Genomic DNA, 72,089 nt, shown 5'->3' on the forward strand with positions numbered 1-72,089 from the left:
GAACCCTAGAGCACTATATAGAAGTCTATATTACGCAAGCACTGGACAAGGCAGCAAGCAGGTGCACAGAGCACTACATAGAAGTCTATATTACGCAAGCACTGGACAAGGCAGCAAGCAGGTGCACAGAGCACTACATAGAAGTCTATATTACGCAAGCACTGGACAAGGCAGCAAGCAGGTGCACAGAGCACTACATAGAAGTCTATATTACGCAAGCACTGGACAAGGCAGCGAGACAGGTGCACAGAGCACTACATAGAAGTCTATATTACGCAAGCACTGGACAAGGCAGCGAGACAGGTGCACAGAGCACTATATAGAAGTCTATATTACGCAAGCACTGGACAAGGCAGCAAGCAGGTGCACAGAGCACTACATAGAAGTCTATATTACGCAAGCACTGGACAAGGCAGCGAGACAGGTGCACAGAGCACTATATAGAAGTCTATATTACGCAAGCACTGGACAAGGCAGCAAGCAGGTGCACAGAGCACTACATAGAAGTCTATATTACGCAAGCACTGGACAAGGCAGCAAGCAGGTGCACAGAGCACTACATAGAAGTCTATATTACGCAAGCACTGGACAAGGCAGCAAGCAGGTGCACAGAGCACTACATAGAAGTCTATATTACGCAAGCACTGGACAAGGCAGCAAGCAGGTGCACAGAGCACTACATAGAAGTCTATATTACGCAAGCACTGGACAAGGCAGCAAGCAGGTGCACAGAGCACTACATAGAAGTCTATATTACGCAAGCACTGGACAAGGCAGCGAGACAGGTGCACAGAGCACTATATAGAAGTCTATATTACGCAAGCACTGGACAAGGCAGCGAGACAGGTGCACAGAGCACTATATAGAAGTCTATATTACGCAAGCACTGGACAAGGCAGCAAGCAGGTGCACAGAGCACTACATAGAAGTCTATATTACGCAAGCACTGGACAAGGCAGCGAGACAGGTGCACAGAGCACTATATAGAAGTCTATATTACGCAAGCACTGGACAAGGCAGCGAGACAGGTGCACAGAGCACTATATAGAAGTCTATATTACGCAAGCACTGGACAAGGCAGCAAGCAGGTGCACAGAGCACTACATAGAAGTCTATATTACGCAAGCACTGGACAAGGCAGCGAGACAGGTGCACAGAGCACTATATAGAAGTCTATATTACGCAAGCACTGGACAAGGCAGCAAGCAGGTGCACAGAGCACTACATAGAAGTCTATATTACGCAAGCACTGGACAAGGCAGCGAGACAGGTGCACAGAGCACTATATAGAAGTCTATATTACGCAAGCACTGGACAAGGCAGCGAGACAGGTGCACAGAGCACTATATAGAAGTCTATATTACGCAAGCACTGGACAAGGCAGCAAGCAGGTGCACAGAGCACTACATAGAAGTCTATATTACGCAAGCACTGGACAAGGCAGCGAGACAGGTGCACAGAGCACTATATAGAAGTCTATATTACGCAAGCACTGGACAAGGCAGCAAGCAGGTGCACAGAGCACTACATAGAAGTCTATATTACGCAAGCACTGGACAAGGCAGCGAGACAGGTGCACAGAGCACTATATAGAAGTCTATATTACGCAAGCACTGGACAAGGCAGCGAGACAGGTGCACAGAGCACTATATAGAAGTCTATATTACGCAAGCACTGGACAAGGCAGCGAGACAGGTGCACAGAGCACTATATAGAAGTCTATATTACGCAAGCACTGGACAAGGCAGCGAGACAGGTGCACAGAGCACTATATAGAAGTCTATATTACGCAAGCACTGGACAAGGCAGCAAGCAGGTGCACAGAGCCCTACATAGAAGTCTATATTACGCAAGCACTGGACAAGGCAGCGAGACAGGTGCACAGAGCACTATATAGAAGTCTATATTACGCAAGCACTGGACAAGGCAGCAAGCAGGTGCACAGAGCACTACATAGAAGTCTATATTACGCAAGCACTGGACAAGGCAGCGAGACAGGTGCACAGAGCACTATATAGAAGTCTATATTACGCAAGCACTGGACAAGGCAGCAAGCAGGTGCACAGAGCACTACATAGAAGTCTATATTACGCAAGCACTGGACAAGGCAGCGAGACAGGTGCACAGAGCACTATATAGAAGTCTATATTACGCAAGCACTGGACAAGGCAGCGAGACAGGTGCACAGAGCACTATATAGAAGTCTATATTACGCAAGCATTGGACAAGGCAGCAAGCAGGTGCACAGAGCACTACATAGAAGTCTATATTACGCAAGCACTGGACAAGGCAGCGAGACAGGTGCACAGAGCACTACATAGAAGTCTATATTACGCAAGCACTGGACAAGGCAGCGAGACAGGTGCACAGAGCACTATATAGAAGTCTATATTACGCAAGCACTGGACAAGGCAGCGAGACAGGTGCACAGAGCACTATATAGAAGTCTATATTACGCAAGCACTGGACAAGGCAGCGAGACAGGTGCACAGAGCACTATATAGAAGTCTATATTACGCAAGCACTGGACAAGGCAGCAAGCAGGTGCACAGAGCACTACATAGAAGTCTATATTACGCAAGCACTGGACAAGGCAGCGAGACAGGTGCACAGAGCACTATATAGAAGTCTATATTACGCAAGCACTGGACAAGGCAGCAAGCAGGTGCACAGAGCACTACATAGAAGTCTATATTACGCAAGCACTGGACAAGGCAGCGAGACAGGTGCACAGAGCACTATATAGAAGTCTATATTACGCAAGCACTGGACAAGGCAGCGAGACAGGTGCACAGAGCACTATATAGAAGTCTATATTACGCAAGCACTGGACAAGGCAGCGAGACAGGTGCACAGAGCACTATATAGAAGTCTATATTACGCAAGCACTGGACAAGGCAGCGAGACAGGTGCACAGAGCACTATATAGAAGTCTATATTACGCAAGCACTGGACAAGGCAGCAAGCAGGTGCACAGAGCACTACATAGAAGTCTATATTACGCAAGCACTGGACAAGGCAGCGAGACAGGTGCACAGAGCACTATATAGAAGTCTATATTACGCAAGCACTGGACAAGGCAGCAAGCAGGTGCACAGAGCACTACATAGAAGTCTATATTACGCAAGCACTGGACAAGGCAGCGAGACAGGTGCACAGAGCACTATATAGAAGTCTATATTACGCAAGCACTGGACAAGGCAGCAAGCAGGTGCACAGAGCACTACATAGAAGTCTATATTACGCAAGCACTGGACAAGGCAGCGAGACAGGTGCACAGAGCACTATATAGAAGTCTATATTACGCAAGCACTGGACAAGGCAGCGAGACAGGTGCACAGAGCACTATATAGAAGTCTATATTACGCAAGCATTGGACAAGGCAGCAAGCAGGTGCACAGAGCACTACATAGAAGTCTATATTACGCAAGCACTGGACAAGGCAGCGAGACAGGTGCACAGAGCACTACATAGAAGTCTATATTACGCAAGCACTGGACAAGGCAGCGAGACAGGTGCACAGAGCACTATATAGAAGTCTATATTACGCAAGCACTGGACAAGGCAGCGAGACAGGTGCACAGAGCACTATATAGAAGTCTATATTACGCAAGCACTGGACAAGGCAGCAAGCAGGTGCACAGAGCACTACATAGAAGTCTATATTACGCAAGCACTGGACAAGGCAGCGAGACAGGTGCACAGAGCACTATATAGAAGTCTATATTACGCAAGCACTGGACAAGGCAGCAAGCAGGTGCACAGAGCACTACATAGAAGTCTATATTACGCAAGCACTGGACAAGGCAGCGAGACAGGTGCACAGAGCACTATATAGAAGTCTATATTACGCAAGCACTGGACAAGGCAGCAAGCAGGTGCACAGAGCACTACATAGAAGTCTATATTACGCAAGCACTGGACAAGGCAGCGAGACAGGTGCACAGAGCACTATATAGAAGTCTATATTACGCAAGCACTGGACAAGGCAGCGAGACAGGTGCACAGAGCACTATATAGAAGTCTATATTACGCAAGCACTGGACAAGGCAGCAAGCAGGTGCACAGAGCACTACATAGAAGTCTATATTACGCAAGCACTGGACAAGGCAGCGAGACAGGTGCACAGAGCACTATATAGAAGTCTATATTACGCAAGCACTGGACAAGGCAGCGAGACAGGTGCACAGAGCACTATATAGAAGTCTATATTACGCAAGCACTGGACAAGGCAGCGAGACAGGTGCACAGAGCACTATATAGAAGTCTATATTACGCAAGCACTGGACAAGGCAGCGAGACAGGTGCACAGAGCACTATATAGAAGTCTATATTACGCAAGCACTGGACAAGGCAGCCAGACAGGTGCTAGAGCACTATATAGAAGTCTATATTACGCAAGCACTGGACAAGGCAGCGAGACAGGTGCACAGAGCACTATATAGAAGTCTATATTACGCAAGCACTGGACAAGGCAGCGAGACAGGTGCTAGAGCACTATATAGAAGTCTATATTACGCAAGCATTGGACAAGGCAGCGAGACAGGTGCACAGAGCACTACATAGAAGTAGATATTACGCAAGCATTGGACAAGGCAGCGAGACAGGTGCACAGAGCACTACATAGAAGTAGATATTACGCAAGCACTGGACAAGGCAGCCAGACAGGTGCTAGAGCACTACATAGAAGTAGATATTACGCAAGCACTGGACAAGGCAGCAAGACAGGTGCACAGAGCACTACATAGAAGTAGATATTACGCAAGCATTGGACAAGGCAGCGAGACAGGTGCTAGAGCACTATATAGAAGTCTATATTACGCAAGCATTGGACAAGGCAGCGAGACAGGTGCACAGAGCACTACATAGAAGTAGATATTACGCAAGCATTGGACAAGGCAGCGAGACAGGTGCACAGAGCACTACATAGAAGTAGATATTACGCAAGCACTGGACAAGGCAGCCAGACAGGTGCTAGAGCACTACATAGAAGTAGATATTACGCAAGCACTGGACAAGGCAGCAAGACAGGTGCACAGAGCACTACATAGAAGTAGATATTACGCAAGCATTGGACAAGGCAGCGAGACAGGTGCACAGAGCACTACATAGAAGTAGATATTACGCAAGCACTGGACAAGGCAGCCAGACAGGTGCTAGAGCACTACATAGAAGTAGATATTACGCAAGCACTGGACAAGGCAGCAAGACAGGTGCACAGAGCACTACATAGAAGTAGATATTACGCAAGCATTGGACAAGGCAGCGAGACAGGTGCACAGAGCACTACATAGAAGTAGATATTACGCAAGCACTGGACAAGGCAGCAAGACAGGTGCACAGAGCACTACATAGAAGTAGATATTACGCAAGCACTGGACAAGGCAGCCAGACAGGTGCTAGAGCACTACATAGAAGTAGATATTACGCAAGCATTGGACAAGGCAGCAAGACAGGTGCACAGAGCACTACATAGAAGTAGATATTACGCAAGCATTGGACAAGGCAGCGAGACAGGTGCACAGAGCACTACATAGAAGTAGATATTACGCAAGCACTGGACAAGGCAGCAAGACAGGTGCACAGAGCACTACATAGAAGTAGATATTACGCAAGCACTGGACAAGGCAGCCAGACAGGTGCTAGAGCACTACATAGAAGTAGATATTACGCAAGCACTGGACAAGGCAGCAAGACAGGTGCACAGAGCACTACATAGAACTCTATATTACGCAAGCATTGGACAAGGCAGCGAGACAGGTGCACAGAGCACTACATAGAAGTAGATATTACGCAAGCATTGGACAAGGCAGCGAGACAGGTGCACAGAGCACTACCTAGAAGTTTATATTACACAAGCCCTGGACAAGGCCGCGAGACAGGTGCATAGAGCACTATATAGAAGTCTATGTAATGCAAGCACTGGACAAGGCAGAGAGACAGGTGCGCAGAGCACTACATAGAAGTCTATAGGACCCAAGCATTGGACAAGGCAGAGAGACAGGTGCACAGAGCACTACATAGAAGTAGATATTACGCAAGCACTGGACAAGGCAGAGAGACAGGTGCACAGAGCACTACATAGAAGTAGATATTACGCAAGCATTGGACAAGGCAGCAAGCAGGTGCACAGAGCACTACATAGAAGTCTATATTACGCAAGCATTGGACAAGGCAGCGAGACAGGTGCACAGAGCACTACATAGAAGTAGATATTACGCAAGCATTGGACAAGGCAGCGAGACAGGTGCACAGAGCACTACATAGAAGTAGATATTACGCAAGCATTGGACAAGGCAGCAAGCAGGTGCACAGAGCACTACATAGAAGTCTATAGGACCCAAGCATTGGGCAAAGCCGCGAGACAGGTGCACAGAGCACTACATAGAAGTCTATAGGACCCAAGCATTGGGCAAAGCCGCGAGACAGGTGCACAGAGCACTACATAGAAGTCTATAGGACCCAAGCATTGGGCAAAGCCGCGAGATAGGTGCACAGAGCACTACATAGAAGTCTATAGGACCCAAGCATTGGACAAGGCAGCGAGACAGGTGCACGGAGCACTACATAGAAGTCTATAAGACCCAAGCATTGGACAAGGCAGTGAGATGGGTGCACAGAGCACTACATAGAAGTCTATAAGACCCAAGCATTGGACAAGGCAGTGAGATGGGTGCACAGAGCACTACATAGAAGTCTATAAGACCCAAGCATTGGACAAGGCAGTGAGATGGGTGCACAGAGCACTACACAGAAGTAGATATTACGCAAGCATTAGACAAGGCCACGAGACAGGTGTACAGAGTAGTACATAGAAGTAGATATTACGCAAGCACTGGACAAGGCCATGAGACAGGTACACAGAGTACTACACAAAAGTCTATATTACGCAAGCACTGGACAAGGCCACGAGACAGGTACACAGAGTAATACACAAAGTCTATATTACGCAAGCACTGTACAAGGCCACGAGACAGGTACACAGAGTACTACACAAAAGTCTATATTACGCAAGGACTGGACAAGGCCGCGAGACAGGTACACAGAGTACTACACAAAAGTCTATATTACGCAAGCACTGGACAAGGCCACGAGACAGATACACAGAGAACTACACAAAAGTCTATATTACGCAAGCACTGGACAAGGCCACGAGACAGGTACACAGAGTAATACACAAAGTCTATATTACGCAAGCACTGGACAAGGCCGCGAGACAGGTACACAGAGTACTACACAAAAGTCTATATTACGCAAGCACTGGACAAGGCCACGAGACAGGTGCACAGAGTACTACATAGAAGAAGATATTACGCAAGCATTGGACAAGGCAGCGAGATAGGTGCACAGAGCACTACATAGAAGAAGATATTACGCAAGCATTAGACAAGGCAGCAAGACAGGTGCACAGAGCACTACATAGAAGTAGATATTACGCAAGCATTGGACAAGGCTGCGAGACAGGTGCACAGAGCACTACATAGAAGTCTATATTACGCAAGCACTGGACAAGGCCACGAGACAAGTACACAGAGTACTACACAAAAGTCTATATTATGCAAGCACTGGACAAGGCCATGAGACAGGTGCACAGAGTACTACACAGAAGAAGATATTACGCAAGCATTAGACAAGGCAGCAAGACAGGTGCACAGAGCACTACATAGAAGTAGATATTACGCAAGCATTGGACAAGGCAGCAAGCAGGTGCACAGAGCACTACATAGAAGTCTATATTACGCAAGCATTGGACAAGGCAGCGAGACAGGTGCACAGAGCACTACATAGAAGTAGATATTACGCAAGCATTGGACAAGGCAGCGAGACAGGTGCACAGAGCACTACATAGAAGTAGATATTACGCAAGCATTGGACAAGGCAGCAAGCAGGTGCACAGAGCACTACATAGAACTCTATATTACGCAAGCATTGGACAAGGCAGCGAGACAGGTGCACAGAGCACTACATAGAAGTAGATATTACGCAAGCATTGGACAAGGCAGCGAGACAGGTGCACAGAGCACTACCTAGAAGTTTATATTACACAAGCCCTGGACAAGGCCGCGAGACAGGTGCATAGAGCACTATATAGAAGTCTATGTAATGCAAGCACTGGACAAGGCAGAGAGACAGGTGCGCAGAGCACTACATAGAAGTCTATAGGACCCAAGCATTGGACAAGGCAGAGAGACAGGTGCACAGAGCACTACATAGAAGTAGATATTACGCAAGCACTGGACAAGGCAGAGAGACAGGTGCACAGAGCACTACATAGAAGTAGATATTACGCAAGCATTGGACAAGGCAGCAAGCAGGTGCACAGAGCACTACATAGAAGTCTATATTACGCAAGCATTGGACAAGGCAGCGAGACAGGTGCACAGAGCACTACATAGAAGTAGATATTACGCAAGCATTGGACAAGGCAGCGAGACAGGTGCACAGAGCACTACATAGAAGTAGATATTACGCAAGCATTGGACAAGGCAGCAAGCAGGTGCACAGAGCACTACATAGAACTCTATATTACGCAAGCATTGGACAAGGCAGCGAGACAGGTGCACAGAGCACTACATAGAAGTAGATATTACGCAAGCATTGGACAAGGCAGCGAGACAGGTGCACAGAGCACTACCTATAAGTTTATATTACACAAGCCCTGGACAAGGCCGCGAGACAGGTGCATAGAGCACTATATAGAAGTCTATGTAATGCAAGCACTGGACAAGGCAGAGAGACAGGTGCGCAGAGCACTACATAGAAGTCTAAAGGGCCCAAGCATTGGACAAGGCAGAGAGACAGGTGCACAGAGCACTACATAGAAGTAGATATTACGCAAGCACTGGACAAGGCAGAGAGACAGGTGCACAGAGCACTACATAGAAGTAGATATTACGCAAGCATTGGACAAGGCAGCGAGACAGGTGCACAGAGCACTACATAGAAGTCTATATTACGCAAGTATTGGACAAGGCAGCGAGACAGGTGCACGGAGCACTACATAGAAGTCTATATTACGCAAGTATTGGACAAGGCAGCGAGACAGGTGCACGGAGCAGTACATAGAAGTCTGTTATAGGACCCAAGCGCACAGAGCACTACCAGGAAGTCTATATGACCCACGTGTTGGGCAAGGGCGCAAGAAAGGCACCCAGAGCACTACTGGGAAGTGTATGTGACCCAAGCATTGGGCAAGGCTACGAGACAGGCGCCCAGAGCACTAGTGGGAATTCTATATGACCCACGTGTTGTGCAAGGACGCAAAACAGGTGCACAGAGCACTACCCGGAGGTCTATATGACCCAAGCATTGGGCAAGGGCGAGAGGCAGGCGCACGGACCACTACTTCGAAGTCTATATGACCCAAGCATTGAGCAAGGCAGCAAGACAGGCGCCCAGAGCACTAACCGGAAGTCTATATGACCCACGTGTTGGGCAAGGACGTGAAACAGGTGCACAGAGCACTACCTGGAAGTCTATAAGACCCAAGCATTGGACAAGGCAGTGAGATGGGTGCACAGAGCACTACATAGAAGTAGATATTACGCAAGCATTAGACAAGGCCACAAGACAGGTGTACAGAGTAGTACATAGAAGTCAATATTACGCAAGCACTGGACAAGGCCACGAGACAGGTGTACAGAGTAGTACATAGAAGTCTATATTACGCAAGCATTGGGCAAGGCAGCAAGACAGGTGCACAGAGCACTACATAGAAGTAGATATTACGCAAGCATTGGACAAGGCAGCAAGACAGGTGCACAGAGCACTACATAGAAGTAGATATTACGCAAGCATTGGACAAGGCAGCGAGACAGGTGCACAGAGCACTACATAGAAGTCTATATTACGCAAGCATTGGACAAGGCAGCGAGACAGGTGCACAGAGCACTACATAGAAGTCTATATTACGCAAGCATTGGACAAGGCAGCGAGACAGGTGCACAGAGCACTACATAGAAGTCTATATTACGCAAGTATTGGACAAGGCAGCGAGACAGGTGCACGGAGCAGTACATAGAAGTCTATATTACGCAAGCATTGGACAAGGCAGCGAGACAGGTGCACGGAGCAGTACATAGAAGTCTGTTATAGGACCCAAGCGCACAGAGCACTACCAGGAAGTCTATATGACCCAAGCATTGGGCAAGGGCGCAAGAAAGGCACCCAGAGCACTACTGGGAGGTGTATGTGACCCAAGCATTGGGCAAGGCTACGAGACAGGTGCACAGAGCACTAACGGGAATTCTATATGACCCTAGCATTGAGCAAGGCAGCAAGACAGGCGCCCAGAGCACTAACCGGAAGTCTATATGACCCACGTGTTGGGCAAGGACGCGAAACAGGTGCACAGAGCACTACCACGAAGTCTATATGACCCAAGCATTTGGCAAGGACGCGAGACAGGTGCACAGAGCACTACCACGAAGTCTATATGACCCAAGCATTGGGCAAGGGCGTGGGACAGGCGCACGGACCACTGCCTGGAAGTCTATATGACCCAAGTATTGGGCAAGGGTGCTGAGAAATCTGTTTCGAGGACAAATAGTTTCCAATATGGACGTGCAATCCAGGAGAATGTACATATTTTAACCACCCGAACCTATTATTATTATTATTGTTATAAATAACTTTCTGTAGGTCTGTTATGTTATGGTAATAACAACTTATAGAGCGCACGGACACCCGTAAGCTTCATAGCACTAAGACTGAGGTAAGTTGACAAAGTACCTAAGCATAGGCTTGCTCAAACAGTCAAGTCTTCAGGGCCTTCCTGAAGATCATAAGATTATCGTAGCACCTGAGTGTCGAGGGAAGAGAGTTCCAGAACCTGGGGGCAAGGTACGAGAAGCTGCATCCTCCTTGCCGTTTCCGTTTGAATGAAGGAATTGTTACCAGCTGAAGTTGGGCTGAGCGTAAGTTGCGCGTGGGTTCGTATTTAGTGATCATGTTTTTGATGAATCTAGGGCCATTCCCGTGCAGCGCCTTGAAGGCTAGACATCCAGTCTTGAAGGCTGCTCGTTGGGCCATCGGTAACCAGTATAGTTTCTTCAGTCCAGGTCTGACTGACTGCCAACATAACATAACCTAACAACCTCTAGAAATACTCTGGGCGCAGGGCTCACAAGTGTCAAATGTAACTTTTTTCTTGTCTTTCAATAGAAGGAGATATAGTACATTTGGGAACCTTTGCAAGTTGAATATTTACTACTTATAAACAACAATACCGAATTTCCAAACCCTCATTCATATAGAGCAGGATGTACACATTAATAAAGCAGTCATAACCTTAATCTATTTAGGAAAACACAGGGGGCAAAAAAGTGAGGCAAACAAAGAAAAGCAAGAGCCGGTGCTGGAACCGGTATCATGAGGAGCCTGTGAATTCCAGGCTCAGCAACGATCCAGCTTTGGCAGCTTATCGAAGACTAGAAATAGGTTTACTGTGGCATGCATGTCTGGAAAAGGATTCTCTCACGTCTCATAATGGCCTTTCGCTCACCTGTGTTCATATAGAGGTCTTCTCTCTGCTCCGATTCTTGCAGGTCTCTGGAGTACGTCTCTTCCTCTTTTATGATAACGTGAATGTCTGCTATGTTGAGAAGGTAGATGTTTTTAGTTAGACAAACAGGACCATTTTTGAGAAGCAAAATAAGACATGTTCTTCTGCGCAATCATTTTAAAAGGTGCCATGAACCTGGTAAGTGAGCATGCAGACAGCATGCACAGTTGTTGGTTTATTAAGTACTTACAAAAAGTCACAAGTAGTATACCACAGACAAATGGACCCCAGGAGCAAGCTGTTAGTTGATGCTTAGCCCAGGTATTAATACCGCGACTGCTACCCTGAGAACCACGGAGGGCATCTAATTCAATGAACCTCACACGAAACCCAAGAGCACCACATTCCATGATTTCACAGGAATACCCAGAAAGTCTTGCATTGCATAACCCAAAAGGAACCCTCTGAGAGCATCAGAATCCATTACCGCACAAGGCACCTCGCCAGTGGCGTAACAAAATGGCCCCCCTCTGCAGAGTACAAGGAGGGACCCCCTCCAGACTCACCAAGGAGGTCTCGGACCAGGGTACCTGGAGCTTAGGCCCCCGCACTGCTGGGGCCTGTTACGCCACTGAACCCCGCAGAGTTGTGAATTGGCAGCGACCGGGGTTAGCATTTAGCTGAAGCCATCTTGTTTTCGGCAGCCATCTTATCTGCCATGTGCTCACCATGTGCTCTGTCCTTCCTTACTGTTGTTTGCTCTTGTATTCTGCCTGGGAACAAACCATATTTAGCTTCTTCTACTCTGCACATGCTCAGTTGAGCTTGCAGCTGTCCATGCAGCTGTCTTTAGTCTGTAACTGTCAGGATGTGTTTGCTAGAATTAGCAACTGTTAGCTCCTCCCTCTTGTTGACTGTAAATTTTCTGTATGACCTTATATGTACCTAAAACCTTCTTCTTGTACTTGTACCGCCTTCTTTCGAGCCCCTGTGTGGGTATAAAAGGACCATGCTCCTTCCGTTCAGTGTGCTACTTTATACACTACCGAAGGGTGTTGTGTGAATGTAGTTCCACCTCATGAGGTTTAGTAAACTCTTTATTTTATATTCCAGTTTCTGTGCCAACTTCTATTCTATTGGTCTGAGGACTTGTGCAGAGAAGGGCGAACCCCTAGCACTAGTAGGCCTTGCTGAGGCCAACCACGACAGCAGGGCATGATTTCACACGGAACCCCCCAGAGGGTTACATTCCACAACCTCTTATAGAACCACCAAAGGGCCACATTCCATGAAGTCACAGGGACCCAGAAAACATCACATACCAAGACATCACGGGGACCCAGAGAACAAAACATTACATGACGTCACAGGGACCCAGAGACCATCACATTATATGACATAACAGGAACCCAGAGAACATCACATTACATCATGGGGACACAGCACATTACATGAGGTCATGGTGACCTAGAGAACATCCCAATACATGACTTCACAAGGGACCCAGAGAACATCACATTACGTGAGTTCACGTGGGTCCCAGAGAACATCACATTACGTGAATTCACGTGGGACCCAGAGAACATCACATTACGTGACTTCACGTGGGACCCAGAGAACATCACATTACGTGACTTCATGTGGGACCCAGAGAACATCACATTACTTGAATTCACGTGGGACCCGGAGAACATCACATTACGTGACTTCACGTGGGACCCGGAGAACATCACATTACGTGAATTCACGTGGGACCCGGAGAACATCACATTACGTGACTTCACGTGGGACCCAGAGCACATCACAGTACACCAAGACCGTTTATATCCAGTGACTCTAATAGCACTTTTTGATTCAATACAGGTGGAGGTTTTCGTGTTTTATTGTACTGACCTAGAGAACATCCCAATACATGACTTCACAGGGGACCCTGAGAATATCACATTACGTGACTTCACGTGGGACCCAGAGAACATCACATTACGTGACTTCACGTGGGACCCAGAGCACATCACAGTACACCAAGACCGTTTGTATCAAGTGACTCTAATAGCTTACTTTGATAACTTTATTTCGGTCAAAGACCATAAAAGTGCAATAAAATATATACAAGCACAATAATAAAACATAAATACTTCAGAGTTAAAAAGTTATTAAACAATGGTTATCAAAGGAATATTAAGTATAAAAGCAGTAGTCCATTATTCCTTGTGGATAAATGCAGTTCTTCTCCGCCACATGCCGAATAGGAACCGGGAAACGGCAAAAACAATGAGAGGGGCAGTGTCGTAAGTTAGGACTCTACAAGCATCTTATACAAAAAGGCACCAAGGGTTGAGGTAAAACAGATTGCACCTGCTTTCACCTGTGGCTTATAATTCAAGTTGATGGTGCTTGTGATTCCAAGGAACACAACCCCATTTGTTCCGTCAAGGGCAAAACCCAAAATCGTAATGTACAATAAGAAAATAGCACCCATCCAGAAAATATTGTCTTTTTAGTTCTTGTGCCGAAACACTTTAATAAAGAACTTGAAAAAGAAAGTCTGCAAGAATTTGGATCCCTTTTTTACAAGACTGTGCATTTGTATATGTACTATGGACATTTGAGACTAAAAAGACAATATTTTCTGGATGGGTGCTGATTTCTTATTGTACATTACGCCTCTACAAGCATGTACACAGTGTCTAAAACCCAAGTTTTTGCATAAAGGGATGATCCAGCACTTCCGAATTTCACTGTATGCTGGGCAAAAAAAAGAGGATATGTATGATGTCTTCCCTGACGTGATTACAGGCTGGGCAGTTAGCCTTCGTCGTTTTTGCCCATGAGCCGTGCCTCATTTGGATATATAATTTTCTTGCCAGTGGGGGCTGCACCAGGTCCAAGAACGCCTCCGTCCTGTGTTCAACTTTTGTTAAAAGGAACTCAGTAGATAGTCTGCCCAGGGAGGTAAAACCGTGTAGCAGCTTAAGGTTATGCGATTTTACAGCTGCCACCAGTGCGGTCCTTTGCATCCTAATACAGCTATCCTCAGGTGTATCCCAAAGTTGGGGAAGACCAATTTGGTAGAGGAGAGTCTTGACATGTACCAACCAAGGTATATTCTTGGTCTTTAGCTGCCCCCAAATAGTATTAAATTCTACTCTAAACGGTTCAAGCTCCGGCACCGACCAGAGCCGTCTCCAATAGAGCAGCGGTCAAATTGCCACCAGATCAGTAATAGGTTCCAGACCCAGGTCCAAGCGTAGTATTAGCAGGGGCGTACTTTGTGGAAGACCAAACAGATGACTCATGAAAGAGTGCTCGACTTTCATTAGATTATTTGCGTTAGTGTGTCCCCAGAGTTCAGCAGCGTATAAGGCTGCAGACCTGACCTGTATTTTGTATATCTCTAGGGCAGGGGTAGCCGGTTTAAAAGTAGAAGCACTATGGAATCTTCCTACACCACCCATAATCTGTGCAAGTCTCAAGGAGGATTTAGAGACTTGTTGGTCCCATGTGAAGTGTTCAGTCAGAGTCACCCCCAAATATATAAAGGTCTTAACTCGCTCAAGTGGGGTTCCATTTAATGTGGGGTTTGGGCGGGTGTGCCTCGGGGGGTTGAAGATCATAAACTTAGTTTTCTCCTAGTTGATCTCCAAACCCCGCGAGGCACAGAAAGAGACAAACCCGTCCAAAACCCGCTGGATGCCCGATGATGTCCGCGACAACAACAAGGTGTCGTCCGCGAACATCAGAGCGGGCACCCTACCAGTAGCCAGGCGTGGAGCATCATTATCCCTGACACAATTGAGTCTATCTATCAGGCCATTAACATACAAACTAAAGAGAGTAGGGGCCAGTACGCAGCCCTGGCGTACTCCCCGAGTAACAGGGAAGCGATCGGATAATTCCCCGTTTTTCCCACACCTCACCTGGGCGTAATTCCCAGTGTGAAGCAGGGTTATGGCATCTAGTAAGTAAGGAGGGAGACCAAGTTCCTCCAACACCGTCCAGAGCCTCTCCCTAGGAACCAGATCGAATGCGGCCCGCAGGTCCACAAAAACAAGGTAGAGGCTGCCACTCTCTACTCTTGCAGTTTTCCAGTATAGGACCTGGAGGCGAAAGATCTGGTCCAGAGTCGAGACCCCTGATCTAAAACCGGCTTGGAGGGTGGTCAAAATTTTGTTTTCCTCCATCCAGCCCAATAATCTCTCCGACAGGATTCGGCCCATCAGTTTTTGAGTAGTGTCAAGAAGACTAATTGGTCTGTAATTTGATGGGACGAGCGGACAGCCCTTTTTAAAGATTGGAACAATCTCGGCTCCCAGCCAGGTCTCAGGTACTGGGGAGCCTTTTAAGACAGCATTCAAATCAAGTCAAGTCAAGATTTATATAGCGCGCTACATACCTATAGGGTCTCAAGGCACTTGAGGAGGGGGGAGGGGGGGGAGGGGGGTTTACTTGTCGAATATCCAAGTTTTAAGTTGTTTTCTGAATGCTATGTGGTTCTGAGTAAGGCGTAGGTGAGTGGGGAGAGAGTTCCAGGTTTTAGCTGCCAGGTAGGAGAAGGATCTACCTCCCATGGTGGCTTTGTTGATGCGAGGTACAGTGGCATGGGCTTGGTTGGAGGATCGTAGCTGACGGGAGGGGGTGTAGAAGGACAGTCGTGTGTTGAGGCATTCGGGTCCAAGTTCGTAAAGTGCTTTGTGTGCGTGGGTTAAGAGGCGGAAGGTAATCCTCTTATTTACGGGGAGCCAGTGGAGGTTTTTCAGGTGACCAGAGATGTGTTCTTTACGCGGGATGTCTAGAATGAGCCTGGCTGAAGCGTTCTGGATGCGTTGGAGTTTTTTCTGGAGTTTTGCGGAGGTACCGGCGTATAGGGTGTTTCCATAGTCCAGGCGGCTCGTGACCAGTGCGTGAGTAACCGTTTTTCTAGTTTCGGTGGGAATCCAGCGAAAAGTCTTTTTGAGCATGCGAAGAATGTTGAAGCAAGATGATGAGACGGCGTTGACTTGTCTGGTCATCGAGAGTGAGGAGTCCAGAATGACGCCCAGGTTTCGTGCGTGGTCTGTCGGGATGGGTGCTTTTCCAATGGCCTCTGGCCACCAAGAGTCATCCCAGGCGGAGGGGGAGGTGCCTAGGATGAGGACTTCTGTTTTGTCCGAGTTAAGTTTCAGACGGCTGTGCTTCATCCATTCGGCTACTTCTTTCATTCCTTCGTGTAAGTTGTTTTTGGCGGTGTTAGGGTCTTTGGTGAGTGAGAGGATCAGTTGAGTGTCATCAGCATAGGAGATGATGTTGAGGTTGTGTTGGCGTGCGATGGCTGCGAGGGGGCTCATGTATACGTTGAAGAGGGTGGGGCTGAGTGAGGATCCTTGTGGCACGCCGCAGATGACTTCAGAGGCCTCTGACTTGAAAGGAGGGAGCCGGACTCTCTGAGTTCTTCCGGTAAGGAATGAGGTGATCCATTCCAGTGCTTTTCCTTGGATTCCGATGTTTCTGAGGCGCTGTAAAAGGGTGCTATGACAGACTGTGTCGAAGGCTGCGGAGAGGTCGAGGAGGATGAGCGCGACTGTGTCTCCATTGTCCAATAGAGTTCAGATGTCGTCTGTTGCTGCGATGAGTGCGGTCTCAGTGCTGTGTTTGGCACGGAATCCGGACTGTGAGGGGTCGAGGGATTTGTTGCTTTCGAGGAAGGTGGCGAGCTGGTTGTTGACAGCTTTCTCGATGACTTTGGCCGGGAAAGGAAGAAGCGAGATGGGGCGGTAGTTTTTGAGTTCGGTGGGGTCAGCTGTGGGTTTTTTCAGAAGGGCGCTGAGTTCTGCGTGTTTCCAGCTTTCCGGGAAGGTGGCGGAGTTGAGGGAGCAGTTGATGACGTCTCGGATGTGTGGAGCTATGATGGAGTCTGCTTTGTTGAAGATGTGGTGAGGGCATGGGTCAGTTGGGGATCCTGAGTGGATGGAGTTCATCAGGCGGATGGTGTCCTCAGTTGAGATTGGGTTCCAGTCGTTAAGGATGTTCAAGGGGGGTGAAGGTTCTGCAGTAGGTTGAGTGGGTTGGTCTCCGGGTCGGTTGTCGAAGCTGTTGTGAATGTCTGCGATTTTGTTGTGGAAGAAGGAAGCTAGGGAGTCGCATAGGGCTTGGGAGGGGGTGATGTCGTTGGAGTTGGCTGATGGGTTGGTAAATTCTTTGAGGATGTTGAATAATTCCTTGCTGTTGTGGGCGTTGTTATCTAGTCGGTCTTTGAAAGCGGCTTTCTTGGCAGACCGGATTAGTTGGTGGTGTATGCGGGTGGCGTTTTTTGAAGGCGTCCTTGGTGCTGGTGTTTGGGTCTTTTTTCCAGGCCTTCTCGAGGGAGCGACAGAGTTTCTTGGATTTCTTAAGATCATCGTTGAACCAGGAGGCGTTTTTCCTGCCTAGCTTGGTTTGACGTTTTTTCAACGGTGCTAGGATGTCGGCGCTGTTGGATAGCCATTGGGTGAAGTTAGTGGCTGCTTGGTCGGGGTTTGAAGAGTGGACAGGAGGGTTTTGAAGGAGTGATGAGGAGATCTGGTCGACGGTGAGTTTGTTCCAGTTTCTACGCAGGGTGGGTTGAGGGTGGTTGTGGATTGTGGCCTTATTGTAGATAAAGTGAACGCAGCTGTGGTCCGTCCAATGAAGAGCTGTGGTGTGGCTGAAGGAGACATGTTTGCTGGAGGTGACGATAGGGTCGAGTGTATGACCTGCAATGTGGGTGGGGGAAGTGACAAGTTGATTGAGTCCGAGGTTGGCGAGGCTGTCCAGAAGGGTGGTGGCGCTGTTGTCATTGCTCTTCTCCAGGTGAAAATTGAGGTCTCCCAATAGGATGTAGTCCTCGGAGGGGAGGGCGTGTGGGGTGATGAAGTCAGCGATGTCGTCATAGAATTGTGCACGGGTCCCAGGGGCCAGTAGAGGAGGGTGCCTCTGAGAGTGGTCTTGGGGTCGGTGTGGATCTGGAAGTGAAGGTGCTCGGGGCTGGCAAGTTTGACGTCTGAACTGGTTGAGATGCGGATGGAATTCTTATGGACGATGGCGATGCCTCCTCCTGTGTGCTTGACGCGGTCTTTACGGATGATCTTGTATCCTTCCGGGATGGCAATGGTGATGTCTGGGGCTGAGGAGGCGTTCATCCATGTTTCTGTTAGGAAGGCGACGTCCGGTGAGATGGTGTCTAGTAGATTCCAGAGGTCGATGGCGTGTCTGTGGATCGAGCGGGTGTTGAGCAGGATGCATTTTAGGTGGTTGGTGTCAGGTCTCTGATTGGTGTTGGTGGATGAGGAGTTGGTTTTGGTGCCGTCGAACTTGCAGGAGTTGCAAGAGAAGGGACCATGGGTGTGTCCAGGAGCGGCTTGGACGCAGTTGGGGGAGCGGCCGGGATTAAGGGCTAGGAGGGTGGTGGCATCGTAAGTGATGCGAGTGGGCTGGGCGTTCCGGGAACCAGGGGGTCTGGCGCTGGGCGCGGTCCAGGCACGGACGGGCGTAGACGGGCTTACCTTTGGCGCACCTTCGGCGTGACTGGGGCGCGACCGCTGCGCGTGAACGCTGCGCGTAGAGACATCAGTCATATGTGGATAGTGGAGGGGGAGGGGCGAGGGAGGGTCAGCTGGGAGGCGGGAGCGGGGCGGAGCTACGGGCCGGGAGGCACCGTCACAAGATGGTGGCAAAAACAAACGAAAACACGGGGCGAATGCGTGTCAGCAAGCAGGCAGGGATCCACACAGCAACAGCAACCAAAGCGGAGCTCTAATTAAATTAAGATTAAAGCGCCTCTACAATAAGCCAGCACGAACACCCAACAGAGATTCGGCTCACACACAGATTGGAAGCGCGATCAGAGCATCAAGACCCAGGCACCACTTACAACGCGCTGCGAGTATGCAGTAAGCGCTACGCTTATTGGTAAGCACAAAAACAATTCCAATGTTATTAAGCAGCCCAGCGCTGCGATATCTCGGCAAAAGCGCTGCGTTTTGGAATGTGCAAGCAGAGTAATCTAGGTCCCAAAGCAGCCAAGCGCTACTATGATTATGTCAAAGCGCTACGTTTTCCAATGTCAGAGCAAAGCAAAGAACGTTACCAAGCAGCCCAGCGCTACGGTATTCGATGGCCAGGGAAGCGTGGGGGAGCGGCCGTTGCTGCCAGAGACAGGACGGTTGAACAGAACCATCAAATATGGGGCCCAGATCTTTGGCTGAGAGCGAAAGAGATCTCCAGGGAGCTTATCCAGACCCGGGGCCTTATTCGGGAGCAGTTTCTCAATTGCCAGTTCAACTTCCCTCAGTGTAATTTTGTCTAAACTGCAGGTGAGAGTCCTTGTAGGGGCATCCTTTCTCACTGTTGCGAGACAGGATCCAGGACCAGTGCCCAAGACCTCCGGCAGTCTAAACTCGTGCGGGGGGTCTGGGGCCATGAGAAGCTCGGGAACCTGTGTGTAGCTATAGTTTTGACAGGGAGAAATCCCAGCACCCGGGCCCCCTGCAGTCGATACTCGCGGGGGGGGGGGTCCCGGGCCGTGGCAGTGCAGGCAACCGAGATCCCGGAGCCCAAGGCCCCCGGCAGTCGACTCTCATGCAGGGGGTCTGGGGCAACCAGGATCTCCGAAGCCTGATTAAAGCTAAGATTTAGACAGGGAGAAAACCCAGTGCCGGGGCCCCCAGCAATCAACACTCATGCGGGAGGTCCCGGGCCGTACGGGCACGTGGAACCAAACTCCCGGACCCCGGGTCCCCCGGCAGTCGGCTCTCGTGCCAGGGGTCCCGTGGCGCACAGGCCCGAGGCTCCGAAACCAGTTCCAACAGCCCTTCCTGGGGCTGGCACCCATTTTCCTCCAACTCAGGGCTTGTGTAGAGTGACTTGAAGTGTGCCTCCCATGCTATAGGGGCAATATTCGAAACCCCGGTGTCTCTCTCACCTGTCACTGAAGAAGTAACAATTAACCAAAAGGTCTTAGAATCTTTTAGGAGTAATGCCTGTCTCAACTCTTCCCACTTAGATTCTTCCCACTCACTCTTTGCTCTAGTGAGCACCTTCTTGTACAGTAATCTAGTTGTTCTAATTTTAAGGATATCCTTAGATTTGATTGCCTTGAGTAGGTCTTTCTTTGAGTTTTTACATGCAAGGTTATGCCAGGGATGTGTTTTTTTCCGGCGCAATTTAGTCCCACTAAGCGGATAGAATACATCCCCTAGACTCTCAACTAACTTTCTATGAGTCCCTATAGTCTGCCCATGGGAGCTGGAGTTCCCCATATCACTTATCAATGGAACCGCTATCTGATAGATTTTTGCGAGACGAGTAGGAGAGTCTAGGCAAGAAGGCCATTTGACTCTTCTCCTGTTGTTAGATATAATATGTGCTGGGACTATCGGAGCGGGATTAATGTCAGGATTAGTTAGTCCAAATGCACCGGGTTTAAGCGTTAGGACCAACGCATTGTGGTCACTATCGTGCCTTACAACAACGCCGAAATCTTTGAACTTGCCCCAATGTTTGGCTTCCAGCATGAAATAGTTGATGGTGGAAGTTCTATTTGTCCTATTATATGTGGGCAGGCCGGAACTTTCGTTGTTGCCCCTTCCATTACATGCCCGCAGAGACATTGCAAGGGTCAAGGCCTTGATTTGTAATACTAATGGATTCCAGGCCTTAACCGGGCCGATTCTTGGGGCTGGAATTTGCCAGAGCAAATTAACCTCATCCTCCTCGCACAACTCGGATCCACCCAATGGTTCGAACTGACAGTTCAGATCGCCACCAAGAATGATCAGAGTTGCGGGATCAAGTGACTTGAGGAAATGGTCGAGTGCTTGAATAGTACTCGATTCTTTCCCGTTCACTGTAGGCCTAGAATAGATATTAATAATAGCCGATGTAGATCTACTAACAGATGTTAGCAAAACGCATTGGATATCTGGCGAGTTTGTGTCCACCTGTACAGCCTGCATGCCTAAGTGTAAGCCTACCCATATAGCTAGGCCACCCGAGGGGCGGCCTTTCCCACCTGAGACTGCAGGGATATCAAAGGTAGCAAAACCGGGACTGTCACTCGCCTCGAGGGACCAGGTTTCTTGCATCAAGCAAATGTCATAAGTGGTCATAAAGGAGGACCAGTCTGGTACGAGTAACTTGGACTTTAGGCCTGCGACATTCCACGAGAGAATTTTTATACTACCTTCCTTAGCCTTAACTTTATCCTTCTCCCCCCCTTGTTCTCTTGATAATATCTGGTCCAGGCTCTGTTCAACCCTTATATCCTCCCTCTTTGAAACATGAGGGCAGAGGATCTCAAAACTAGCAGAGGGTGGTAACTTTTCCTGTATTGTAACGCCTTCCTCTGGGTTACCCTCATTATGTTCTCGTGGGGGCGTACCTGGCTGTATGAGTCAGTCCACCTCCTCGAGGACGCTAAACCTGTTCCAGTGGGGTTGTATCGGGTAGAACGGGGTGTGTGGACGAAAACCCTCCCCAAATGGCTGCCAAAGATGAATCCCGTTCGGGTGGGAGAGAGGATTTCTGTTATACTGTGGTCTCCTATTGTGAGACGATTTGTGGATTGGGGTAGGGTAGAAGTAAGACAGGTGCAAAGGGAATATTTGCGACTCTCTGTGGGAAGGGGTTCTACAGATGTGATCGACAGCAGAGGAGTCCCTAAAATTAATTGTTATAACATCACCTGCCACTGTTTTAGGGCCCCTTCCAATCCAGTCTACTCTTCTCACTGCCAATATGTGACCTGAAATATTAGGAGGTAAGGGTCTATTTAGGCTCACCCACTGTATACACTTATTATGTAGGTCTACCTCCTGTTCTCTCTTCCCCTCACTGAGGGGTGGAACTCCCACTAGGGCCACTACGTATGGCTGCGCTTCTGGGGGCAGATTTATTGTCGGCAATTGTTTAAAGGTTGCCTTAGGTGGGGAAGGTCTTGGTAAAGGTACTACTTTTTTCGGTGCTATGTTTTTACACTCCTTGGAATGTTGAATAGATTTAACAGTTTAACCCACAACGGGAGATATGGTAAGACCTGGTGGTTTGGCTACAGGTATGGGAGGGGGTACGAGTTTTAAAGATTTAGCGGCAGTAGTTGCCGGTCCTGGTTTTCTACTTGGTACTGCTGGAGCAGTGGATTTAGCGAACTCAGGGCAGGGTACCTTTGTACATGAAGTCACAGGGACCCAGAAAACATCACATACCAAGACATCACGGGGACCCAGAGAACAAAACATTACATGACGTCACAGGGACCCAGAGACCATCACATTATATGACATAACAGGAACCCAGAGAACATCACATTACATCATGGGGACACAGCACATTACATGAGGTCATGGTGACCTAGAGAACATCCCAATACATGACTTCACAAGGGACCCAGAGAACATCACATTACGTGAGTTCACGTGGGACCCAGAGAACATCACATTACGTGAATTCACGTGGGACCCAGAGAACATCACATTACGTGACTTCACGTGGGACCCAGAGAACATCACATTACGTGACTTCACGTGGGACCCAGAGAACATCACATTACGTGAATTCACGTGGGACCCGGAGAACATCACATTACGTGACTTCATGTGGGACCCGGAGAACATCACATTACGTGACTTCACGTGGGACCCAGAGCACATCACAGTACACCAAGACCGTTTATATCAAGTGACTCTAATAGCACTTTTTGATTCAATACAGGTGGAGGTTTTCGTGTTTTATTGTACTGACCTAGAGAATATTCCAATACATGAATTTACAGGGGACCCAGAGAATATCACATTACGTGAATTCACCCTTCATGGGGGACCCAAAGAACATCACATTACATGACGTCACAAGGAATAACAGAAAGAATCACATCCTGTGACCTTACAAAGGACCCCAGTCAGCAAGCCCAGAAGAATACCACACTAATGTGTACAACTGGGTGTTTTGCATCAGAAACACGCAGGGTTCTTCCTCACTCTGCAATGAGAACAGACGCTCCAAAGGCATAAAAGAACCCTCTCCTTCAAAGGGAATTCCCCCTTGCTAAAAATAGGAAAGAAAGCACATACATTTTCAAGTGTTGCTGAAGCCACCGTTCAGTGTTGTTACCTTTAAGTAAGGCTGAGTGGTCGGCTTACTGTACTGCGTGACTCACAAATATGAAAATTGGGAACCTCCTCTCTGCAAGGAAGATGTATCTACAGGTCGGCAGAAGGAATATGCTTATGTGAGTCCCAGAATTCTGCAGATTGTCCCAAGGTTAAGCGGATAAAGCTGCAAAGGAGTCTGGCTGGGTAGTGTGTCTACACACCTTCTATTTTTCTGTCTAAACCTTATGTAGTGCACCACATATTTGAATTATTTAGATTTTACAAATCTTTTGTTCCTCTGTTGTTTGAACTGTTGCACTTATGGGCTTTACGAGTAATGTCCACTTTCTTTTCCCAACACAGAACACACGTATCAGGCTTTGTGTGCCTAAGAATAGTTAGGATATTAATGCACTTGTGAAGGAACAGTGGCATTTGAGCACCTGACCCCACAACACCAGACCGGCATACCTCAACAGACAACTCACCTTCTACATCCAAACCGACAACTCCGCTCCGCCGACCTCGCCCTTGCCACTGTCCCCCACATCTAAAGAGCAACCACCGGCAGCAGATCGTTCTCCCACCTCGCCGCCAAGACCTGGAACACCCTCCCCATCCTCCTACGGCAGACCTAGAACCTACTAACCTTCAGAAGGCTATTCGAGCAGTAGCAGCACCCCTCCCCCCCATGGATGAGAAGTGCGCTCTACAAATGCTCTGATTGATTGTGGTTTGCCGATTTAGACCGCCTGCGATGAGTGCATAGGCGTTCCACCATCTTATTTAGCAAGAATACTTTCCATTGTTCGTTTGTGTGATTTGTGAGTCTGCTACTGATGGTCATTTGCTTCAGGTGGGTGTACATCTTCATAAAGGGACCGAGCAACAGAGAATTCTAAATTAATCTTTGTTTACCCATTCGTATAGGAAATGTCAGGCATATAATCCCACACTTCTGATTAGGTAGTGCGGATTAGTATTCAGGGAGAAATAGTTCATGCTAGTTCCCAGGTCGAACAAAGAAGGCAATCATTAAAACATGCAGTATTACTTTATCTGGGATAAAATCTGGGGTATGTAGAGTTATCCCTTAATTTTTAAGTTTGACTTAAGCATCAATAACTTTCAACACGTTATACACTCATTGGCTAGGTGGTGTTGCAGAACATCTGGCTAACCGAAGTTACTGTATACTGCTTACTAGATTATATGATAATGTGCATATATTCCTTTTCTTTTCTATCATGTGTCCCATGCAGTGAATGTTGTGATGGTCCCTCGATGCACTCCAGCCCAAACAAGCGGAGTGTTTAACCTACCGCCAGCCTTTCTAATTCATTGTGATTGTTCTGGATCTCGCCACTTTCTTTATACTGTGGAATGTTTACATATACAAGTATTGTACAAGTTTTAAGGAAAAGGTATAAATATGAAATGTTTTTCATGGACATATTAACGTTGCACAATGTTTGATAATGTATTGATGGTTTTAATTCTCGACTAAGACATAATTTTTGATAAATGGATATAAAATGTAAAATTATTTTCTATATTAAAATACATAAGTGTCTTGTATTGCACATTGACCTGTATGATGTAATTGTTGTTTTGCCCGTATATATTTTCTATAGTGTACACTTGCCTAGATTACTTTCCCCTTTATTGTAGTCTTACTAAAGCACCAGTCCGTTTTGTGTTTCATAGGCGGGTAAGTCAATAAAGGCGTTTCCAGAATATGAATATTTGTATCCTTCTCATCTTAGCGCTGACGGCAATGCCCAATAGACTCAGTCCTTAAGCTTGGCCCACAACGCACTATACAGTAAAGGGCCTCGCTACCTTCAAAAAAACTTACTTGGTATGTTCCGAAAAGACCTTTGAGGTCTAGCGATAAGTTCCTGCTGACACAACCCCGTGTGCGTTCTTCCAGGTACGGCCAACGCTCGTTCTCCTACCTTGCCCCCACACTCTGGAACAAACTGCCTACTCACCTACTTTCCATCGTGAAGCACCAGAAATTTCGTAAAGCACTGAAAACCTGGCTTTTCCCAAGTAGGACCCCCTGTGCTGTCTAATCTCTTTTTTTTCTTCTGTCTGTCATCTTCTTTCCGGTTCCTTATGGTGCAAGCGCCTTGAGACCTCACAGTGATAAGCTGCGCTATATAAGAAACTCTGACATTTGACATTTGACATTTGACTTAAGGTAAGTTTCGGAGTTGACTCCAGGTGTCATAAATTGAACGTGGGTGATTTAGATATCTGGTCCGAGGAGACAGGTTGTTAACTAATTCTAACCAGATTTACATAAATAGGTTGGCATACTACTGTGCCATCGCGGGTCCCATTACTGCTCCCATTTCCCGCAGGAAGGCGTACTTTGAGCACAATAAGTGTTCGATGACTAACATGAGCTGGGTGAATTACTGTCTCTTTTGCTGCATCATGCTCTGCCAAGATATGCTTACAGGCTCCTACTCAGTGCTTACTGGGATGTTGATTAAATAATTATTGTTAAAAGTGTTTTTACTGGAAGGTTTACAGTTTGTTTAGCAATTCAGGGGCTCAAAGAATTCTGGAAACTGTCTGAAGGCCGATAGAGCGAATAAGTAACTAACAGTGGTAGAGCCATGAGTTCTTAACACAAATGGGGGCAGATGCAGATCATGAGAATTAAACCCCACTTGAAGTGTGACAGTGAGCCCTGTCTGCTAATGCACGTGAATTAGCTTAATAGGAAGTGCACAGATGCCTGATTGGGGCTCCCTGTTCATGGCCTTTGAGTTTCCTACAGGAATCTGGGTTACAATGGTCAAGGACTGACACCAGGGACATGGGAATTCGGAATTGATTTCAGGCCATTATACAGACCCTGATCAGTTGCGCTGGGATCATCCCTCAAATTGATAAATGTTTATAACTGGTCATAGTGTTAAAATGGGATGTGAATCGCCACAGACAAAAGTGATTTACAGCCAACATTTTGTACACTTGGGCTATTGACCACTTGTGTTTCTTTCAACTCTTGTAATATTGAGAGGAAATATCTCTACGCTCTGCTCCTCGCTCACTCCCCTCCTTGCCCAACACCAATTTCCTAGTCCCACTGCCTGCAATTTATCCCTGACTTTATGCTATTTTGACTACATGCAGCCACCATCGTCAAAAGGTGTAGGTTAATTTATTTATGAGCTTGAAATGAAAGACCAACCCTGAGTAAACACAGAACAACTTTTACTCTTACTTCCTACAGCCGTCCCGCTGCGGTAAGATAATCTAAGTTGAGCAGATGGTGGAATCGGCACCGTGCTCAGCAGTGATGGTTGATTACTTTGATACTACCTAATCAAGGATATTTTCAGGCTACATCGGCTCATCCACAGGACTGATGATTATGCAGGTAGCATTGGGCAGTCATAGCACTTTCTATTCACGATGAGACTAAGCAGCAGTGTTTGTGGCTCTCTTAGAGGACCTGTGCATGTTTATACTTTGACGGCATCGTTTTTACTTGACTGCAGCTGTTCTTCTCAATTGCTCACAAAACGTCTCCCTTCCAGCATTCTCTTCTGAAGCTGTTCTCCAAAAACTGAATCTGCCCTGTAGTTTTTTATAATGACTTTACAAATTTTCTTTTAGTGGACACATTGTATCTACAATACAATTGTATGTTCATCATGAGTTTACCCAGTCAAGGTGTCTGTAGAAGTCTTGCATGGTACGAACAGGAAATATTCGGTTCAGCAGCAGTATCTCTGAAAGGGAGCAGCCGCCAAGCCTTCCTGTTGTTGATACTATCTGATGCAACGATGTCCACTCTCATTGCTACCTTTATCTTTGCCAATCACAAATAGATGATCCTACACTTTAATGGAGACTGAGTGAAATTATCATCTACATTTAGGAGTGTCTCAGTGCTCTCGGTGATTGGATGCAGGCTAGTGACTTAAATTGATAGCTTGACGATAGTGATGGTCTCAAGTCCACCGGTTTCTGCTCACCGCATTGGGCAACTCTTTCACGCAATGAGCAATCCTAAGTCACCTGTCAGTTACCATGCATATAAAGAGGTGCAATTAGTCTTGAGCAACTAGTGTTGAGCAAAGCGGCCAGCAGGGCACGATCACATCTCAATGATTGACTCCTCCTCGTATTGGTCCTTTTCCAATATGACAAACATATCTATCTTTTATCACATGCTATGAAATCTTTGAACAGATGACTTTTTGATGCATGAGGCCTCAAGAGATGTAGGCAAATAGAACCAACAGCACCTCGCTTCTGAAGCAACTATATGCTCAACAGCTCAAAGAGGCCACTCGTGGTGAAATAACACTCTACAACAAGTCAACATAGAAATTATAGCTCCGGCTTGAGCACTAGTGTTTGTTTTAGCAACCATGTTGCTGCTGGATCGTGAGATCCTTTATTACAGCGCTACTGGATTTCTGTTCCCGCATGGGTACTACTTTCCTTGTGTTTTCTTAGTAGCTATGTTATGTCAGTTATTGTCGTTTCTTTGCTGGGTACATGGCGCTTCCCTAAACAACTGTGGTTCTTTACTCCAGCCATTCCCAGAGTCAGCTAAGCATTAAGTATTTATGTTCGATCCTAACTGCACTTGGGTTGTTTTTGTTGGTTTCTCAAACCCGGTGTGCACAGCTAGTGGTTTGTATGATCTGGGTACTGCCGGTTTCTAACGCTTACAATATCCTTCAGCTCCTTCTTCCAGCCGTTTGATTGTTGCGATTTTACAATAGCCTCGGGTTCTGGGATGAGAAGATTTCATTACAATGGACCTACTTTTGACATTTGCTCCCTATCAGCCTCCTTCTCCTAACATCCCGCCCCGTTAGACTCTTCTGTTTCAACCTGTCCCACTTCAGAAACAAACTCTTTATCTGTTTGTATAATTCATGCTCTGTGCATACTTTTTTGTTTGTATAATTTTCCTATACACCTTTCTAGCCCCTAGCATTTGAAATTATGAAGAACCCATGGCCCGCAGGGTATGGTCTTTGTACAAGAATAGCACCTTGTGTTGTTGTAGTATAAACTGTATAGAGGCCATCTGAGCAGTGTTTTGCTCTTGAACACACGGTGAAGTGCTTTCCACTTGAGTCTTTCTTTAATTCTCGTTCCCTGGATCCCTGGGCATTTCAGTTTAATGCTCTCTTCAACACAAATTTTGTTCTTCCGCTCATGGCCTGTTTTTACCAATAAACCAGTTGTGTTTGCCCTATTCTGCACAACCTGGTAGTTCTGAGGTGCATTGCCAGTTCCAGCTCGTGTATTTGTTAAGATAGAGGCACAAAAGAAGAAGAAAGGGAACCGGACGTTACAACTTGGAAAGCGACAGTGTTAATGACGAAGGCTTCTGCACTGAAACTGAGGTTTGCTGAAGACAGATTCATATTATATAAAGCTATAAACGTTTATGCGCAGAGTTGTGGGTCTACTCTACGACGTAACCAGCAAGCATCTTTGTTTCCAGTGTTACAGGACTTTGCATATTTGCCAATGGAATCCCGTGACATTCAAGGAGGGGAGAGTAGGATCTGCTACTAGTTGCGTCACTATATGGAGAAACAACACAGCAGAAGCAACTGTAAAGCTGGAAACCATTTGGGGTAAACGTGCATGAAGGAGTTTGAGAAATGTCAAGACTACATGACCGTGATGTCCTTTTTTGTGGCCATATTTAATGTAGCTACCTATGTGTTAGAGAAATTGGGAAACTATGGGTTTTCATCCGGCCAGTAAAAACTCTCATGCCAGTCTCAGAAGGCTGTTTTATCCCATATCAGAGAGTGAGCAGAGGAAAACATTCCTGTGAGAAATACATGCACCCCGCCCCCACCCTCACAGTCTATTACAATATCAGGTCTGTGATATGTTTTTAAAGACACTTCTATTTCTTTAACCACTACCAGGCTTGTTTATACACTTGCGTTTTTCAGGATAGATCCTGTCCGTGAACAGCAGACAGAAGTATGCAATTCTGGCCCAAGAACATATTTCATTAGCTCTTTGGAAGGTAAAATACCTTTCCGTTGAAGGCAGGTTCATTTAAGGGCCTGTACATTCTATTCTCATCAATCTCTTTTATCACTTCTGTTGCTTAAGGTCAGGTGTGCACTACCAATTGTCCTCTGTTCGCAGAACACAGAACCTTCCAGGTTTGACTGAAAAACCAAGCTTTCTTCCACATGGTAGCTAAAGTATTGAATAAGCAGTTGGGAGAAATGAGCAGTTAAGAGACACCTATGTTTTAGGAAACACCTAAAACATTTCAGTTTTCAAGAGAGTAAGGGCCAGATGTACGACCTGCAAAATAGGGCCTTGCAAATTGCGACTCGCAATTTGTCAGGCACTATTTGGCATGTACAACTGTGTGTTTAACACGGTTTGCGATTCCCAATGGGGTCGCAAATTGCGAGGCTCATGAATATTAATGAGCATCTCACAATTTGCGAGCCCATTGAGAATGACAGGCCCTGCCAGGGATGGTGGCCTGCTGGGCTCAGCAGACCACCATGTCTGGGACTGCTTTTAAATAAAGCATTTTTTTAATGCAGCCCATTTTCCTTAAAGGAAAACGGGATGCATTTTTAAAAAACGAAACGTTTTAGTTTCATTCTTTAAGGCAGGTAGTGGTCCCTGGGACCACTGCTTGCTCTTAAAAAATATTTTTAGAGACAGTCACAAAGTGTCAGGGGTCCCTTGGGGACCCCTTCCAAATTGCGACTGATTACCGTCCTCTTGAAGAGGATGGTAATTTGCAAGTGTTTTGCAACCGCAATTGAGGTCACAAAACATTCATACATTGCTTCGCGGACGCAATTAGGAAGGGAACGCCCCTTCCTAATAGCGACTCGCAATTCCCAAATAGCGAGTCGTAAATAAATTGCGACTCGCTATTTAGGAATTGTACATGGCCCTGGGTCATTTTGAATGCGCAAACAGGTTTTGGCCCCAAGACTCTTGTCCACCACTAAAAGGATTAATTTCCTCACAGCACCAAGAAGCCACCAGCTAGACAAAAACTATTAAATAATATAGCACATTAGCACTTCAGGGATAGCTCAGTGAGCTGAACACTTGCTGACAAACAAATGCAGTGTGCTGGAGTTCTTAAATTTGAAGCCTGTCAAGGAGACTTACACTTCAAGCCTATTGAGTTTGGTAAATTGAAAAACATAAATTGGGTAACAGCAACATCTGTTATTATTATTATAACGTAGCATAGCATATGCCTCCCAGTTGAACAGTCTATGGAACTTCTCCTCAAATGGAGATGCGAACCACTAGTAGGTGATAAACACAGGAATTAACTAGTAAGGGGATGTTCTATATGACCGGGTGAGATGGGCAACTGATGGCAGAGTATTGCAATATATCATTGATTTTTAGCCTTAGTGAAAGAAGCATGGCTTACTTCCTTTGTGACATGAGTCACACACACACTCCAGAGGCACAATTTTACCTGCACTCGAGCCAATGCTGCGTTGTCTTACTTCTGGGGCACGATTGTCTTTCAGATTGGACTCAAACGCTTGTTCCTCCCTCAAAGCAATGTCAGAATTTGGAAACGGAAATCCTGTGAAAGACCAATCAATGTTACCAGTTACACTTCATACATTATTGTTAGATGTAGAAGAGTGAAACATCAATAATTGGGTAAAGCAGATTGAACGACAGCGACTCTTTGATATCAGTAAGAACTGTATTCAGAACGGCAAACATTCCCCAGTGGTTCTGACCTTCGTTGGGGTAATATTGATTTCCCCACTGGTCCAAGTCCTCTGTTTCCTTCATTTCTAGCTTCCCCGATCTCTGATTCCTGAATGACACATCAGAATTGGTAATCGTATCACCTGGTAGAAAAAAAGAAAATAAACTTTAGACACTTACCACCGGACCACGGAAACAGTATCCAACCCATTATTCAAGATATGGAAATATGGAATGTCACAGGTATAGCAGATGGAAAATACTTTTAAAACCTCCTTCCGGAGACAGGGCATTGCCTCTGAAATTGGTTTTGTAACCACCCGATGAATTATTGTACAAGAATAGTTTCGGCTCGCGCTCCGTTGAGGTGCACCGGGGTCCCTACTATGGCCGAATGGAAATCAAGGATGGTTCTATATATGGCTGCTGAATGAGTCATGTACAAAAGCACGGATTGCCCCTGTAAATTCTTCAAGGTTTGGGGAGGGTGGCTCAAGCACTGTGTGCCCTATGGGCGACGCACACGCATCAGCACCATCTCTGTGATCCTGCTTCCTGGTGTAGACGGTGATTTCGTTCTCAGTGTATAGTGTGGCTTATTCATCCCGACACTTAGTCTGGTTGCCAGCTGCTTGCTTTATCTCGAAGATGCTAAATGTGAGCTGATTTCCTCTGTTTATTTTCATTTCCTTTGAGTGTGGACTTTCACCCTTTAATTGTTGTTTATTGCCATTTAAATCTAAAATAGATATTTTTTTAAAGAATAGTTCTGGCTCCCAAAAGACAGAGTATTTCTCCCCAACTTTAATAGATAGGATCCTACCGTGTTTTGGAAGAGTTTCCCATCCTCCACTCTCTAAACGAGATGCTGCACCTACAAGAAAAAAACACAAGGAAAGCTATGAAGCGCTTCGATTACAAACCTACCAGTGAGGACACATCAGGAAGAGCCTGTGCTTATAATACAGGCACAGAGGGCCAACCTTTAAGAACCTTGGTATACCACACAGGCAGTAAAGGCCAATCAGAAAAGGTCTGTGTTCAAAGCACGGATACAGGGGGCCATGCCAGGAAGAAGCTTCAGAACCCCTCCCTCGATACATCAGCAGTGTTAGCTCTGCTGCGATGCGACTGCTCCAGAGCATCAGGCCCGAGCTGCTGTTCAGCTAAGCAGCACACGAAGCTCTAAACTCAAAACTACTTCAGGGAAATGCTGCTTTTCAAAGAGGATTCTGAATGTGGCTTCCAGTGAGTAATATGATAGGGTAGGGGTCCTCGCACTCAGCGGAACCAGAAAACAGCACTTTAAAGCTCCAGCACTTTACTGAAGAAGCTGGAACTTCAGAGAGTTAGTCATTAGTGCAGGTTTGCGTCGGACAGTTGTAGACCCTTTACAAAAACGGAATATTTTACCACCATTCCAAAGCCCGCAAATATTTATAAAAGAACACGTGAAAAAGTAAAGGTTAAAACATTGAATACATTTGAAGTTTAATTTTTTTAAAAACAAGTGTTAAAACCCCCAGTGGTAAAGAGAAACAATAAAAATGATATCTTCACTACCTGGAGTGGCACAGGAAGAGATTAATTAACAACAGCAATGTTATCTATCTTTTAGTTTTTGCCAGTCCACCTTGATACCACATTTCCTTTCCTCCACCCGTCTGTTCTCTGCTACCATTTAGTCAGTGCTTAATTTATAGACCAATCAGTGCCAAGACCCTCCTCAGGAGGCAACTGCAGCTTTCACCACTTATTGCCCTGCCAGCGCTTCCAACGACAGAACGGACGCAACTACTATTTCACTCTAAATCTGTGACAATTCAGACGACTCCAGGCCTCTCTCAACTATAAGAATGACATGGGCAGCAGCAATTTTTACTTTTAAAGGTATATTGAGTAATTAAACAACTGTTGTTGTGTTCATCTCTATATTAGACAAAGAAAGCCACTATGTGGCAAATTGTCCCAAGTGCAGGTGTTGACAAATGAGTGCCGGTGCTGAGCACTGGAAATCACCAACTCAAATTAAGCACTGCATTTAGTCAGTCTTCAAAACTGATTATTGGCCCCCAGCCATGTCGAGTTCTAAATAAGAAAATACATATCTTAATAAAACATTGAGATGGCTGCTGCATGGTGACATGAGAGCGGTGGCATGGAGGACCAACTTGCCACAGAATTTAAAAAAGAAAATGGAAACATGATGAAAAATAAACACAGAAAGAAGATAAAATTGCATTGTCAAAATCTGTAATTTATAGACAAAACATAAAATAATTTTTCAGTCAAATTTACACCTTTAAGAACTAATCTTGAAGTTGATAAAAATATGATTACTATCCGCATTATGTGCCTTAGAAAACACTAATATTTGAGACAAACTATGAAAGGTTGAAGGTCAGTTTCTAGCATGCATTGAAAAACCTCTCCTCAAGACAATCCAGGTAGGGGGTCCTCACAAGCCTCACATCCAAGCACTCCCCATACCTCTTTTTAGTGTATCTATCGGAGCAACAGATGTGAGCAGGGACTCACATCTAGGGATAAAGTGGTTTCATCTTTAAAGCAACAGTGACCTCTCTTTTCCAGTGATATTCAAGATACATTTATGGGTACAACCCCCCTTCTCCACTGCTTCTATACGCAACAATGGACGCCGAGGTCTTTCACCCTGCACACCCCCCTCAACTGTTCACATACGACATGTAAGCCTTGGGAAGCCCTTTCCAATAAGTGATTTGTTTAATAATGGCCCTGATCGACAGCGGCACAGAGTGTAGGCTTCATCCATATTTCCAACTTGACTCATGAATTTTGTGGGTAAGGTGAACAGAAGCCAGGGTGGCTACCGAGCCAACATTTGAAATCAGGCCTCACAGACAGAGACACCGGAACCAATAAGATTATTTGCCTTCTATTACAAATGCTTACCAATAAATGTAAGTGCCAATGAGCAGTGTACCTCATTTTCGCTTCAAGGCTGTGAGGCCGACTCATTATCCCCATATTTTCAATATGACCTTAGAGATCTCAGATCACGGGAGGAGAGTTCGGGCAGACCTGAGATCATGCACTTTATCTGTAGGTGCTGAGAAGTTCTGTGAGGTCTGTCCAAGGAGACAGGTGATGTATGTGGGACCTTAAACATGTTTGCATCAGTGCATGTTTGTGTTAGTGTCAGCTAACTTAAGGGAATAAAAGCCGGATTATTAGCTTCATATATCACAGGAACATGTTACACGCCCACTCACTTGATGGACATCTGCTCTCGTCTCTTGTCTTTGAATCTTCCTGGTCCAGGTTCAACACTTCTTCGGTTTCTTTTGGTCTCAATGAGAACACAGCAGTGGCAATAAGAGGGCCTGTTTTAAAAAAATATGAGACATCAAATTAAATTACACCTTTCTGCAACAAACAAATACATAAGAGAGTTACTCACAAACTAAAGTCTAAGTTGATCCCAGCTGAGTTCCTAGAGCCCTGAACGAAACACCAGGAGTTTGAATTTGGAATTAAAAAGAGCGATGATGGAGAAACCGTGGGCCGTGATAGCAGGGTTTAGCATGGAGAAGCTTTTCACACATCAACAGGATGCAGGATGGAGTGGTCTCTGGGGTGGGTTGCCAGCCTCAGGCTCTATATACAAACTATACGTAGAGGAACTGTCAAACTAATCCACATCAGATCAATTGAGTGTCATCAGAAGTATTTTTATAAGAAAGTTAGAAACAACTTGCTCCTCAAAATTATGGAAAGCAATAAAGGTGATCACACACTCTGTATATCAATTTTTACATACAATCAATGCTGTCATGTTAACATTTCACAATAATTTTTAGTGTTATTTCAAAATGGCAATTTTTATGATTTACAATCTATACTGAGTCATAATTACAGTGGTGGAAAGAAAAGGGAGCAGTCCTGAGTAGGGACCGTGAACTCACATTTGGGACGTATATTTTTCCTCAGGGTCACATCTCATCTGGAGATAGTATCAACTCATCTAATGTTGTTTATTGTACATTACGTAACATAGAACAGGTCACCTATAGTTAAACTACAACATCCACTACTAGTTCTGTGCAATAATAACATGATAATATGATCACATTTAGCGTGCTTGAAATGTATTTGGATAACATGCTGAACGTAGCATAGCTGACGGACTGCAAAGTGAGGCTGGCCGGTTGTAGTGTGATTGAGCGAGTGAGGGCTTCAATCATTCTTTACTGCAGTGTCAATCACTCAACTCATAAGTGGAGTATTGCTGCAGTTAATGGACCGTACACTCAGAAACAAATGTATTTTGTAATTAAGCATTATTGTTCGTATGTATAGACCGGAGAAAAAAATGATAAGCCATAATGTGGAGAGGGCAATTAAAAGCCATTACTGCCTGACGGTAAGGGCAATGAGGCTATTGACACCTCCAGGGGCCCGCCTCACTGAGAGTTTGGCCCATATTACAGTATGGAGAAAGCTGCCCTTGCCTCCTAAGCACAGTGTGCCTACACCACCCTTTCAAACAGCAGAAAAGCAAAGGAACTCCTGAGCGCAGTGAGGCCGCTAGGCACACCATGTTTTCTGAATGGATATAATTGAGCATTCTGCTTTGTTTTCCTGCTCTCAACAGTCAATACAGGGTGTTGTGTTTATCTCGAGACCTAGGCTTAAACACTGGAACCTGAGTTTGAATCGACTAACGTCACGCTTTGCAGATCAGTCAATAACAAGAATATGTTAGTTTACGTGTGCTGCAGTTTATCATTTAAATTAGAGCCCTGTGATGTTGGGAGCTCCATATAAAAGAATGGATTTGAAGAGGCCGAATACTGGTGGGTATACACCATCGACTCACTCATTCCATTATCTATCTTTCTGTTCTCCATGCTAATGTGGAATATTGTACCTTGAATAGTTGGAATGTTGCAATAGTATTGAATCTCTTCTGCCGCCTCAAGCTATACCAGTTGCTAAAGGCTCTTTCCCTAGTTATAGTTACAGATATACACAACCAGAAGGCCATTAACAACCTGTTAGCCCTTGGCAGTGTGCTATAATACATGAAAAATTCTAACCTGTAACAATGCAAACTTGGAAGTCACCAGAAACTTACAAGCTAATGACTTGCTATGCTCAGTGGAATGCTAAGTAAACCACTTGACTCAAATACGTGTCCAGAAAGACTTGAATTCTGTCGGGCTTCACACATAATATTTTAATTACTATCACAATGTACAGTATTTTTTTGTAAAACTGAATAATAAATAGTTGTTTTGAGCTAGTGAACCAGAAGCCTGGATTTCCTTTATCATACGAGCATTCAGAGTAACTTTACCAAGAGTCGTCAAGGCGAGGTGAATCTCCTTTATCACGGTCTCGTAAAGTTCAGTCTGCCATTCATGTAGAAGCTTCCAGTCCTCTTTGGAGAAATAAGCAGCAACATCTTGGAATGAAACTCGTGGCTGGAAAAGCAAGTTTGACATCATCGATTCACCAAATACATTCAGCAGTATACAAAGAACAATCTTGTTTTTTTGGATGGCTGAAATGCCACAAAGTGGCAGCAAATGGGGCACCTAATGCTATGACTTACTGGAATTCACCAAAGTATGTTCTGGCCTGCTTATTTGGTAATCATCAAGTACATTTCTGTACAGAGGCCCTTATGTAAACCTTGGAGTAGGGAGGCAGTGGCCACACTTTGCAAAGGTCCTGGCATCTGCCACCTGGCCACATCTTCTAAAACAGTAGTAGCCATGGGGACAGCAAGAACCAGATTGCCAGTTTTCTGCCTCCACAAAAGCAAGTAGTTTGCCAAACTTCCATCATGCCAGGATTGGATGGCGGTAAAATTCCTTAACCCTCAACCCCCTCCCCCACCCCTCCCCCCCCCACATACACACACACACAGACACTTCATCTGCTGGGTGCTCAGGAAATCCCCAAGGGTTCTGCCATTGGTCCGTCCTGGAGAGTGGTGTGGCTCACTGGTTAGAGGCGGCAGACCCGGGAGCAGAGGATGGCCCAGGACCATGGTTCAATTCCCGACGCGGCAGGGTCGTGGACCAGGGTCAGCAGACTCGATAATTCTCACCTCGGTGCTTACTCTAACCAGGGATCACACTCAACTCTGGGCATTATTTTATTTATTTATTTTATTTTATTGAATTTGTATTGCGCTCAGCTACCCACAATGGGTTTCCCGGCGCCAGGGACAGACTGAAGAAAGAGAAACAAGCAAGTGCAAAAGAAGATCATGAAAAGAGGAAATCAAAACAGAAAAGTCTTCAACTTTTTGCGAAAAGCCAGAAGGTTAGTTTCTGTTTTTAACGCCAGCGGGAGAGCATTCCACATCTTTGGTCCAAGATATGCAAAGGAACGACCTCCCATTTTTGCTAGTCGGATTCTTGGAATCAGAAGATTGCCATTATTCGATGACCTTAGGGAACGGCCAGGTAAATAAGGCTGGGCAAGATTGTGAAGATAGGTAGGGGCAAAGCCCTGACGAATCTTGAACACAAAACACAGAGTTTTAAAGGCCACACGATCTGAAATTCTCAGCCAGTGCAGATCACGCAAAGCTTGCGTTGCGGACGTTCTCCGTGGAACATTGCGCAAGAGGCGAGCCGCTGAGTTCTGTACCACTTGGAGTTTATTAATTGTTGCTTTATCCGCTCCAAGATAAAGCACATTGCCATAGTCAATGCGAGACATCACAAGGGCCTGGACGACAGTTCTTCGAGTGGACTCCGGCAGCATCCATAAGATCTTCTGCAGCCAGCGTAAGGTGTTAAAGCAGACTGCAGCGACCTTGGTTACCTGCTGCCTCATCGAAAGCTTATCGTCAATCAGGAATCCGAGGTTACGAGCAACAGGCACAGGGGTAGGCAGAGGACCCATATCACAGGGCCAGTGTCTAGAGCCCCACAGATCTTTATGCTTGCCTAATATGATAACCTCGGTCTTATCTCCGTTGAGCTTCAGCAGATGTTCTTGCATCCAAGCTGCAACGCGAGATAAGCCAACTTTAAGGGCAGAAACTTCCTGAACCCTGCTGCTAGAGAGAGAAAACACAATCACACAATCTGCGTGTCGTCTGCATATGAATATATAGACAGACCGGCGTCCTCTACGATGGAAGCAAGAGGTCTGATGTAAATATTAAACAATAATGGGCTTAATATAGACCCTTGAGGGACGCCGTAAGCTGAAGAATGAATCGCAGATACAGCTTTGTTTGAGAAAACCTGAAAGGTGCGCTCATTAAGAAATGAGGCCACCCAGGCAAGCGCTGATCCATCAACACCAAGAGAGCGGAGGGACTCCAAAAGAGTGGAATGGGACACGGTATCGAATGCAGCGCTTAAATCAAGAAGAATAAGCGCAAAGGTCTCACCGCTATCGATACCGTGTCGGAGTCGCTCAGTCACCCCGAGGAGTGCGGATTCGGTGGAATAATTAGCGCGGAAGCCTGATTGGGATGGATGGAGATATCCCACGTTTTCAACAAACTCATTAAGCTGGGTGTTAACGTGACGTTCCAGTATTTTGGAACAGGCTGGCAGAAGGGATATAGGCCTAAAGTTGGCAAGGTTTGTGATGTCAGCACCAGATTTTTTGAGCAAAGGAACAACCATGGCATGTTTCCATTCCTGTGCCACCCGAGATTCTATAAGAGAGATGTTTAGTAGCCTCATTAAGAATCTCCGTGGTTCGAGGTCTAGTTGTTTTAGTATCTTCATAGGCACTGGGTCCCGATACTGTTTAGACAAGACAGGAAGGAGGAGTCATCAAATGGTAGCCAGTTGTGAATAAACACAGTGGGAGAGAAAGAAACGTTGCAAGAGAAACCGGGTTGGAGGGAATCCATTGGCGGTGGAAGAGAGGCCAAAGATTGATAGATGCCCTCAACCTTGGATATAAAGAAATCCGCAATGGCATTACATTGTGTGCCATTCAGAGCCGGCTAGGGAGGAGTGGTATCTGCTCCTGTGAGTTTCTTTACAGTGGCGAACAGAGTCCGGGGACAATTTTGCGCTTGAGTAATGGTAGAAGCAATGTAAGAGGCCTTGGCACGTTTACAGTTTGCATGGTAGACTTTCAACTCATCTTTGTAAGTCACCTTGCAGGGAGCAGAGTATGACACCCTCCACTTCCTCTCCAAGGCTTTACATTTAGCACGTTGGATTTTCAACTCGTCAGAGAACCAAGGTGCCGGGGAGCGCAAGGATCTATATTTGCTACTAGAGCGGGGGGTAAGAGCAGTCACTGCGTCTGTCAGCCAACAAGAAATGGGAATATTCAAGTCCTGCTCTGTATTAATAGAAGACGGAATTGTCTCAGTCAGACGCTGATTAAAGGCAACCATGTCGAGCCTGTCCCAACGGTAGGATGATTTAATTTCCTCCACATGAACACTGGCCGAAAAAAGACCAGGTGGTAGCATAAAGTGTATCGCGTAGTGATCAGACCAATTTAGCGGACGCGCCGATTGAGTACAATCGAACGAAAGAGTTGAAATAATTGGGTCCAAGAGATGGCCTGCGTGATGAGTAGCCCCTGAGTTACAGAGTTTGAGATTAAAAACCCCAAGATCAGATAGAAAAGATTAATTCAGGGGGTTATTAACATCTTCTAAATGGATATTTAAATCACCAAGAATAGTAAAATTGTTCGATTTCAATAGTGTTGCTGAAAGGCAATCAACAAGTGAGGAAATCCACGAAACTGCGCTCCCGGGTGGCCGATAAATTAGCAGACCGGAAAGCGTCAGTCGGGGGTTAATCATTAATTTAAATAATGCTGCCTCACTACCTGGAAGATGTAATAGTTCCAGTTTGCATTGATAGATAGATTTAAAGATGATTGCAAACCCACCACCTTTACCGGAGGGTCTGTCCTGATGCAACACAACGTAGTTGGAAGGAATAGCTGCAGCAATATCCGGACCCGAGCTGGCATGTAGCCAGGTCTCGGTCAGGAACATTGCGTCAGGAGATTCATCGCTTATGAAATCGAAGATGTTTAATTTATTCTTAGGAAGCGATCTACAGTTTAAGCTCCAGAAATGGAGCGGAGAAGGAGATGGGGTTCGGCCCTTGGTAGGCTTCCTTTCCCCCCGATAATGCTTTATGTTTTGTTGCGTCTTAGAAAGCTGCATTTTGCCGGTGAAAAAACCGCAGCCAGCACATGTAAAATAATGAAAAGGCAAAATACATAAAGTACAAGTAATGGGGGTGGGGGATCGCAATAAATGTAGTGCCATAGAAGTATACTGTACGCGGTTATCCCGAGTTAACATACCTGAGGCCATGTTGGCAGAGGGCAGCCTGTCCTGCAGCCCGTCCTCAGCGCGGACGGGCGCAGACGGGCTGAACTCAGGCGTAACTCCGGCGGAAGTCCGGCGATCCCGCTGCGCGATGACGCTGCGCGTCAGCATGGCTCGCTTAAATGTGCGTCCAGCCTCAGAGACTAGACCGCGGGGAACGCCTGGCGTCGTCAGCCCCACCTAAGATGGCCACTAATCCGAGACGTTGGCAGGGACCCGCAAAAGCGCAGTGCTTGATATCCAATTATGTGCAGTGAGCGGGGCAAAGTGCGGTAAGCTGTAGGCCAGTTAAGCTTTTAAAAACAGGGTAAAATATCAAATGAAATGAAAAATTAAACAGACAAAACGGGAGAATTAAAAAGCTGCTGAAATGCAGCACGACCCAGGCGAGGTCTTCTTAGTATAGCGCTAGCTTGTTAGTGCGCCCGCCGAAGGTTTGCCTCGCTTAAATGCGCGTCCAGCCTCAGAGACTAGACCGCGCAGAACGCATGGCGTCGTCATCCCCACCTAAGATGGCCACTAATCCGAGACGTGGGCAGGGACCCGCAAAAGCGCGGTGCTTGATATCCAATTATGTGCAGTGAGCGGGGCAGAGTGCGGTAAGCTGTAGGCCAGTTAAGCTGTAGGCATTAGCTTGCCTCATCTCCACAACGGCCCCCCACATACGCTGGGGATGCCTGGTTACACCTTGGAGATACCCAGTAGGGACCATCTCACAGGGAGAGCCAGGACGGGTTCCCCAGCGGTCTATTGCGCAGAGATACTCCTTCGAGAGTCGATTCTAGCGCGTTAGAAACCCACAATTAAATTTAAATTAAATTTTAAGAGTGGGACATGGCTCCAGGGAACCTCGAGGATTGCCTGCGCAGAGGTGTCCGTGCACCCTGGCACAAGGGCAATCTTTTGTTGACACGCTGCATGCCCAGGCGAAGTTGGATCACTCTATTACACAGCTAGATTTAAAGAGCCTAATGTATTGTTTCTTAACAAATTACATGGCATTGTGGCCGACTGGTTCCTGATGCCAGTTTGTGTCAAGCATGACATGAATGGACAAGTAACACTGAAGGATATTGCTATTTCTTTCATTTTGCTAGGGTGTATGGTTGCCATTTGGTTGGCTTATGGTGGCCCATTATTTGGCTTTGTTTATGTTTGTGTGGTAAGTTTAAGTTAACTTCTTCAGGATATTATATATGTGGATTGGTGAGTTGATGTGTCTTTTAGGAGACAAATGCTTAGTTAACTCTAAGGCTTGGAACTGTGTTCTCCATGCAACGAGGAGCCTGATATGTACCCAAACCTAATTTCGAGGTACTGCACCTCACCTCTTTAAAGAATGAGATCCCAAACCTGGGCCTAATTAATTCCTTGCTCCTCTTAGGTGCTTCTTTCACACAAAAAGCTGTCAACCTGGCATCACAGCCACCTTTGTTGCTATCATTTGTACCACAAGTCTGTGCTGTCACAAAATGCACTATGTACCACTTGCAGGTTCTGAAGAATATGTCTTCCTCACACTGCTCATCCTATAGCTCAAGTCTCTGTTGGCCCAGAGAGCTATAATATCCTTGCTTGATTACTATAAGAGTGTACATGTGCAATTCCCTATAAAAACAGTTTGGTAACACCAGATCGCACAGTTTTGGATTTCACCTCATCACTGGCTTAAAATGTTCTGCCCACATGCTTGGACATATCTGTGTTAGATTTCAGTGAAGGAAAGGATTTCAAATACTTGTGACTGTAACAAAAAATTCTCAATGGCATAATTCCGGAGTCGCTTCATCCTCTTAGCATAGCGAATGCTTATGGTCCGTCTTCTTAAACTTGTTGTTTCTCAGAATAATTAAATACAAGTTATAAGGGTATCACATGTATTGATAAAGCCCCACAATCTAGAAGTGCCTTCTCTGCCTAGAACTAGATTACAGGACGTTTAGAAGAGCTTTGCAAGACCTGCACTGAGGTGGCCTTGCAGTGGTTTGGGCTCAACATACATGCTGAACTAAAACTTCAAAATATAATAAAATGCAAAGTGACTGGTGCGTAACATGAACATAGCTTGAAGCCTTTGGTTCCGAGGGGGTGTGGCGGGGTATCAAAAGGGGTGGAACGTTTCTAGAAATACCAAAATAAATCCCCCACCAAAATGGAACACATTTTAATATAAAAGGCCTATGGTGGAAACTAAAAATAACTTCTTGGCTATCTAACTTTTAGTTTAAAAATAGTGAGCTATACATTTCAAGAGTAACGTTGGATAAAGGTGTATTAGACCATTGATGCTTTCTTGTGTTCAACTATATTATGTATGATGGAGCTGAACTCGGGCCTTGCATGATCAACCTTAACAATACAATGAAGCCCAATTAAGCATGAAGCTGAACTTGAGCCTCAGGCTAAATCTGAGAAGGTATTCTGACTTCCAAAGTAAGAACCTCAGCCCTTGGCCCCTATTCACTGGTGTGAAATCAGGCTTGAATCTGGGAGATGACGCCTGGCCCATCTTAAACCTCCTGGTTCAGTTGTTTTTACACGTTTGCTTGTTTATTTTAGCTGTTTTAAACCACAGCTTTTAATTCCATTTTTTCCCAACGCCTTATCAGTTAAAAAAAACATACTGAACTTCAGTCCTTTGTGGTAAGCTTTCATTTTGTTTTTGAACACTAGTAGCCTGGGGCTCTGTGCATTGTTTATTCTTGAATGTGAAATGTTCACTCGTGTGCAAAGAGATCCTGCTCGAAGGACCTCGACAACCAAATGGACCCCAGCACCACATACCTCGTGGACAACCTCTACAACATCAGACTCCACCAGATCGTGACCGAACCCATGCACTCAGCTGGACACACCCTCGACCCCCTCTTCACAACAGGAAACTCCATCACCTTCAGCCACACCACCGAACTCCCATGGACTGACCATCGATGAGTCAACTTCACCTTCAGAACACCCACCATCCACAGAACCCACGAAGAAACTGGACCAGAATCACCAACGACCAGCTAACCTCATCACTCAGCAACTTCACCCCAACCATAGCGGAAAACAACGACGCCAACACCGCAGCCGGAACCCTGCACAGATGGATCTCCGACAGCTCTAGCACCATAGCCCCCCCTCAAGAAAAACAACAACACCCACGCCAAAAAAGCTAGATGGTTCACCATCGAACTTCGAGAGTCCAGACGCACTTGCCGCCGCCTCGAAAAGGCCTGGAGGAACACCAAATCCACAAAGGCCACAACAACTTCAGAGCCGCCTCCAACGCCCCACCACCAACTCATCAAAAAAACGAGGAAAAAAGTGATTGAAGACAGAATCTCCACTCATGCACACAACAGCAAAGAACTCTTCAACATCATGAAGGAGTTCGCCCAACCCACCAGCGAATCCACTGACATCCCTCCCTCACAAGACCTCTACGACAAACTCAGCACCTTTTTCCACCACAAAATCACGAAAACTTCAACGAAGACAACCCACACACTGACCCCCTCACCAAACACCCCGACACCCAGAAGCTAGCGATCGACAACTGGACAGCCCTCACCACCGAAGACACAATGAAGACGATAAAGTCAATCCACTCCGGGGCCCCAACGGACCCCTGCCCCCATCACATTTTTAACAGAGCCGGCGACACCATCGCACCCATGCTCTACCACACCATCAACCGCTCTCTGGCAACTGCCTCGTTCCCTGACAACTGGAAATACGCAGAGATCAACCCCCTCCTGAAGAAACCCTTGGAGGACCCCACCGACCTCAAAGACTACAGACCCATCTCCCTGCTCCCGTTCCCAGTGAAAGTCATCGGGAAAGCTATCAACAGCCAACTCGCCACATTCATCGAAGAGCACAACATCCTTGACTCCTCCCAATCTGGATTCTGAAAAAACACAGTATGGGAACCGCCCTCCTTGCTGCAACAGACGACATCCGTACCTTACTGGACAAAGGAGAAACTGCAGCCCTCATCCTCCTCGACCTCTCTGCGGCGTTCGCCACAGTATCTCACTGCACCCTAATAGGCAGACTCCACGATGTAGGGATCCAAGACAAGGCCCTCGACTGGATCCGCTCCTACCTCTCTGGCAGAACGCAGCGGGTCAGACTCCCCCCTTTTCTCTCGGACCCTACACCTACCATCTGCGGAGTCCCCCAGGGGTCCTCCCTAAGCGCTACGCTCTTCCACGTCTACATGGCTCCACTCGCCCCCATCGTCAGAACCTACGGACTCAACATTGTGTCATAAGCAGATGACACCCAACTCATCCTCTCCCTATCCTACGAACCCAACACCGCCAGACACAACTTTTGAGAAGGCATGGAAGTCGTCGCCAAATGGATGAAAACAGCTGCCTAAAACTAAACACCAACAAAACGGAAGTACTCATCATGTGCCCAAACCCACACGCTGGGAACACCTGGTGGCCCCCCACCATCGGAAGTCCGCCCTCCCCTACGGACCACGGACGCAACCTGGGAATTATGTTTGACTCAGAGCTCAAAATGGACCGCCAGATCAACTCCGTCTCGTCCTCCTGCTTCCACACTCTCGCTTCCTACGTAGGACCTTCAAATGGATCTCCCTCGAACACTAAAAGACCGTCACTCACGCCCTGGTCACCAGCAGGCTCGACTACGGCAACGCACTTTTTTTTACAGAGTTTTGTTTTATGTAGCGTGAACTAGACCCGAATCGGGTATGAGAGCACTTTACATAGCAACAGTTACGTTACATGAGGACCCACATTCAATTTTGTTAGGCACAGGGAGATTAAGTGATTTGTCCAGAATCACAGGATGTTTAGCGTTGTTACAGAGACTCGAACCCAGATCCCCAGGTCCAAGGTCGAGCGCCCTAGCCATTAGGCCAACTCCTCTCCCACTGTACACCCGAATAAACAAAAACCTCACTGCAAGCTACAGAACATCCAAAACGCTGCTGCAAGACTGGTCCTCAACCTGCCAAGTCATTGCCCCATCTCCCACCACCTGCGCACACTCCAGACTTACCATCGAGGCTAGAATCACCTTCAAGATACTCACCCATGCACACCAGGCCCTCCACGACCTCGGACCAGCATACCCGAACAGCCAACTCAAATTCCACGCACCCCAAAGGACCGTACGATCAGCCCAGCTCTCCTACGCCGTGGTCCACCCGCACCAGAAATACCAGATCAGGAGGCCGCTCCTTCTCCTTCCTCGCTGCAAAAGTCTGGAACGCCCTTCCGCTCCACCTCAGACAGACAACATCGCTCTCCATCTTCACGAAGGACCTCAAAACCTGGCTTTTCGACGACCCCCTTCTTGATGGACTGGAACCTGCAAACACCCCTCCCCTCCCCCCCCACTCCACCCCACCCCCTAGCGCCATGAGACCCTTACGCTGAGTAGTTGCGATTAACAAACACCTGATTTGATTTTGACTTGAAGGATAACATCCCAGATGACCAGAGGCCCTAGTGTCCAACAGAGGGAAGGACCCCAGGGGATAAGAGCTGGTGAATGAGTAAACACCACACCAGAGGTGGTGGGGGGTCAGCCCTCGGGGCCACAGCATGCGGCTACAGGGGGGGTCCCGAAGGATAGAGGAGGGGGGGGGCTCAGCGCCTGGGGCCCAGCATGGGGCTTCGGGGGGGGGGTCCCGAGGGATAGAGGAGGGGGGGGGGCTCAGCGCCTGGGGCCCCAGCATGGGGCTACAGGGGGGGGTCCCGAGGGATAGAGGAGGTGCTCTGGGATAGAGGAGGGAGGGCTCAGCGCCTGGGGCCCCAGCATGGGGCTACGGGGGGGGTCCCGAGGGATAGAGGAGGGAGGGGGGGGCTCAGAGCCTGGGGCCCCAGCATGGGGCTACAGGGGGGGGTCCCGAGGGATAGAGGAGGGTGGGGCTCAGCGCCTGGGGCCCCAGCATGGGGCTACAGGGGGGGTCCCGAGGGATAGAGGAGGGAGGGGGGGCTCAGAGCCTGGGGCCCCAGCATAGGGCTACAGGGGGGGGGGCCCGAGGGATAGAGGAGGGTGGGGCTCAGCGCCTGGGGCCCCAGCATGGGGCTACAGGGGGGGGTTCCGAGGGATAGAGGAGGGAGGGGGGGCTCAGAGCCTGGGGCCCCAGCATGGGGCTACGGGGGGGGGGGGCATTCAAGGGTCAGCAGCATCTGCCGGCGTTCGTAAACCCCGCCACCCGAATCCAGGCGGGAGTGACGCCTGCTGAGGCCGCTCTGTGTGATCTGCAGGGGGCCCAGGCCCGTCGTCTCGCGGCCCCCCCTGACTCACCTTCCGGGACACCTGCCTGGAGGGCCCCACCGGGACGTCCATGTTGGCTTCCAGGGGAGTGTCGGTGTCAGGCGGCCAGAGAGGAGGGCTCGGAGGTTGCGCCCTACAGAGGGCAGCGAGGCCGGCTCGGGTGGTGCGGCGGCTGCGGCCTCCCAGGAGCGGCTCCGTGTGACAGCTGCGCCCGCTGCAGACCACCGATGAGCTGCACTCTCCAGGCTCCTGCTCGGGGTTCAGAGAGCAGGCTCAGTGGAGAGACACTGCTCACCCGCGCATGCGCAGCGGGACCTGTGAGCCGCACACAGTGGAACTCAAGAGAGCAGCAGGACCCGTTAGTAGTACAGTCAGTGGAACTCGATTGAGACACTGCTCACCCGCGCATGCGGAGCCTGGGTCGTGACTCCTGCGCCCACCTAACAGAGCTTGATGGAGAGACACCGCTCGCCCGCGCATGCGTAGTCTGACTCATCACTTCCTCACACGCAAGGCAGTGGGACAAGTGTGGCGACGGAAATGTTGAGTTTTATCATATATGTGCACCATGATTTTAGAGTAGAGCATGCACACGTCACATGGCTACGAGATCGATTGGTAATTGCCAAATGGGGGGAAAACTATATATGGGAATAATTCGGGTGTTTGCACTATCTACCAACCAGTTAAGCTGCTGTAATGTTAGAAAGTATGGGCCCTGGGCCCTCATGGTAGGCGCAGCAAGGACGACACGGACACCAGGAATGAGTGGTAGGAAAGGTCTTGAGCACGTGCGCTCAGCCTCTTTTATTGGCAGCGTCATGTGACACCATGACGTCTGTGGTGGGTGGGTGTAGATTGTATTACATTGCATAGAACACTAGAACGTGTCCACACTAAGACACCACAGCTGCTGATGGTACTTTCACAATTCGATGCAACTGTCCTCCACGAGAATGAACTGTAATTTTAAGTGCATTTGAACCCATTGCGTGTCCATACTATAAGGTTTTTATTGAGGTGGAATAATAAAGTTATTGTACTCGTTGTATTTGTTTTTTAAAAATTTATTTTTATTGCAAAGTTCCTCCCTTCCTGCCACCTCTCCCTACCTGCCACCACCCACTCCACCCCCCCTTGTTTCAATCGAGCCACCCAACCTTCCCCAACCCAACCTTCTGTGCTCTGCCTCATTCTCACTGGAAAACACGCTAGGCGCTCTTATCACCTCCATCTCCCAGCTTACAGCTGCCATTTCACTTTTATGCTCTAAGATTGTCACCCCTTCTTGCACCGCTACTCCTTCCCAACTTCCCACAAGATGCACCTCGCCCCCTCACCCCAGTACAGCCAAGCTTAACCTATCGTCGGGAAACTCTGTTAACTCACTCAAGCCCTTGAACGCCTCCCCTCCTCAACCGGCATACCCTAGCAACCCCACTATCTATACCATTCAGATCATCACCTCTGTCAGAACAAAGCATCCACCTAAACCCCCCCCCGAGCACCCCCTCATAAGTACAATATCCCGATCACCCTTCAGAGCCCTAGTGCCCCCGTCACCAAAACAGTCTTGACAGAGCTGCGCTGCATGCTTCACAGCTGCAGATCTGCAGTAAAACACAAACTTGAAATCTCCGATACCATCACCCTTCATAATATTGACATGCTCTTCCTCACAGAGACCTAGTTCAAAGATACATCTCACTCTATATTTGATCTCCTATTACCCACAGGCTACTCTTTACTTAGGAATGACAGAACTGACAACACGGGGGGAGGTGTTGCAGTCATCTTTAGAAAAACCCTCCAACTTAAGGCTTCTCCAATCAGTTCCTCCCTCACCTTTGAATGCCTTTCTCTTGAGCTCCAACTGCAACACCGTTCACCCCTCAGATTCCATGTCATTTACCGCCCGCCCCGTAGTGGCCCCTCGTTTATGGAAGATCTCACTGACTTCATCAGCGACCAATACTCGCAAAGTGACAATCAGACCTTCGTGGGTGACTTCAATCTCCACTGGGGAGTACCGCAAGACTCCTCTGCAAACTCACTGGCCACTTTCCTCTCTACAAACGATCTTATCCAACACTGCACCGAATCAACACATTCTAAGGGAGCAATCCTGGACCTTGTTATTTCTAAAGCACACATGCTTTCTACCACTACCCCAATTCATGTAGATTGGTCTGACCACCTCCTCATCCCATTCTCTCTTCAACTTTCACACTCTATAACTCTTGGCCAACCCAAGAGGGCCATCTCATGGTTCCGGGATGCTAAAAATATTGATGTCGGTCCCCTTTGTGAATCAGCTTTGTTATCTCTTCCAAGGCTCGACCCGAACCTAGATGTTGACGAACTCACCTCCCAAAGCCTCATAGTTCTTGCAGCTGAAATTAATAAAGTCGCTCCACTCAAAAGCAAAAGGTTAAGGCCCACTCCCTCAGCACCTTGGTTCAACAAATCCCTTTATGAGGAAAGGAAGCAGCTAAGATCCCTGGAGAAACAATGGAGGCAAGTGCCCTCCTCCGACAATTTGGCCAAGCTTCGCTCAGCAAGATCCAAGTACCACAAGCACATCTTCCTTGGGAAAGCGACACACTTCAAAACCCTCCTTGACTCCGCCAAAAATAGACCCAAAAAACTATTCGATCTCATCAAAATGCCTAACTGCTCTCCCCCAACCTCCAAGGTGGATGATTCTACAAAGAGAGCAGCGGATTTTGCTATTTTCTTCGATGAAAAAGTGAAATCACTTGTGGATCAGGTCGCTCATCCTACCCCTCCAGAGGAGCGCAAATCCTTAGCCATTTGGCAGAGCTTTGACCCCATATCTGAAGATGCCCTTCTCAAGTGCATACGAGAAACGAAGCCATCCAACCATTCTCTTGACCCTATCCCCAGTGCCATTGCCATTGACTTCTATACCCATTCCCTCTCCTATTGGACCACTCTGATCAACCTCTCCCTCTGGCAAGGCTCCCTTCCTGCCTCCTTCAAAACTGGGCAGGTCACCCCTCTTCTTAAAAAACCCACTGCTGATGCGAATGACCTCAACAACTTCCGCCCCATCACTAACCTTCCCTTTCTGGCGAAGATCACAGAAAGATGTGTAGCAAAACAACTCTCCTGTCATATCAAGGACAATGATCTTCTAGACCACTGTCAGTCCGGCTTCATCCAAAACTGCAGCACTGAAACAGCCCTACTGCAAGTGGTTGATGACACGTTGAGGATACTCGATTCAGGGGGGTCCTGTCTTCTAATTCTCCTTGACCTTTCCGCAGCCTTCGACACTGTTAATCACAACACCCTCCTCAATATTCTTCAACAGAAAATGGGCATGGAGGGCACTGTGCTTAAATGATTTGCTTCCTTCCTCTCTGACAGATCTCAAATGATCAAAATAGCGAACAGTCTTTCTTCTCCTGTGGCGGTGGGTCAAGGTGTTCCCCAAGGCTCGATACTTGCTCCCACACTGTTCAATCTCTATTTAGAACCACTGGGAAATCTCCTTGGTGTCATACTAGACAAAAAACTCAATCTAATTCCCCACATCAATTCCATTGCGAAATCAGCTCGATACCAACTGCGCCTTCTTTGGGGAATCCGTCGCTTCTTCGTGGAGCGGGACCTTATAACCCTGGTGCAAGCACTGGTCCTCTCCAGACTCGACTACTGCAATTCTCTTCTTACTGGCCTCCCCAAATCCCACTTGTCCCCGCTTAAGTCTGTTTTCCACTCAGCAACTCGTTTCATTTATGGGGCCAAAAGAAGCGATCACATCACACCGATGTTATCTACCCTCCGCTGGCTTCCCTTTGAGGCTAGAGCTATCTACAAGACCGCTTGTATCACCCACAAAGCCCTGCACTCCTCTTCTCCTCGCTACCTGGCGAATAAACTGAAACTCTCTGGAGGTTCTAGACCTTCACGCAATGCGGAGAATCTACTGCTTGAACCTCCCACTTTCAAGAAGGAAAGAACGATGGCCCAATCCTTTTCAGGCAACGCAGTGAGAATCTGGAACTCATTCCCGCCTCAGCTCCGGACCGCCGCCTCCTCCCAGGCCTTTAAAAGGGACCTCAAAGCTCTCCTCCTCCAGAGACACCTCCAAAAGTAACTCACGTCCTCTCTTTTATCTGAAGGAAGACCTCCCACTACTGAAAATAAAATTTTTACTTCTCATGTCCATGGAAGTGCCTTCCCAGTGTGTTCTTGCGGTTAGAGTGCTTGCCTTTTATTGCAGTATTATCCATGTACTTGTGTTTGGTACCCTCTTGCAACTTGCACTCACCACTTTGCCCCTGTAACACACGGTTTCCTTCCTCTCACATGTTTTTTACCTTTGATACTTGCACAAGTGCCACTTTTGCCTACGTAATCGTTTGTTCTTGTGCTTGAGTGTCTAACATATATTGCAGTATTATACCGCAAATTATACTCTATTTTCTCTTGTAGCCTGCACACTTGTCACTTTTTCCTCCTGTGCACTTTTTACTACCTCATGTATTTTTGGTAGCCCACATTTTTACTACCTCATGTATTTTGTTTGCTCACAAGTGTCACAATTACCTTGTCTACCTCATGTATTTTTGGTTTCTCACAATTTTTACTAACTCATGTATTCTTGTTTGCTCACAATTATCACTTTACCGTATGTAAAGTAACGTATGCCTCTGCAATCTGTTGCTCGTGTAATGTTCTCAGTTTGTATCATTTCTGTTCCTATAGTGAAGCGCTCTGACACCTTCGGGTAAAGTCCGCGCTATATAAAATTGCATAAATAAATAAATATAGAATTTTCCATCACAGTACAAATATACGCCTACAACCCTGAGGCCGGCTTGCAGTACGAGGTAAAGATGATCAGAGCGACGACCTTGTAGCCTCGTCTAGTCGTAGAGATAGTATTAATCATCAGGATAGGCAGTCATGCGTAACGAATGAAATTTACAATGAAAATACAATTTGCGTTTTGTGTTTTTTGTTTTCATTTTAAACTTAAACTAAAAAAAAAACTGCCACATGAGTCAGTACGACAATACATTACACATGGCGTGTTATCTAGCATCGAAGTTGCCCTGTGAGAGACCAGTTGTGCAATTCTCCCAAAGTCACATCCCGCCCGCGCACCCCCCCCTTTGTCAAATCCCACTGCTATGTGACCAGCCCCGTCCCCTGCACGTGAATTGCCCACCGTTGGCCTCGACCCCTATTCAGTGTCTTCTTCGTCCTCAGAACCTTCAAGATCCTCTTCCGACAATGGCTCACAAATATCCCCCCTGTAGGTGTTCCACGGTTGCCAAACCCCATTCCATTTGCGCCGGTTATCTCTCAGTTTGTAAACTGCCCTTTCTGTCAACATAAGCATGTCCATGTTCCTGCTCCACTGCGCCAGTGTGGGGAGATCCGCCGTTCCCTATTTCTGTGCGATATCTCGTTTGGCTGTGATAAGTTCTATCATAGTCCACACCCTCTCATAGAAAGTAAGATCTGTAGGCCCCCACACATTCAATAAACATACCCGTGGGTCCAGTGTGAGTGAGGTGTGAAGAGTTTGAGCGATAGTGCGTAGTACCCGCTGCCAGTAACTAACAATACGTGGGCAGCCCCAGCGCGTGTGTATGAACGTGCCCTCCTCCCCGCAACCTCTGAGACAATATGGATGTTCTGCTCTCTGCAGTTTGTGTAGTGTTGTTCGGGTATAATAGATCCTGTGTAAAATTTTACTAGTAGTATTTGTAAAGAAGCTTGCGAGAGAGGCCTACTGCGCTTCAGAGGAGTCTTTAGAGACACAACACGCTCTTCTTTCACATTAAGGTGAGGTTTGAGCGACCTCCCGCCCGTCCCGAGGATTAAAGTGGCTACATAAGGTGGAAGTATTGACACGCCCACCAGATGGCTGTCGTGTTGTTGGTGCAGCGGTGAGCACAGGAAATACAAGACGCCAGGTGAGGGTGGTACCTTTCTTTATTATCTATGTTGGGAGCGTGTCGCAGCACGTCCGTCCTCGTTGCTGTCCTCTGTCCACTTCCTGTCCCTACAGGACGTGGTGTCCAGTGACCTGGTCACTGCCCTGTGACCAGCAGGGTCCTAGTGCCCTACGTCAGTCGTCACTCTGCAGTCACGGTTGCTACATCTCCCCCCTTGTCACAAACAAAATTCTTTGTCACATGCACAAAGTCTTGATACATCAGAGAGGTAGTGACGGGGGGGGAGAGAGAGAGAGAGAGAGAGAGAGATATGCTTTCTCTACATTTCTTCAATTAGTCTTTTTGGCTTCCTGCATATTCTGCTTGGTCTTGCTTCTCTGCTGTTTTCTTGCTCTTTGTTTTCCACTTTCGGTGATGTTGCCACTGGTTCTTCCTCTTCCACTTTGAGCCCCTTGAAATGGGAACTGTTTCTCGTTATTCGTTGATGGTCGGATGCTGCCGTCACCATTGATCCTTTTATGTTGGTCACTACTAACGGATCCTTTGAGAATGGACTGTCCGACTTCCGTTGTTGTCTCTGTCTCACCACCACCAGGTCTCCTTCATTTTGCTGACGTTCCGATGCGTTTCTCTTCTTATCCGCATATTCCTTCATTTTTCTTTTTGCTTCATGATCTCTTTCCACTATGTCACTTCGATCCATGCTTGCCTTTGTATCTATTTGAGGCAGTCTTGTTTTGCTTGATCGTCCCAACACCAGTTCCGCTGGGCATCGACCTGTGGAGCTGTGAGGGGTATTCCTGTAGTCTCTCAGCACTTGACATAGTGCTTGTCCAATTGATATTTGTGTCAATTTTGCTCGCTGGATGGCTTTCTTTATAGTTCCCATAAATCGTTCTGCCATTCCATTGGCTTGTGGCCACAGGGGTGTTATCTTCCGATGTTTGATTCACAAGTATTCCATAAATCGACGGAATTCTTCCCCAGAAAACGGAGGACCATTGTCCGTTTTTAATGTTTGTGGGGAACCCCAGGCAGCAAATATGTCGTCTAACGCTGGTAATGTGGCACTTGCTGATGTCGACGATATTTCTCTCACAATTGGAAATCTTGAAAACTCATCAATGACCACTAACAGGTATTTGCCAGTCTCTAGTGGTCCATAAAAGTCTGCTGCCAGCTCAGTCCATACTGCCGGTGGCAGTTCTGACCTTTGCAACGGTGCTGGCTTGGAAGGTGGTCCCGTTACTAGACAGACGTGACAGTGTGCTACTTCTTCTTCCACCATGTTGTCCAGTCCTGGTAACCACACTTTTTCTCTCAACATCTTCTTTGTCGCTACAATGCCTAGATGTGATTCGTGGGCTAGTTCAATTGTTCTTTTTCTTAGTCGGTATGGTATCACAATTCTTGACCCTCTCATTAGAATTCCGTTCTCAGTTTCAGAAAGTTCTTCACTTATCTTTTTGAAAGCTAGCAGTTCTTCTTTGATGACCCCTTCTCCTGCGGGGCTGTTATTGTTAATGTGTCTCCATCTCTGTTGCCGCACTACATTTCCGATTGCCTGCATTGTCGGGTCTCTTTTTGTTTCTCGCTCTAGTTCTGCAATTGTTATTGATGCCGGAGTGTTCTGTTTTAAGATGAAATTTAGATATTCTTCTGCCATGGTGGTGCCATTTTCTCGATGGGGAAGTGGCTGTCGTGACATATAGTCAGCGGGGTTGTGGTCCTTTCCAGGCTTGTGGACAATCTTGAAGTTGTAGTCAAGCAGTCTGATCCCCCATCGTTCAATTCTTGGTGGTATTTTGGCGTTCAGGTTTCCATAGATGGTAACTAATGCTTGGTGGTCCGTTACGATCGTGAATGGCTTCCCATATATGAACATGTGATAGTGCTCACATGCCCATACTACCGCCAGACTCTCCTTCTCTGGTTGAGAGTATGCTCTTTCAATGTCCGACAGGCTCTTGCTTCCATATGCGACGATCCGTCGTGGCGAGTCCATTTTCATGTTCATGCTGTGCCAGTATTGCACCAAGACCTACCGGGCTGGCTTCCACAGTCAATTCAGTGCATAGGTTCGGGTCAAAATATGCCAGGTGATCTACAGCCGTTTCTGACGCCCTTATTTCTTCAATTGCCTTACTGCATTCTGTGGTCCATTCAAATGTTTGGCCCTGCTTCGTGAGTTCTCGCAGTGGGGTGCTCACTGTTGCGAAGTCTTTGATGTATTGCGCACAATAGCTGGCAAGGCCGAGGAATGATCGCACTTCAGCTACATCTTCTGGTTCTTTTGCCTTCTCTAGGGTGTCTACTTTACTGTGATCTGGTCTCATTCCTTTCTTCGAGAATATGTGTCCAAAGAATACCAGTTCTTCTCTTCCCAATTCACATTTCTTTTCCTGTTAGGCCCACTTCTTCGAGCTGCGAGCATACTTTCCTCAATGCTTTGTCATGTTCTTCATCCGATTTGCCAAATACCAGGATATCGTCACTGTAGTTCAGGCTGTTTTTGATTGGACTAATGATTTGTCTGATCGTTTCCTGGAATATTTCAGCTGCTGACGATATTCCAAAGCTTAATCGCTTGTAGCGAAACAGACCTAGGTGTGTTGAAAAGGTTGTTATGTATCTGGACTGTTGGTCCAGCTCCAGTTGGTGATACCCTTTGCATAGGTCTAGTTTGGAAAATCTTCTCATTCCCGTCAGGCAGCTAATCATGTCATCTAGATGTGGCCCCGGATGTCGTTCTCGTTCAATTGCTGTGTTGGGGATTCTCATGTCCACGCATATTCTAAAAATATTCTAATTTTTTCCAAGCCGCTCCTGGACGCACCCATGGACCGTTCTCCTGCTTCTCCTGCAAATTTAGCGGCACCGACAACATCTCCGCTACGACCACACCACAGATTCCCGACCCCAACCACCTAGAATGCATCCTTCTCAACACCCGCTCGGTCCACAGGCACGCCATTGACCTTTGGAACCTACTTGACACCATCTCTCCTGACGTCGCCTTCCTAACGGAAACATGGATGAACGCTTCCTCCGCCCCTGACATCGCCATCGCTATCCCTGATAACTATAAGATCACACGCAAGGACCGCACCGACCATACAGGAGGTGGAATCGCTATCGTCCATAAGAAAACAATCCGCATCTCAACCAGCTCTGATGCCAACCTCGCCAACTCCGAACACCTTCACTTCCAGATCCACATCGACCCCAAGACCACACTCAGAGGCACCCTCCTCTACAGACCACCTGGACCACGCGCAAAATTCAGTGAAGACATCACGGACTTCATCACTCCACACGCGCTCCCCTCCAAAGACTACATCCTTCTGGGAGACCTCAACTTCCACCTTGAAAAGATCAACGACCGCAACACCGCCACCCTCTTGGACAACCTCGCCAACCTCGGACTTAAACAACTGGTCACTTCCCCCACCCACATCGCAGGTCACACTCTCGACCCCATCTTCACCTCCAGCAACCATGTCTCCTTCAGCCACACTACGGATCTCCTCTGGACTGACCACAGCTGCGTTCACTTCATCTACAACAAGCCGAAACCCATCAACCACCCCCAACCAACTCTGCAAAGAAACTGGAACAAAATCACCACAGAGCAGATCTCCACATCACTCCTTCAATCCTCCCCAGCCCTCTCTTCTAACGCCAACGAAGCCGCCTCCAACCTCACCGTTTGGTTATCCAACACCGCCGACACCTTAGCACCACTGAAAAAACGTCAACACAAACTTGGCTTCAAGAAGGCCTCATGGTTCAACGACGACCTCAAGAAATCCAAGAAACTGTGCCGTTCCCTTGAAAAGGCCTGGAAAAAAGACCCATCCACTAGCAACAAGGACGCCTTCAAAAGCGCCATCCGTACTCATTACCAACTGATCCGAAAAGCCAAGAAAACAGCATTCAAAGATCGACTTGACAACAACGCCCACAACAGCAAGGAACTTTTCAACATCGTCAAGGAATTTTCCAACCCCTCGGCCAACTCCAACGACATCACCCCCTCTCAAACCCTTTGCGATTCCCTAGCCTCTTTTTTCCACAACAAGATTGCTGACATCCACAACAGCTTTGACAACCAACCCGGAAGGCAACCCACCCTACCATCAGCTGACCATCCTCCCCCCGTTAACACCCTTAACGCCTGGAACCCAATCTCCACTGAGGACACCATCCGCCTGATGAATTCCATCCACTCTGGATCCCCCACAGACCCATGCCCCCACCACATCTTCAACAAAGCAGACTCCGTCATAGCTCCGCACCTCCGAGACGTCATCAACTGCTCCTTCAACTCCGCTACCTTCCCAGAAGACTGGAAACACGCTGAACTCACCGCCCTTCTGAAAAAACCAACAGCAGACCCCACCGAACTCAAAAACTACCGCCCCATCTCACTTCTTCCATTCCCGGCCAAAGTCATCGAGAAAGCTGTCAACAACCAGCTCTCCGCCTTTCTCGAAGCCAACAAATCACTCGACCCCTCACAATCCGGCTTCCGAGCCAAACACAGCACTGAGACCGCACTCATCGCAGCAACAGACGACATTCGAACTCTACTGGACAATGGAGACACAGTCGCCCTCATCCTCCTCGACCTCTCTGCAGCCTTCGACACAGTCTGCCACAGCACCCTTTTACAACGCCTCAGAAACATCGGTATCCAAGGAAAGGCACTGGAATGGATCACCTCGTTCCTCACCGGAAGAACCCAGAGAGTCCGCCTCCCACCATTCAAGTCCGAGGCCTCTGAAATCATCTGCGGCGTACCACAAGGATCCTCACTCAGTCCCACCCTCTTCAACGTATACATGAGCCCCCTCGCGGCCATCGCCCGCCAACACAACCTCAACATCATCTCTTACGCGGATGACACTCAACTGATCCTATCTCTCACCAAGGACCCCAGCACCGCCAAAACTAACCTACACGAAGGAATGAAAGAAGTCGCCGAATGGATGAAAGAAAGCCGTCTGAAACTGAACTCAGACAAAACAGAAGTCCTCATCTTAGGTAAATCCCCCTCTGCATGGGACGACTCCTGGTGGCCGGAAGCCCTCGGAAATGCACCCATCCCGACAGACCACGCACGGAACCTTGGCGTCATCCTGGATTCTTCACTCTCAATGAACAGACAAGTCAACGCCGTATCCTCTTCCTGCTTTAACATTCTTCGCATGCTCAGAAAAACATTTCGCTGGATCCCCTCCGAAACAAGGAAAACAGTCACCCACGCGCTAGTCACGAGCCGACTGGACTACGGAAACACCCTCTACGCAGGTACCACCGCTAAACTCCAGAAGAAATTACAACGAATCCAAAACGCCTCAGCCAGGCTCATATTAGACATCCCACGCAACGAACACATCTCTGGTCACCTTAAAGACCTCCACTGGCTACCCGTCAATAAGAGGATTACTTTCCGACTGCTTACCCACGCACACAAATCACTCTACGACATCGGACCAGATTGCCTCAACTCTCGACTGTCCTTCTACACCCCCTCCCGCCAACTGCGCTCTTCCAGCCAAGCCTTCGCCACTGTACCTCGCATCAACAAGACCACCATGGGAGGCAGATCCTTCTCATACCTGGCTGCCAAAACATGGAACTCACTCCCCGCTTACCTTCGCCTCACCCAGAATCACCTAGCGTTCAGAAAGCAGCTTAAAACGTGGATATTTGACAAATAATCCACCTCCCCTTCCTAAGCGCCTTGAAACCCTCTGGGTATGTAGTGCGCTATATAAGTGTTATGACTTGACTTGACTTGACTTTTGGTACAGCAACTATTGGGGACACCGATGGCGTCGGCCCTTCAGCTGGTTCGATGATGTCTTGTTCTAAGAGTGCTTTTATTTCCTCTTCCACCTGCGGTTGCAGATGGATCGGTACCCTTCGGTGATGCTGGGCGACAGGTCTGACTGATTCGTTGATATGCAGTGTGATCTGTCGTCCTTTCAGCTTTCCCAGTCCTTTCGTTAGCTTCGGGTACTCTTGTAAGATGTTCTTTTTGTCCGATATGTGATATGTCATCTGCAACAGGCCCATGACTTTCGCTGTGACATTGCTTAGTAAGCATGGTGCGGGAATGTCTCCTCGTAACACATTAATTTCTTCAGTGACGGTCTTACCTTTGTGCGTCATAGTGTCCGTGAACTTTCCCATGTTTGTTACTGGATTTTGGGCACCCCAGGTAAATACTCGTACACTTGATGGTTGCAGGTGTGGTTTTCTCTTAATTTTTTCGTATTCAGTGGCACACATAATGTTGCACGTGGCTCCACTGTCTAGCACAAATTCTGTTTGGTGTGGCCCCACGTCTATGGTCACCCAGTCTGTCTTCTTTATTGACTGCTTGTCCACTAGTCTGATGTGTTCTTCCTCCTGCCCTTCATCTGTGGACATGAGATATAGGCGTTCCACTTTCTTTGCTGTTTCTTCTTCTTCATCTCCTGACTCTAGCGACGAGCTCCTAGTGGTCGCTTCCATGTGTCGCACATGTCTGTTTGTTGTTGTTCTCGGTCTCCCTGGCCTTCCCCTTTCATTCTTGAATTGCATTCCTTGACACATGGTGGCGAAATGGTTGCTTCTGTTGCACTTTCGGCATATTTGACCGAATGCTGGGCATGCTCCTTGATGTGCACTGTGATCCTTGTTTTCTTGTCGCCTGTTCCTTCGACCCTTTCTTCCAATTTCCATTTCGACTCGTGTCTGTCATTATGTGTACTTGCTCCTCCCTTCGGTCCATCTGTCTTGCATATGCCATCGTCCTTGCTTCCGCTCTTGCTAGGTCTAGAATTCTTTCTAGAGTGGTTGGCTCCTTTAGTATTCTCGTGCGAAAATCTGTGTCGCGACAGCCTTCTATCAGTCTTAGGCGGATGGCCTGCTCATTGTCGTATTTTTCGAACTCGCAGTGGGCTACTAATTTCCTTAGCCTGGTTGCATAATCATCCATTGATTCCTCTGGCTGTTGAAAAGCTATTGTTAGAAACGGGACCCTGGCCGGCCAAGACTCGCGTCGAGGTCAGTCAGGGATCGCCATTTCTAAGTGTCAGGGCAAGGGAGTTACACGCCAAGATAACCCCTACTCGCCCTCTAGGTAACGTGGCGCGAGCAGTCAAGGCTAAACTTGGAGGCGATGTAAGTTAAGTATTTGCGCACGCACCCCAGCAACAACACCCAAGGCCCACCACAAAGAAACACTCCACACAAGGTTATGTAAAAATAGCCTTTGTATTATAATAAATATACATCAGATAAAACACACATCTTGTTACACTGTGCCAACAGGCACGGGCGGAATTTACAAGGGATATTTGTACAGGACAGGGCCACTTGGGCCACTGTCAAGGGTATCAGCACTTTTAGAAGCAATACTTTCAGAAATAGCACTTTAGAAGCAATACCTTCAGTAATAGCACTTTAGCAATACCTTCAGTGATAAAGCAATACCTTCAGTAATAGCACTTTAGCAATACCTTCAGTAATAAAGCAATACCTTCAGTAATAAAGCAATACCTTCAGTAACAGCAATACCTTCAGTAATAGCACTTTAGCAATACCTTCAGTAATAAAGCAATACCTTCAGTAACAGCAATACCTTCAGTAATAGCACTTTAGCAATACCTTCAGTAATAAAGCAATACCTTCAGTGATAGCACTTTAGCACACAATATAAAAGTAGAGCATACGACCAGTAATCACTGGTAACAGGGCCTCACTAGCACCACCTGTACTAGGGAGAAAACAACTACCTACACGTCACACTACCTGTAGGGGTGTAAAAGCAAAACACATGATGCCGTAACATTCAGAGGTGTAAAGGCACATGACGCATAAACAATACATTCAGAGGTGCAGAATCAATAACAATTGCGCCAAACTCACAAGTCACCACCTGTGACTGTCCCGGTGTCCCAATGTCAGGGCCTAAACGTGGCAGTTGCCCACAAAGTGCTGGGCAACTGGAGCAGGGAAAGTTAGGGCAACGTTGGAGCCTCTCTGGGCTCAAAGAACCACCACTGTGGCACTGGTGACCCTCTCTCAGGCTCTTAAACAAACAAGCGTGCTGCTGAGCCTCCCAGGACTCCAGCAACAACAGGTGCAGCCTCGCTGGGCTGTGGGGTCCCTCTCTCTGGGGACCCAAAGCAAAGACAAATGCCCGGCAAGAGCCTCGCAGGCTCACGACCGAAATGGCCCTCAGAGCCTCTCTGGGCTCGTAGCAAATGATGTGGGCGTCTGGCCCCTCACGGGGGACCCTCGACCACGTGGGGCGCTTCGGGGGGGAGTCCCCACCTCTGGGGGACTCGGGGAACAAAGGTGTATCCTGGTGGAGCGGCCCGCTGTCACGTGGGGCCGCTCGAGTAGAGGCAGAAGGGGGGGGAAGAGGGTGCGCGACCTCGCGCCTCTCTCCCGGGCCGGGTTTCACTCACCGGCTGCTAGGCTCCTCACTCCGGACGGCGGCTCCTGCACGAGAGCTCCCGCTCCTCGGGGGCTCTCTCCACACCTCTCCTCCGGAGCCTCGAAGGTCCAGGACTCTTCCTGGGCGGCGGGACTCCTCTTCTCTCGTCCCGGGGCTCTCCTCTCCACTCGGGGAGCCTCGGGGACCCGGCAAGCAGCTTCTCTGCTGCGAGGGGCGGGACTTCCGGGTTGCTGGTCTCGGGCCGCGCTGCAATTGGTCAGCCGGCCCAGTGCTTCCGGGTCACCGCGGGCAGCGCGGCGGCTCGCTTTTAGGCAGGCAGGCGGGCTCCCATGATTCGAGGAGTGGGCTCCCTCGCAGATCAACAAAACGGGCACAAACAACGCAGCAATGAGCGGGGTGGCACCCGCGCCACCAACTCGCCACACGGGGCGATCAGATGCCGGGTGGGCACCGGCTGTGCACACCCAGCGCTAGCAGCGCTAGCAACGAAGGGCAGGCGCTCCCAAGCGCCTCAAGGACAAAGTACAGCGCTCACAGCGCTAGGGGCAAAATCCAGCGCTTCCAAGCGCTAGGCAGGCGATTTCAGCGCTCCCAGCGCTGAAGGGCAGAGAGCAGCGCTCTCAGGCTGCAGGCAAGAAGTCCTCAGTGCTCCCCAGCACTGGAGGACAGGGCAGGGCTCCAGCAGGGCTGGAGGCAGGCAGGGGGGCAAGGCTGGGCCAGAACCAGCACACTGGGTCTCCAGGCAGGGAGACTCCCCAAGTGGCGGTCCTTCTGGCCCCAGCAGCAGCAAAAGCCCCCTCTGGCAGGATCCCAAAGTAGAACATTTTCCAAGGGGACACAGCCCCTTTTTATACAGTAAATCCTTTGTTACAATGTGCAGGGTGGGGGGAAAACCAGTCGCAGCTGGTTCTGGAGCACTCTTGATGGCCCAACCACCCATTCCTTTCACTGGGGAGGCTAGGGTCGTTAGACACACCACAGGGGGGCGGAGCCAGCATTGTGTGGGGAAAACCCAGCCCATCCAGGACCCAGGTACACTCCTCCCACACATCACTCATGCTAATCTCCCACTCACCACCGGGCAGACCCACCCAGCCTTCCTGGAGCCAGGCTCACCAGCCAGCTCCAGCCAATCGCTCGCCAGGCATATTTTACATTAATATGCCAAGTCCTAGAAGTGGCACTTCTACATATGACACACTCATGCAACACACATCATTGCGAAGCATTCACTCTCACGAGTTCGCACATATCAGATTCGAACCTGTACACCCCACGCATCAGGAACTACCAGGGACACATACATTCCCCATGCATTCCTATGGGAGGGCAGGCCTATCTCATCACATGCACTCAGAGTGCGCACGCACTTTCCACTGGGACACAGTGAAAGTGCGCAGAACCCAAAAATCACCATCACCAGGTCACCATTACAAGCAAAAAGTCTAAGGGTGAACCTGCCATAAGGGCCAAGTCCAACACAACCCCCTTCCAGCCAAAACGCAGGGTAGAACAATCACCACCGTGATGGACTTCCCTGCTTGGGGCGATAGAACACGGACGCGGGCCCGCAACTGCAGGGACACCCTCCTGTTCTACGCCACGGTGAACCCATGGGATTCCTTCTCAACACACTGTCTGGACCAACTGGGCTACCCCACTGGTACTCCCGAGCTGTCCGCGGCCAGGACCAGGCCCTGGGCCACCCAGGTGCCACCGGTCCTTGCCTATTCACAGAGTGGGGGGTAGTAACCCCTGGTACATAGTAGCCATTCTCCACTCTTCCTGCCTGCAAGACAGGACTAGACTGCCACTGGTTCTCCAGCCTAGGGTCTACAACCTCAGGCGGACCAGGAGTCTCGGGGAAGGCTTTCCTCCCCCTACCTCTTCTTCTAGGGTTCCTCCTCCTCCTGCGAGGGGTACCCTTACAACGCCACTCCAACACAGGGTTTAACCCCTCATGTTGCACCGGGGTCAGAGGTGGGCTCTCCCACCCTCTGCACCCCCTTCCAGAGGTCTGCCCTCTCCCAACTGGAGAAGTTCCTCTGGAAGAAGAACCGGTCAGGACACTGGTTACAGTCGTCCTACCCTTCAGGTCAGGCTGATCCTGAACCTGGCCTTCCAACCTCTGGTCTAAAACCTTCGGTGGAACAATTGCCTGGCACTCCAGGACTTCTGGGGATTCACACACCATCCCCCTGAGGCTAACAAATGACACATATGTTGTGTGACTGTCTGCCTGGCGCAGATCTCCCGCCTCCTGTCCACCTGACAGTGCGCAAAGATCCCCCAGCACAGAAGTGGTGTCACCATGGTCACTACACGGGATCCTAGCCCAACTGGGTAGTCCCTGACCCACTGGTTCTTCCACTGGGGAACTCCCCCAATCACTCCTCACGCTGGACTCCTGTACCCTCCCTACCGGAGCGATACTGCCAGACTCTAGAACCACAGGAGCTCTGGTTACAGACGCTCCAGGTCCTCTACTCACTAGGAGATCTTCCTCAAATGGACTAACAGGACAGCCTAGGTCCCCAACCTGGTGTTCCCTACAGAAACCATCCAAGTCCTGAGGCAGGGCTTCGGGCGTCTGGGGAACCTCGGTCTCCCCCTCACTCCTGCTCCACTGAGCCAGGCAGTGAGCCCCTACACTCTCCTCGCTATCCTGGGACCTAGCTGGGCTACACTGAGCCGCCTCCACCACGCTGGGCTGGAGGATACCTGAACCACTACTTTTGGAGTCACTCCCTAATGACTCTAGAGAACCTCTGGCACTCTCCCAGCGGTCTGCTTCCTCTGCAAGCTCGTATGGTTCAGACAATCCACACCCTACTAGGTGTTGGCGCAATCCTGGATAAACCACACTGAGCAACTGCTCTCTGAGAAACATATCAAACAATATGTCCCAATCACATTTCGTGGGCTCCCGTACCCAATCACACAGGGCTCCACAACAGTCATCCACAAAATCTTCCCAAGACTGCTGAGACGGTTTCCTAAGGTTCCTAAACCTCAACCTATTCTCCTCCTCTGGGGAAACAGGAACCATACTCGGGGAACTGGGAGTGGGATTTCCTACACTGAAATCTATGTAGCTGCCACCACTGGACTCAACCCTCCCTGGAGAATCCAGACAAGCAACACTGCGCGCAGGGGATAGTCTACCCTCCAGAGCTACTTTGCCTCTGGTGGAGGCCCTCTCAGCCTCCTCTATCCTTTCCTGCGCTAAGACCCTCTCAGTCTCTAGCTGTTGCTTCTTAACCTCCAGCTGCGCCATAGCCTGGGCATGCTCTAACCTGAGCTTCTCTAAGGCCAGCTGGTGTTCCCTTTCTCTCCTCCTATCTTCCAGCTCCTCTGGGGACAGGGAAAGGGATGAGGCGCTGCCTCCTACGCTGGACCCAGCAAGGGACTCCCTATTTATGGGGTCCTCACTATCTGCTGGCGTCCCTGTGCTATCATTTTCTTCCTCCTCTTCTGAATCTTCAGGGCTCCCCACAGACCCACCACCCTCATGGTGTGAGGCCCAGGCCCTTTCCTCACTGCGCTCAAGATCCCATTGATCCTCTTGCCATTTGACCATGCATCTCCTAAGTGCATACCAGCCTGACTGATCCGCCCCTATGCCTCTCTCTTCACAGAACTTTCTCAGCTCCCACACACCGTATGTGGCTAGATCATTGAAATCAAAAACAAGCTCCATTCTGGCAGACGTTCTGGTGAAAAGATTACACAGGGAACCTAGGGGTCTGAGCTAACACAGGAGTACACAATTCACAAAGGTTCAGCAAGTTTCCTCTCCCAGAGAACTCACACTCACTTGCCTAGTGCCACACACCATTCATTCACCCACAACCCCCCCCCTCGGACTGGTAAGGCAGTTTCTACCACCCCTGATACCTCAACCTGACCACACGTGACACAGGTACCAAACTCTGGGCGCGGGGCAGGGGAACAAATGTACTGGACACAATTAAACAATGATACCTTCAGGAGAAGAAAATAATGGAACTTCAAGAACAATAATCCCAAAAAATGTGGTCATCTAAAATGCAGAGTTTTGTAGTGTGGCCTGTCGCCACTGTGGTACAACGCAAACACAAATCCTCATCCTCACCGCTGCGTCCAATGTTAGAAACGGGACCCTGGCCGGCCAAGACTCGCGTCGAGGTCAGTCAGGGATCGCCATTTCTAAGTGTCAGGGCAAGGGAGTTACACGCCAAGATAACCCCTACTCGCCCTCTAGGTAACGTGGCGCGAGCAGTCAAGGCTAAACTTGGAGGCGATGTAAGTTAAGTATTTGCGCACGCACCCCAGCAACAACACCCAAGGCCCACCACAAAGAAACACTCCACACAAGGTTATGTAAAAGTAGCCTTTGTATTATAATAAATATACATCAGATAAAACACACATCTTGTTACACTGTGCCAACAGGCACGGGCGGAATTTACAAGGGATATTTGTACAGGACAGGGCCACTTGGGCCACTGTCAAGGGTATCAGCACTTTTAGAAGCAATACTTTCAGAAATAGCACTTTAGAAGCAATACCTTCAGTAATAGCACTTTAGCAATACCTTCAGTGATAAAGCAATACCTTCAGTAATAGCACTTTAGCAATACCTTCAGTAATAAAGCAATACCTTCAGTAATAAAGCAATACCTTCAGTAACAGCAATACCTTCAGTAATAGCACTTTAGCAATACCTTCAGTAATAAAGCAATACCTTCAGTAATAGCACTTTAGCACACAATATAAAAGTAGAGCATACGACCAGTAATCACTGGTAACAGGGCCTCACTAGCACCACCTGTACTAGGGAGAAAACAACCACCTACACGTCACACTACCTGTAGGGGTGTAAAAGCAAAACACATGATGCCGTAACATTCAGAGGTGTAAAGGCACATGACGCATAAACAATACATTCAGAGGTGCAGAATCAATAACAATTGCGCCAAACTCACAAGTCACCACCTGTGACTGTCCCGGTGTCCCAATGTCAGGGCCTAAACGTGGCAGTTGCCCACAAAGTGCTGGGCAACTGGAGCAGGGAAAGTTAGGGCAACGTTGGAGCCTCTCTGGGCTCAAAGAACCACCACTGTGGCACTGGTGAGCCTCTCTCAGGCTCTTAAACAAACAAGCGTGCTGCTGAGCCTCCCAGGACTCCAGCAACAACAGGTGCAGCCTCGCTGGGCTGTGGGGTCCCTCTCTCTGGGGACCCAAAGCAAAGACAAATGTCCGGCAAGAGCCTCGCAGGCTCACGACCGAAATGGCCCTCAGAGCCTCTCTGGGCTCGTAGCAAATGATGTGGGCGTCTGGCCCCTCACGGGGGACCCTCGACCACGTGGGGCGCTTCGGGGGGGAGTCCCCACCTCTGGGGGACTCGGGGAACAAAGGTGTATCCTGGTGGAGCGGCCCGCTGTCACGTGGGGCCGCTCGAGTAGAGGCAGAAGGGGGGGGGAGAGGGTGCGCGACCTCGCGCCTCTCTCCCGGGCCGGGTTTCACTCACCGGCTGCTAGGCTCCTCACTCCGGACGGCGGCTCCTGCACGAGAGCTCCCGCTCCTCGGGGGCTCTCTCCACACCTCTCCTCCGGGGCCTCGAAGGTCCAGGACTCTTCCTGGGCGGCGGGACTCCTCTTCTCTCGTCCCGGGGCTCTCCTCTCCACTCGGGGAGCCTCGGGGACCCGGCAAGCAGCTTCTCTGCTGCGAGGGGCGGGACTTCCGGGTTGCTGGTCTCGGGCCGCGCTGCAATTGGTCAGCCGGCCCAGTGCTTCCGGGTCGCCGCGGGCAGCGCGGCGGCTCGCTTTTAGGCAGGCAGGCGGGCTCCCATGATTCGAGGAGTGGGCTCCCTCGCAGATCAACAAAACGGGCACAAACAACGCAGCAATGAGCGGGGTGGCACCCGCGCCGCCAACTCGCCACACGGGGCGATCAGATGCCGGGTGGGCACCGGCTGTGCACACCCAGCGCTAGCAGCGCTAGCAACGAAGGGCAGGCGCTCCCAAGCGCCTCAAGGACAAAGTACAGCGCTCACAGCGCTAGGGGCAAAATCCAGCGCTTCCAAGCGCTAGGCAGGCGATTTCAGCGCTCCCAGCGCTGAAGGGCAGAGAGCAGTGCTCTCAGGCTGCAGGCAAGAAGTCCTCAGTGCTCCCCAGCACTGGAGGACAGGGCAGGGCTCCAGCAGGGCTGGAGGCAGGCAGGGGGGCAAGGCTGGGCAAGAACCAGCACACTGGGTCTCCAGGCAGGGAGACTCCCCAAGTGGCGGTCCTTCTGGCCCCAGCAGCAGCAAAAGCCCCCTCTGGCAGGATCCCAAAGTAGAACATTTTCCAAGGGGACACAGCCCCTTTTTATACAGTAAATCCTTTGTTACAATGTGCAGGGTGGGGGGAAAACCAGTCGCAGCTGGTTCTGGAGCACTCTTGATGGCCCAACCACCCATTCCTTTCACTGGGGAGGCTAGGGTCGTTAGACACACCACAGGGGGGCGGAGCCAGCATTGTGTGGGGAAAACCCAGCCCATCCAGGACCCAGGTACACTCCTCCCACACATCACTCATGCTAATCTCCCACTCACCACCGGGCAGACCCATCCAGCCTTCCTGGAGCCAGGCTCACCAGCCAGCTCCAGCCAATCGCACGCCAGGCATATTTTACATTAATATGCCAAGTCCTAGAAGTGGCACTTCTACATATGACACACTCATGCAACACACACCATTGCGAAGCATTCACTCTCACGAGTTCGCACATATCAGATTCGAACCTGTACACCCCACGCATCAGGAACTACCAGGGACACATACATTCCCCATGCATTCCTATGGGAGGGCAGGCCTATCTCATCACATGCACTCAGAGTGCGCACGCACTTTCCACTGGGACACAGTGAAAGTGCGCAGAACCCAAAAATCACCATCACCAGGTCACCATTACAAGCAAAAAGTCTAAGGGTGAACCTGCCATAAGCGCCAAGTCCAACAGCTATGTTGAAGCTATATCTTTCAAAGTCGATGTTTCTTTGAGGATCAAATTTATTTGTTAGACATTTTATTAGACCTTTGTATGTGCTCGTCTCGCTCTTTGGGAGTGTTATCAGAAGGTCATCCACTTCATCCCCCACTAGATTCAGGAATAGTCCTAGTTTCTTTTCTTCTACTACATCTGTTGCTTCCATGTATCGCTCAAATTTCACAATCCACTTTTCCCATCTTATTCCCACTTGTGGCTCTGATACACTGAATGGATTGGTCTGCGATACTGTGTGCTTTGCTTTGTTTCAGGCATATTTGTTTCCTTTTATTTTGTTGCCTTTGTATTCCTTTTATCTCTGATGTTTTGTAACGTTCTTGTTATTTTCTCCTTTTGTATTTCACTTTGTTATCTATTAGTTATTGTTGTGGGGATCTTTCTGTGTCTCTTTCCTTTTTCTCTTCTCTATATCTCTTTATTTCTTTCTTTAATTCGTCTTTGCCTGCCCCTAAGATGGCTGCCCTTTGTTTTCTACTGTTTTTGTCCTTTTTGTCACAATCAAAATGGTTGCCCTTGTTCGCGCGAGATTTCGCGATCGAAATCTCGCATTGCCTGTCTTTAAGATGGATGCCGCGTTGTTTCTGTGCTCTTATTGGCTTTCCTCGCCTGTTTCTAAGATGGCCGCCGATGTTTGCACTTCTCGCGAGACTTCGCGCTTCAATTTCTGAGCGCGGGGACTTCGCGCTTCTGTTTTCAGGCACTAGCGCTGTTAGCCGACTGCTGCTTACCGCGCATGGATGTGTTCCGTGGGACGCTATCGGGGTGGGCTCCCGTGTAGCTCCTTGCTTCTTTCCTTGCCGCTCACGCAGTTTTTCTGTAAACACACGGCAGAAATTTCACGCGTGTCGTTTCGTCACCCCTCGTCGCCAGATGTCGTGTTGTTGGTGCAGCGGTGAGCACAGGAAATACAAGACGCCAGGTCAGGGTGGTACCTTTCTTTATTATCTATGTTGGGAGCGTGTCGCAGCACGTCCGTCCTCGTTACTGTCCTCTGTCCTCTGTCCACTTCCTGTCCCTCAGGACGTGGTGTCCAGTGACCTGGTCACTGCCCTGTGACCCGCAGGGTCCTAGTGCCCTACGTCAGTTGTCACTCTGCAGTCACGGTTGCTACAATGGTGAGGGCCTCACATTCCATCTAGGCATAGAGGTTCTCTGTCGGTGATAATGCCCGACTCGCATAGGCCACACCTCTTGCATCTTCCTGTAAGAGGACGGCTCCATGCCTTACTGAGCTAGCATTAACTACTAGCTCAGTCCTGCATTGAGAGTAAAAGTAGGCCATAATGCCCTGATCTATCAGCGCCTCTTTTATGCGGCAAAAGGAACTCTCGTCCTTGGGGCCTCCCGCCATGGCATGCTAAGGTTGCCAGGCTTGGTATAAATCTCCTGCAATGCGTTGCCATCCCCAGGAAACTGAATATTTCGGTCAGGTTTTGTGGTATCGGTGCCTTGCGGATCGCCTCTGCTTTTCTCTGGTCTAAATTGAGCCGTCTCGGGATAAGACATGCCCGAAAAAGTTCTAGTAGGAATAAAAATAATTCCGGTGTAAGGTAAGGACGCTGTCCGACAAACTTTGGAGGGTGGCCCACAGTCAGAGGTGGTGTTCTTCCTGGCTTTGGGAGTAAATAAGGATACAGTCACTCAGGTTAATCATGCTTATCAGCCCAGACAATGTTTCTTTGATGGCATTCTGAAACACCTCTGCCGTAGAAGAGATGCCAAAGCTCAGCCGTGTGCACTGCCGGAGACTCACATGAATGGAAAAAGTAATGATGTATCGACTTCCCGATGTTAACTCCAACTGATGGTATCCTCAATTTAGGTCTCCTCAATTTAGGTCTAACTTCGAAACCATTGGGCTCCATTCAGGTCTGCGATTATGTCATCCATAGTTGGAGTTACCTGCCTTTCTCTCCGGATGGCCTGATTTGGCAGTCTTATGTCTACACATAGTCTTATGGTGCCAGGCTGCTTAGGTTTTGATGCGATGACAAGTGGGAATACCCATGGAGTGAGTCTGGACACCTTCTCAATGACTCCTTGTCTCTCCAGTTCCTTCTCCACTTGCGGTCTGAGATGAAATGGAACTCTTTGATGTAAAAGCGTTGTGGGCTTAATTGACTTCTCATTGTGCAGGGTGACTTGGTGATCCTTGAGTTTTCCCAGGCCTTGGAAGAGTTGGGAAAAGTCCTTCAAGATCTCAGCTGCATGAGTCATGGACCTGTTTCGCTAAGAACACCAGTTCAAAGTCCTCAGAAGTGTGGCATCCGAGCAGGGTACCTTTTTGCCCTCCGGTAACGTCGAACTTGGTCCAGAGGGTACGGTTGGAACTAATGACATCCACTACGATGGTGCCTCACAGAGGCAACGGTTCATTACATCCATACGTGTAGATTTTAGCTTGACTAGGAGTGAGCGACGGTTGAGGTAGCAACTTTTCATATTGTGTGAAGTCCACCACATTGACTGGCTCTCCAGTGTATCAATGCTAGTACCGGGATGTTCTTCATGTGTACTGTGCACATGGGTTGGGGACGTCTCTTGCGTCCAGAGCATCTGGGGAAGGAGATGACAAAGATGTTGTCGTCATCATCCTCAAAATGGGCAGTTGCTCCATGAGAGGAGGTCAGTTTTGACTTGGAAGGCTCCTTCAGTGTCAGGTGTCGCAGGGTGGCGTGGGTACTCTGGAGACTCCTCCTCTCGGTCACCATCGTCCACCTTGACAAATGCTCACATAATGATTGAGCCTCCCACATTTGGAGCATGACTGTCCTTTTGCTGGGCCTGGCTCGGATAGTTAGTTATCAAAACCACAGTAGCCTCTCTTCTCATGCTGTTTCTCAGGGGCTCTTTGTGGCTGTGATGGGCCTGCGTGTCTTTGTACGGCATCTACCCTCTCCTCCTTGATGCATGGTGCCTACGATGTCGAAGGAGTGGGGTGGTACAAACCCAAGCGGCTTCCATTTCATCCGAAAGTTCAGGTGATTGTGCAAGGATCAGGATCTCATCCAGGGATATCCCAGGCTGGCAGAGTATGAAGCACCGAAGTGCAACAGATTTGCACCCTTGGATGATTTGCGCCTGTGTACCTCACCCCCCAGTTGTGTCAGAGACTTAGCCACATCCTGCCCACCGTTGGTAACTCAACCTGTCACGACCAACTCCTGTGCCCTGTGACCACACCATCTGGTCAAGGAAGCACGAGGCTGTGACCCGTGACCACACCATCTGAACAAGGAAGCACGAGGCTGCGCCCTGTGACCACACAATTGGGCAAGGAGGCATGAGGCTGTGTACATTGTGCAATCAGAGACAGATGTCCCCTGGCAACGATTGCACCACATAAGACTGACGAAGAACTTGTCTGACGAGGAACTTGTCAAAATGTAGAACTATGTATTGTGCAAATGGGCTTGGCTAGCGCTATAAGTATGTGTGCGCTGCGGAGTAAAGCAGCAGTCTCGGTAGAATTGTCTTTGTACCATTCTGGGACCCTGTCCTTAGCTCGAGCTAATAAATAACTGACTTCCCTCCACGGCTGGTTGTCCTGGTCTCTTTGGTAATGTATGATTTAAGCAAGAAGAACCCGTAGATTCTAGGTGTCCCCTGCACCGCTGGCTTTGACTCTCCTAGTGGGGGAGGGGTTTACAAAAAGCTGGTTCTACAATTTGGTGCCCAACATGGGGTGTCTTCGGTGGTCGTCATCGAGCATGGTGATCGTGAGGAGTCCGTGAGCGAATTCCAAGGGAGGCGCGCC

The 72,089-nt window shown here is 48.4% G+C and overlaps 1 protein-coding gene across 1 annotated transcript; it reads right to left on the reverse strand.

Annotated features, from left to right (window-relative positions):
* Positions 1-11,479: 11,479 nt before the first annotated feature.
* Positions 11,480-47,163, reverse strand: LOC147664907 (uncharacterized; the record flags this gene model as incomplete). The annotated part of the gene is made up of 7 exons (XM_086949894.1): positions 46,934-47,163; positions 36,659-36,785; positions 34,572-34,682; positions 32,141-32,191; positions 31,347-31,460; positions 31,070-31,183; positions 11,480-11,593 (listed from the first exon to the last, which is right to left on the reverse strand). Coding segments are annotated over exons 1-7 (673 nt in total), but the record flags the coding sequence as incomplete, so codon positions are not given.
* Positions 47,164-72,089: the final 24,926 nt, after the last annotated feature.

The sequence above is a fragment of the Lissotriton vulgaris genome, unplaced genomic scaffold (genome assembly GCF_964263255.1).
Source record: "Lissotriton vulgaris unplaced genomic scaffold, aLisVul1.2 SCAFFOLD_671, whole genome shotgun sequence".
Taxonomy (NCBI): domain Eukaryota; kingdom Metazoa; phylum Chordata; class Amphibia; order Caudata; family Salamandridae; genus Lissotriton; species Lissotriton vulgaris.